The sequence below is a fragment of the Triticum aestivum genome, chromosome 7D (assembly GCF_018294505.1).
Source record: "Triticum aestivum cultivar Chinese Spring chromosome 7D, IWGSC CS RefSeq v2.1, whole genome shotgun sequence".
NCBI lineage: Eukaryota > Viridiplantae > Streptophyta > Magnoliopsida > Poales > Poaceae > Triticum > Triticum aestivum.
In genome coordinates, this window is record NC_057814.1 from 520529851 (window position 1) to 520601939 (window position 72089).

The window sequence follows — 72089 nt, forward strand, 5'->3', positions numbered from 1 at the left end:
AGACCAAATCTTATGTTCCTTGCGTCAGCTGCAAAATCTTTGAACACTCTGTCGATCTTTCTCCATTGCGTTCCATCAGCGGGGTGTCTCAACTCCCCGTCGGACTTACGGTCCTCTTTGTGCCATCGCAACGACTTGGCATGCTTTTTGTTCATGAACAGACGTTTCAACCGTGGTATTATAGGAGCATACCACATCACCTTGGCGGGAACCCTCTTCCTGGGTTTCTCGCCCTCAACATCGTCACCAGGGTCATCGCCTCTGATCTTATAACGCAATGCAGTGCATACAGGGCATTCATTCAAATTCTCGTATTCACCGCGGTAGAGGATGCAGTCGTTAATGCATGCATGTATCTTCAGAACCTCTAAACCTAGAGGGCAGACAACCTTCTTTGCTTCGTACGTACTGGCGGGCAACTCGTTATTCTTCGGAAACATATTCTTCAACATTTTCAGCAAATTTTCAAATGATGAGTCACCTACACCTTCCTGTGCCTTCCATTTTAGCAAATCCAGTGTGCAGCCCAGCTTTTTCAGACTATTATCGCATCCTGGATACAACGACTTTTTGTGATCCTCTAACATGCGATCCAAATTCTCCCTATCCTTGTCAGTTTCGCAGCGTCTCCGTGCATCAGCAATGGTCCGACCAAGATCATCAGCGGGCTCATCATGTGCCTCTTCTTCACCTTCACCTAACCCTTCCCCACCTTCAGCATCATCCTCCATGAAAGTATCACCGAAATGATCATGATAGTTGTCATCGATATCATCCCCTTCTTCATCTTCTTCCATTCTAACCCCTCTTTCTCCATGCTTGGTCCAACAATTATAGCTTCGCATGAAACCGTGCCGAAGCAGGTGCATGTGAACGTCTCTTGAGGAGGAGTAACCCTTCTGATTCTTACAGACAGCACATGGACAGATAATAAAACCTTGCTGCTTGTTCGCATTTGCCACTACGAGGAAATCTTTCAAACCCGTAGTGAACTCGCCGGAGAGTCGGGGACCGTACATCCATTGCCGATTCATCTGCATTATTATTATATAAAGTATATAATTAACCATCATGCATTTGTTAAACTAACTAGCTAGAAATAATACAAATTAAACAATGAACTACACACATGCATATTTTATCAATGACACATGAAAGGTTCAAGTTGCTAACCGTGATCGCGGAGGAAAAATAAATGAGAAAGCTCAAGTGTGGCTCGGACACTTCATATCATGTTTGTTTCAGGCTCTCGGGCATTTCATCGAACACCTTGTGTGCATAGGAGGAACCAAAAGCAAACCCACCACCCCCTTCTGAAAATTGTGAAGTGAGCTGAGTGAAGTGAAGTGAGCTGAGTCCTATATATAGGGATGGGCCTTTAGTCCCGGTTGGCCTGGCCAACCGGGACTAAAGGTCTTCCGCCAGCTGGATGGGCCTTTAGTCCCGGTTGGCCTGGCCAACCGCGACTAAAGGCCTTCGGGGACCTTGCCAACCGGGACTAAAGCCCCTCCCGTCCGCCAGCTGTCGACCGAGCGCGCTGGGTCCAGATAGTTGGTCGCGGGTCTCCTCCCGAACCGCGACTAAAGACCCCTTTTGTCGCGGTTCGATTGTTTTGGAAACTAATGGGGGCGTATGGAAGCCTCTTTTTCTACTAGTGATCTCTTTCTTTATATCAAATAAGAGTCACATCATATATTATTCTTAGAGACGACATGCGTCCGTCCAAGATAGTACACGGTGTAGCATCGACGAGGCTGCCCTTGCATATGGACGCACATCGATCGCAGCCAGCTGCTTTGTTTGTCGCGACATATAGTTCAAGCCAGCGATTTGATTCTTTATTTCGCATGCTCGCTCGCAGTGACCTGACCACCAGAAAATAAAGCAAAGGCCGGCGCATGTCGAGAATAAAATTTGATTAGGTATCATCTGGTGCAGTATCATTCGAGTGCTTAGTCACATGCGTGGCTTACTTAGGAGGCTGCTTTGGCGATGCACTAGCTGCTGCTGGCCAAGATTTGGAAACAAATGAGGTTTCTTTTACGGTAAAGGCAGACGCGCGCATTACGGCCTCAGAACTGAGTGATGAGTGGGCGATACCTACGTTACGTACAGATGCTCCGCTGCTGTTTTAGTTCGACGATTGGTCGACCTCGAGCCTAGGGGATCCTCCGCCAGTGGCCGTCGAATGGCGGTGAAGCTGAAATTACACACACGCCCTCCCCTGCAGTTTTCTGGGATTCAATCAACATTGTGTGCACAACTGCACGGTGCCTCTACAAAACCTAAGCCCTAAACCCCTCAACCCTCTATAAATACTGAAAATGCTGTAACAGTAAGAAAATGCACTTTTAGACAAACAGTTTTTTAACGGAATGTTTAAAGTTTTGAAACGTCCACTTTGAAGCCTAGGCAACTATGGTGATTGGTCTTTACGAAAGCCATGAGCTATGAGACACTCTATGTTAAATCACCAACTTCCTCAAGTCTTTCAAACTGGTTTCACATTCAGAGTATTAGAAATATGTGGAAAAATCATAGACACATGAATGTTGTGATATTATAGTCTTCTTAATTAATTTTAGCTAAAATACACTATTTATGGCATATGTGAAAATGTCAACACAGGGTCGGGGTAGACCAAGCTTTACATTGAAGAAGTTTGTAAACAGATGTCTAAATGACTGAAATACACCAAAAAACTAGCCATATACAAGGTTGTGTGGAAGTTAGCTATCTAGGTGCCAGAACCATGTGACTTGGTTTCGAGGTCTTATAGGTTTCACTCTAGCCTACCACAACCTGTTTGTGACTGAAAAGTTGTATTGTTGGTGCTGTTGATGCTGTTGTTTAGGGGCGGCGCTTCATCTTCAAGCTGGTCGATCCTCCTCAAGTTCATCCATCACGGCAGAGTCGACGGAGCTTCGGCGTTGATTCCTGCTATCTTCTTGGGGCGTAAAGGTTAGAGTTGCTCGATGTGCGGGCGTTATAAGATTTGGAGTCGGGCGTTTTAGATCGATTTAGGTGTTCAATGGCTACGACTGCGGCTCTAAAGTGTTGATCCTTAGGGGCATGTCCTGAAGACTTCTCGGTTGTTATCGATAAGGTCAAGCAAGCCGGCCCTGAAGTGGAGCGGCGACAGTGGCATGGTGATAGTGGTCGTTCGGTGGTGCATGGCCCTCTATGTAATTCTTATTATGTTTGGACTACTTCTTATAAACCTTTATAATAGATCGGAGTCTTTTTTTCTCAAAAGAAATCTGAAGTTCGATCAATAGTTGGGTGACGATGCCATAAACTTTTTCCGTCAACAAATACTGCAAACAACATACATCAATCTCATCATGAACCTTTTCACCTAATTTGGGAGCTTAGATATATGTGATGCGTGCATACCTCACCATCTATCAACCCATCTTTTGGAGCACATTAAGTATACATTTGGTTTGGTATACATGGTTTCCTGTGACTGCACCGTCGGTCGTTGGACGGCAAGCATCGTGCATGCTCCCCACTGCCGTCTACATCGTCGCCTTTCCGGGACACTAGCATCGACTCTCCGTCCGAGACAGAGCACCCTATGCATCTGAGATCTTAGTGCGGCACTAGGCACGATCGGCCACGGGAGTCGGGAGACTGAACTGTTTTACATGCTCTGCAAAATTCAGGCGAAATTCATGGAGACGGGGCAGGCGCGGCAAGGAAACTGACCTACCTGATCGGCTGGACATAAACCAAACGTACTGGCCATGATCTAATGGTCCGGCCGGCGGGGGAGGGGCTAGCGTGCGAGGAGGAAGACGTTAGAGGAAGAGAGATCAGGAGGAGGAAGAAGACCCTATGGCCGTTGGATTTTAATCTAACGGCTCCAACCAATTCGACTGAAACCGAGGAATCACCTGTGTAGGATGACGTGTGCCCGCGCTGCCAGTGCCAGGAAAACGCTAAGACCTGTTATTGACCTGCTCGCATCAATACAGCCGATTACCTGCAGCAGCAGTGGGATTTTTTGGATAGCTTTATAGCATAGGAAAAATGGTAAAAACATATTAGACAAAATATTTTTTTACGAACAGTACTATTGTTGGCCCATCCTGGCCCATTGGGCTAGATCCGCTACTGTGCAGCAGAGATGGGCACCTCTGCGTATTTTATCTCCATAATATCAGTGAGTTCAATCAACCAATTTTCAGTCACTAGCGGTAGTGGAAAATAAAACTAAATCCACAGTTGACTTAGTGCAACTGATACCTGCGCATGGTTTTGCATGCACTGATGCTGGTTTTGCCTGGATGTGCAACAGTTTTCTTGTTTGATTATTAACCGTGCGTTGGGTGCTGGCTGGCGTACTCGAGCTTGGGGTGGGAGCTAGCTTAGTGCAGCAGCGGCACTGATAGCAGTGAGTGCACTCACTAGTTAGCCCACTTAGCATTACCGTGAATATCAAAAGACTATTGCGCCACCCGATTTTATGTCTCTTCAATCAAAGACTCGGTTCTAGCTTGTTTATTTACTACGTATTTATTATATTATGAGCAACTTATTTTTTGTACCCTTTGTTACCTATCCTATTCCTATCCATTCCCTCCCAGCTGTATCGTTGTGTTCATTTCTCAGTGTCCATAATTAAGTGTACAAGAGAATGATGTGTGTTGATGTGTGCTGCTGTTAGCCGTTGATGTGGTGGTGCCTGCTTATGTCTGTTCATAAGTAGACTCGTTGACTGATGTTTGTTCGAGAGGTACTATATACTGTACTAACCATGTGAAAATATACTGTACTAGCAAGCAAAAGAATAATATCAGAGGACTAGAAATAATTGAGCCATTCTTCCAAAAAGAAAAAGGAAATTACTCTCTCTGATCCATATTACTTGTCTCTCAAACGGATTAGATACATCCATTTGAGCTGAGACAAGTCATATGGATCGGAGGGGTATTATCATAGATCAATCCCTGAAATTAATCTGTAGAGTCAGTCAGCTTCTCTGCATGAACTATATGACGTTTTATTTTACATACCTGGATGGCCATAACAGGTTGACTGAACCTTATGGACTTCTCCGAAAGGCACAACACTATCATCTCACCGGTTTAATTATTTTCAGCAAGTTGCAGTTTGATCTGGCAGTTGTAATGCCAGCAAAGGGACCTTTTCCATTAACAAATATACAGTGAACACGACACACAGCTACGTATCTTTTAGGGCTCCCTGTGCGTGCATGCCTCATCATCTTTCTATCTCTTGTAATGTTTAGTACGTACGTACTACTGTATATGAATTTGGTTTGGTTTGTGTTCTCGTTGACACTGACACCGTCGGTCGGTGGTTGGATGGCAGACATGGCGTGCGCTTCCTCCATTGCCGTACGTCCACATCGTCGTCGCCGTTTCCTCCATTAACACCATCGTCGGTCTCTCGATCTGAGACTGAGACTGAGACTGAGCCTGTGCCTTGGTGTCCCAGCTTAGTGCCGGTGCAGCGTGGTAGGCAGTTGGCCGGGGGAACCGGTGTACAAGTTGACTCGGGGCCTTCCCTCTTCTCGCGAAAACTGAACTGTGCCTTTCGCCAGCAGTTTCAGCAAGAAACTGAACTGAACTTCCAAGTCTATTTGAACCAGGAACGCGGCCTTGTTGCATTTACAGAACTTCTTTGTCAGAACCTAGTGCATGTCCATGATAATCCTTGGTTCCCCGCCTACCGGAGGCAGAAAGGTCACCGGAGAGCAGGGTGGCAGGACAGAAGCAGCATGGAGCAACCGGACTGGCACGCCGGCGGCTGGTTTTCCTGTCCTTTTCTCTTGGCAGATTGATAGGGGGGACAGATCTGTATTATTTTTTTCACTTTGCCGGTTCATTCTGATTAAGTGCATGGTTGTAAATGTTCCATCAACTCAGCTTGTGGCTAGCTAAATTCTTCCACTAGGATTAGATAGCTCCGGCAGCCAAGCCTTCAATATTTCCCAAAGACGCATGGTATTACCGGCACTGGCTTGACCAGTTCAGCTAACATCACGAAACCAAAAGGAACACAGAATGAGTTGCAATGTTCATCCATCAGCCAAGATAAAATGGGAGCAAGTTTCTCACAAGTCACACACAAGTAGTAGTACATGCTAACAGGTCCATGTCAGGACAGAGGGCAGGGATTCAGTACGACATTCAACAACCAAATGTCTAGCTAGATTAAGTCCCACGCATGTCCAGAGTAAAAGCTTATGCTAAGATGCATTCCATATGTAGAAGAACGATGAGCTCAGCTTCCTATGGAAAGCAGGAACGGTCTAGTCTGTCCTGACGTAGACACGATATGCCCGAGAGATCTTGCATCGGCAAGCAGTATAGCCTTCAACCCGCTGCTCAAACAAACTTTCTGCAAACTTGCTGAACTTTAATCTGTCCATATCAAAGTGATACATATCCATATCAAGGCATGGCACTGAAGTCCATAATGGACAGCATGTTCGGGATATCATGCTTGTGCGTACAACCTCCTGTGCTGGCATAAAGGACATGATATGATGGAGTATGCTCTCATGAAGGACGGTAATCCTGTCATCACAGCAAGGCTTCTCTTCATTTCCTATAGGATCTTGATCAAACAAAAGGGTAGATTAGACATGCATCACAAGTTTGCTATTAGCTGCATGAATGATGAGGCATTCGACTCCAGGAAACAAATATCTTTTTGAAAATGCATTTGAAGGACCCAATGACAGCAAAATGTGAATGATGTAAGCAAGAACTAAAATCATGGAAGGACATACATGTTGCTATTGATTACCACTAGATAGCACCCCCTGAAGATTACTCCGTGCCTGAATGATTTGACTACTACAAATTCGTTGCAGAAACATCACAGCTGAGTTCAAACATTTGATAAAAACAACGCAACCTATTGTACAGCTTATAATCATAATCAGCCTGAAAATAAAAACACACACCAAATCTTTTAGCTTGCAGCCTAAATAGATATGCTTTCAACAGCTCAAGGAAAAAGAACATTAAAAGAAATAAACCTTCCTCCCATTCTGTGAAATGCAATATCAGTATTCACAAGGTATGCAGAAAGCATACTAGATACCATGCTTTAGAAGACATAATAATGGAATGAAAGTTGACTGAAGAATGAGTTGTACTTGCGGCGAGTACTTCAAAATATTTTCGCAAATATGCAGAAGGCTTGTGTATCATTTCATTGATAGATAGGGTCGATAAAGAAAAATTCGTGCACATGAATGCACACAGGATCGCTCGTCCAAGCGGTAGCACGCACACACTAAACCCCAGGGAGAACCCCGTACACCCCTTTCATCCCCAGTCTGCTCCATGTCTGCGCATCGTCGTTGATAGTTTGCACTAGATACTTTCCACTGTTAATAAATATGAACTAGGAGAGAGAAGAAGTCTAACAAGCTATAAATTAAAAATGACGAGGAAGATTTGTTTTCAGAAATCTAATTGTTTTTGTGATTATACCTGGCTTTAGTTTGTATTAGGCCTGGCAGTATTTTTAGAAAATAAAACAGCGACATAACGAAATAAATGTCGAAGAGCACAGACGCAGGTATGAAAACATAAAGCCTTCACAACACAAAAGTCTTCTTCCAGTAGTATGATACCTCCCACCATATGACGTTTCTTTATTCAGAATATGGTAGTAAATAACCATAACACACAAAAATAGAAGTACCAGCTTTTTTTCGATCAGAATATTTCTATATTTGACAAAGGCAAAAGGAACATTCTGTTTCCGCAAATAAGTCCTGAAAAGGCTATGCCTGCTATCAACATCATCGCAACATCCTGAAGAAGAATAAGCCACAGCTCCAATCAAAAGCAGTGATCAGTGAACATGTCCTCTGCTTGATCTTAAAGGACTTCACAAAAGGTGAATTATGTTCTCATCTTGACAACACCAAAATTTTCCATCAATCCATCACATCCATATACATCTATGACGCCCAGGAGCATGTAGAAACCAAAATTACAAATATGGCAATGCGAATTTGAAGCGTGAGCAGGATGATACACTAGCAAACAACTAGCGAATGGAACAGCCAGGGGGCGGGGAGAGACGGTTCTCATAGTGTTGACATGTGAGACTCACGAGTCTGTTTCCTGATTTGGGACATCCAGTCATTGGCACCACCAGCACCTCCTCCAACAAAGACCACCTCCATGGCACCCAGGTTCAAACTATGGATTCCTTCAGGACTAGTGGTCCAAGAGAAGCTGGATGCGAATATTATGGGCTGCCTCAGGGGTTGGCATGTATGACATGTAGAGCAAGGTCGTATGGCCACGCGAATGACACTTGTCAGCGAAAAAGTACAAAAGTTCATTATGAACAATTCACACTGCTTCACACTACTTTGTCGCCTTTTCCCTTATAATGTGAAGGTTGCAAAGCTGGCTTCCCGAGCGTTATTTGGCGAGGTGGGTGGCAGTCCCCTTCATTCTCCACTGGGCAGTAGACCCCACCGCACGTATTAGATTTTGAGAAAAAAATATGAAAACCTACGTTTTTCCCACCGCCACTTAACTCTAATTATGTTTCTTCCCGATCTGATTACATTCCAGGGAAGGGAAGTATTTGTGCATGGTTTGGTCTGACGTGGCAAGTGTTTCGCCCACCACATTCTGTGTTAGAAGGTTTTGTGTGACATGGCATCCATATCAAGCTAGGAACAACATGAAAAAACAGAAGTAGAGGGGTGGGGGGGTGGAAAACAGAGGTTTCCATTTTTTGCTCAATGTCTAATATGTGCGGTTTACTGCCCTGAATGATGTGGAAAAGTTGACAATTTGCCAACCACCTTGCCAAATAACGCTCGTGAAGCCAACTTTGGAATCTCCCCATTATAAGGAAAAAGGCGACAAACAAGTGTGGAATACTGTGAACTGTACGTAATGTTTGTACTTTTCCGCTGAGAAATAACCGTCATTGGCGTGGCCATACAACCTTGCTACACATGTTATACATGCCGACCCTGAGCCAGCCCATAATAGTCACATCCAGCTTCTCCTTTTGGTCCACCAGTCCGGAAGGAAGCCATAGTTCGAACCTGGTTGCCATGGAGGTGGTCTTCGATGGAGAAGTTGCTGGCGATAACAATGACCAGAGGTCCCAAATCAGGAAAGAGATTCACGAGTCTCACATCTCAGCGTTGTGAGCACCGTCTCTCTTCTCCCCTTGGTCGTTTGATTTGCTAGTTGTTTGGTAGTATAACATACTGCTCGCACTTTAAATTCTCATTGTTATGTCCGTAATTTTGGCTTTTACATGCTACTGGGCTTGATAGATGTATGTGGGTGTGATGGATTGGTGGAAATTTTGCTATTGTCCAGATGAGAGCCTATTTCACCTTTTGTGAAGACCTTAAAGATCAAGCAAAAGACATGTTCATTGACCACAATCTTTGATTGGCCCAGAACTCAAACAAGGTTCAAGCAACGAGCTCAGGTATCTATACAAGCTCGGTCCCTCCATCATCAACCAATACCTTCACTCATGCACGGCTAGACAGTGGTCAAGCTGTGGATCCAGTGTCATCGTCGATGTCCCACATGAATAGGAAACAGTGGTATTACTGAGGTGAGGGCTGCCTGTGGTAGTCACCAATTAGTGAATGGTTAATTCCCTCCCACCCATGGTAATCCACATTATACTTGCCGTCCAGTCAGTTATATTTTTATGTAGTGAACTCTTGTGCCTTGCCCTATTATTACATAAATACTCTATTGGACATCCGAGATTTCCCCGGATAAGGTGTGAAGCCCAGATCATGTAATAAGTCACAGACTAGTAGCCAGAAGCACTCCTGTTTTAAGCTTTAATAACATACTTAACAGCATATCAAGATCCATAAAAAGTCAATGATAGATTACAGAAATGGAATATACCTGGTTAACAGCTACTGCGAAAACAACACTCTCTGATCTGGCAGCAACATCCAGAAGATATTGCTAGCAACATCCAGTGCGATTTCTTGGAGTCATCTTGTCACAGTGCATCAGAGCCTCTGATCTGTGCACATAATATTAAAAGGTAATGAGATATGTGATACATCTCATGCACTTCCAAGTTCAAACAATAGCACTCCAAATAACATGATAATATATGATGTGCGCCGAGTGAGCAGCCAGGAGCATGTACGGTGTGTGTGTGTGTAAGAAAAAAACCAATGCAAGTTGCATACATTTACAAGAAATGCTTAATGGAAATAAGAAGATATATAGGTCAAACTAATAGCTGAGTACAATCAAATAAATCACTGTTTGGATATCAAATCAACATGTTGTATCCACACAAAATGGTTTGCAGGTAGCCAACCTGATGCGTCAGGCCATATACTTTATACTCTGAATAAATATGAACCTGGAGAGAGAAGAAGTCTAACATGCTATAAATTAAAAATAACAGAGGAAGATTTGTTTTCAAGTTATAGTCTGTTAGTGCGTAGTAGGCCTGCCAGTTAATGGTTTGACTACGGCGGAAGTCTGAACTGTCCGAATGGGCTAGTGATTTTAGAAAATAAAACGGCAACATAAAGAAATAAATGTCGAAGAGCACAAACGCGGGTATGAAAACATAAACCCTTCACAACACAAAAATCTTCTTCCAGTAGGATACCTCCCACCATATAATGTTTCTTCATTGAGAATATGGTAGTAAATAACCATAACACACAAAGAATAGAAGTACCGGCTTTTTTTTTGCTCACAATATTCCTATATTTGACAAAGGCAAAATAGAACATGTCCTGAAAAGGATATGCCTTCTACCAACATCACGCAAGATCCTGAAGAAAGTAAGCCACAGCTCCAATCAAAAGCTGTGATCAATGAACATGTCCTCTACTTGCTCTTAAAGGACTTGACAAAAGGTGAAATATGCTATCACCAAATTTGTCCATCAAACCATCACATCCGCATACATCTATGATGCCCAAGAGCATGTAGAAACCAAAATTACATATATAGCAATGCAAATTTGAAGTGCGGGCAGGATGATACGCTAGCAAACAACTAGCAAATGAAATGGCCAAGGGTGGAGAATAGAGATAGTTCTCATAGCATTGAGATGTGAGACTGACGAGTCGCTTTCCGGATTTAGGACATCCAATCGTTGGCACCGTCAGCACCTCCACCTCCATCGAAGACCACCTCCATGGCACACAAGTCCTTAAGGAGTCCATAGTTTGAACCTGGGTGCCATGGAGGTGGTGTTCGATGGAGTAGGAGGTGCTGGCGGTGCCAACGACTGGAGGTCCCAAATCAGGAAAGAGATTCACGAGTCTCACATCTCAGCGTTCTGAGCACTGTCTTTGTTCTCCCCCTTGGTCGTTTGATTTGCTAGTTGTTTGCTAGTATATCATCGTGCTCACACTTCAAATTCCCATTGCTATGTCCGTAATTTTGGTTTCTACATGTTACTGGGCGTGATAGATGTATGTGTATGTGATGGATCGGTGGAAAATTTGATCTTGTCCAGATGAGAGCATATTTCACCTTTTATCAAGTCCTTAAAGATCAAGCAGAAGACATGTTCATTGATCACAGTTTTTAATTGGAGCTAGGGCTTATTCTTCTTCAAAATCTCGCGATGATGATGAGAGCAGGCGTAGCCTTTTCAGGATTACGAACACAGAATGTTCTATTTTGCCTACGCCAATTACAGAAATATGTTGAGAAAAAAAAACTGGTTCTAGTATTGGCAGCTAGGCGGATGCCGAGGCAGCAGTCCCATACTGTGATGGTCGTATGTGTGCCGAGTGTTGCCAATGTCACATGGTTCTATGAACGCGCATTCGTTCACCACAAATATCAGGTCGGCTGAAACCTACTCCTAATCGCGACTTTGGTTTCTCTCGCCGTTGACGTAGGCGGTAATTGTGTTGTGGTGCTTTGTGAAGCATCTTTTGTGCTCCTTTAGGAGTATGTGATAGTCTTCCTGCCCTCCTTGGGTGGGTCATGCCGGATCTGGTTTGCTAGGTGGGGGGGAGAAGGATTTGATGGGTGGAGGGGGCAAGAAGAATTCGATGCGGCGGACGTTTTCTTCAACAACATCCATTTAGTGGGTCGTTGGTGCGTTTGTTTGTTGTGGTTTCCATCACACTAACGACCGGTGAAGGGTTTGTGGCCTTTGTGGAGGGTTTGTGGGCTTTCTATCTGGTTTCCCCTAATTAACTGGGCAACCTCCTTAGTTCCATATGGAAATGCAGGAACCCACTACCCCTGTCGAGTTGTTACTTGAAAATAGCTAGCTTGACATAAAACTGAGGGACTACTCCTTGATCGGCTCTACAATCAACAACATATGTGCATGGTTAAAATCACGGCAAATAATGGGTTGAACATATCTAAGGATCAGTTAACTAATCATACCCTTGTTACTCTCAACCCCCAAAGATGGTAGTGGATATATCCCTGAGAGAGATAATACACGACTCATTGCAATCGAATCTTCTAAATCTCCTAAGATGGAACGAATGACGGGAACAACAAATGCAGGGAGAGGAAAGGCATAAGGTGACCAAGTAAGTCAAGAAGCTAAGCAAACTTCCCAAATTACACTCCCATACTCCCATGGTAATGCGAGGCTCTTTAGAAGTCGTGTTGTAAGGAGTAATTAAATGGCAAGAAAGGCTTCATCAAGATCGTCTACTCACATATCAAACAAGTTGCGAAGCGAAAGTATTAAAACTTTAAAAGTTTGGAGCTACAACTTAGTGGGCGACACAAAGAAGTTGGAAAAGGCAGATAGCAACACAACTTATTCAGAATAAATGGAAAATAGTAAACTTTGTGTGTGCCATTCAAACTTCACCAAGAAAATTAAAAGACGGTGACATTCCCTACCTCTTATTATCGTGTAGGACAAGGAGATTCCTGTGTGCGCAATTCATTTTCTTCTTCTCGCGTGTGACCTCTAACTCTTATTACTGTGTCTGGCATGGAAATGTTGTGTATTATACACAGTGGCCTACTAAAACCATATATAATGTATTAGAATGTTGTGTATGCCGCAACCTAATACTCCCTCCGTTCCATCAATGTCAATCAATCAACGTTTACGAGTCGAAGAGTCGACGAGTCGTTCCAAGGTTGAGACTCATAGACTAGTCTAGACTAGTGCGAGACTAGTTGACATGGTACTGTAGCACTGAACTTACAGTACATAACTAATAATACCTAGTAGTAGTATGTAGTATTACACTATATAAGTATACAAGTACAGTATACAATTGAAACAAGCAAAGTGGAGTCACTGAGGCAGAGCAGCACCAGCAACTAGCAGCAAGCACAGCAGCACCAGCAGTCTTATCTGCGAGCAGAGCAGCACCAACAGCAAGCAGAGCAGCACCAGCAGTCCAGCAGCGGAGCAGAGCAACAGCAGCGGCAAGCCAAGAAGAAAGAGGAGGAGAAAGGAGGGGCAAGGCAGAGCAGCACCAGCAGTCCAGCAGCGAGGCAGAGCAGCACTGAGGCTCACCTGCCTGAAGAGGAGAAGAGCACGAGGGGCCGGCGGCGCGAGGAGGGGCGCGAGACGAAGGAGCAGGAGGGGCGCGAGACGAAGGCGATGGTGGAGCTTCAGATCCGCGACGTGGGGCCGGCGACGGTGGAGCTTCAGATCCACGGCGGCGGGCGTCCAGCGGCCGGCGGCGCGAGGAGGGCTCGACGGACGCGTCCAGCAGCCGGCGGCGCGTCCAGGTGAGGAGGGGAAAGAAAGGATTAGGTCTCCCGCGGGATGAGGCATCGTATTTATACTCCCCCAGTTTTTTGAGTCGTTCGACTCGAACATGTCAACTAGTCTGGACTAGTCGTCGACTAGTCAATGACTGGCTCGACTCGTACAAGTAGTCTACACGAGAAACCGAGTCGACAGCCAGTTTGCGACTCATAGACTAGTCGAGCGACTAGTCTAGACTAGTCGTTCGACTCGTAATCGTTGCAATCAATTGTGGTGTCACTCAGGACCTTCGCGGACCAAGGCCGCCGACTAGGTAGAGTGCCTTATCGCCATCGGTTCAAGGTAGGCATGCCATAGGGTGTATCCAGGACAAAACCAAGTCTGCCTTGAGAACGAGAACGAGCAGTCTGGCATGATGTGTTGCATCATTTCCAGTAGCATACATGCCAGCTAGTGCAGCAATCCAGTAGCAGTTTTGGCACGCCGGCAAGGTGAAGAATTTGATGGGCTAGGCACCCATGACTTATCAGTAAGCTTCCAATGCTGGGTACAGGGCCGAGTTGCTAGTCGTGTATCATCAAACACTAAAGGAGGCAGTCTGGCTCGCCATGCAGCTGAAAGTGACGGAGGGCGAGCTTGACACTTTGAACTGTCTAAATTATACCGAGTGCTATCAAAGTTAGCTCTTCAGTCTTCAGTACCAGAATAAAATCTTCTCGTGGAAGGAACAAGGAGTGATTGATGTCAAAATCCTTTCATAAGCTCCCCACAGGCAACAGCAGTTGCCGGCAATTTATAGTTAACTTTTGTAAATGTGTTGGGCCCAAAACTCAAACAAGGTTCATGCAACAAGCTCAGGTATCTATACAAGCTCCGTCCCTCTATCATCAAGAAATACCTTCACTCATGCACGGCTAGACAGTGGTCAAGCTGTGGATCCAATGTCATCGTCGATGTTCCACATGAATAGGAAACAGTGGTATTACTAAGGTGAGGGCTGCCTGTGGTAGTCACCAATTAGTGAATGGTTAATTCCCTCCCACCCATGGTAATCCACATTATACTTGCTGTCCAGTCAGTTATATTTTTATGTAGTGAACTCTTCTGCCTTGCCCTATTATTACATAAATACTCTATTGGACATCCGAGATTTCCCCGGATAAGGTGTGAAGCCCAGATCATGTGATAAGTCACAGACTAGTAGCCAGAAGCACTCCTGTTTTAAGCTTTAACATACTTAACAGCATATCAAGATCCATAAAAAGTCAATGAAAGATTACAGAAATGGAATATACCTGGTTTACAGCTACTGCAAAAACAACACTCTCTGATCTGGCAGCAACATCCAGAAGATATTGCTAGCAACATCCAGTGCGATTTCTCGGACTCATCTTGTCATAGTGCATCAGAGCCTCTGATCTGTGTAGATAATATTAAAAGGTAATGAGATATGTGATACATCTCATGCACTTCCAAGTTCAAACAATAGCACTCCAAATAACATGATAATATATGATGTGCCCCGAGTGAGCAGCCAGGAGCATGTACGGTGTGTGTGTGTGTGTGTGTGTGTGTGTGTAAGAAAAAAACCAATGCAAGTTGCATACATTTACAAGAAACGCTTAATGGAAATAAGAAGATATATAGGTCAAACTAATAGCTGAGTACAATCATATAAATCACTGTTTGGATATCAAATCAACATGTTGTATCCACACAAAATGGTTTGCAGGTAGCCAACCTGATGCATCAGGCCATATACTTTCTACTCTGAATAAATATGAACCTGTAGAGAGAAGAAGCCTAACATGCTATAAATTAAAAATAACAAAGGAAGATTTGTTTTCAAGTTATAGCCTGTTAGTTTGTAGTAGGCCTGCCAGTTAATGGTTTGACTACGGCGGAAGTCTGAACTGTCAGAATAGGCTAGTGATTTTAGAAAATAAAACAGCAACATAAAGAAATAAATGTCGAAGAGCACAGACGCGGGTATGAAAACATAAACCCTTCACAACACAAAATCTTCTTCCAGTAGTAGGATACCTCCCACCATATAATGTTTCTTCATTGAGAATATGGTAGTAAATAACCATAACACACGAAGAATAGAAGTACCAGCTTTTTTTTCCTCAGAATATTCCTATATTTGACAAAGGCAAAATAAAACATGTCCTGAAAAGGATATGCCTGCTACCAACATCACGCAAGATCCTGAAGAAGAATAAGCCACAGCTCCAATCAAAAGCTGTGATCAATGAACATGTCCTCTGCTTGCTCTTAAAGGACTTGACAAAAGGTGAAATATGCTATCACCAAATTTTTCCATCAAACCATCACATCCGCATACATCTATGATGCCCAAGAGCACGTAGAAACCAAAATTACATATATAGCAATGCAAATTTGAAGTGTGGGCAGGATGATACACTAGCAAATAAAACGGCGAAGGGTGGAGAACAGAGATAGTTCTCATAGCATTGAGATGTGAGACTGACGAGTCTCTTTCCGGATTTAGGACATCCAATCGTTGGCACCGTCAGCACCTCCACCTCCATCGAATACCACCTCCATGGCACACAAGTCCTTAAGGAGTCCATAGTTTGAACCTGGGTGCCATGGAGGTGGTGTTCGATGGAGTAGGAGGTGCTGGCGGTGCTAACGACTGGAGGTCCCAAATCAGGAAAGAGATTCACGAGTCTCACATCTCAGCGTTCTGAGCATCGTCTTTGTTCTCCCCCTTGGTCGTTTGATTTGCTAGTTGTTTGCTAGTATATTATCGTGCTCACACTTCAAATTCCCATTGCTATGTCCGTAATTTTGGTTTCTACATGCTACTGGGCATGATAGATGTATGTGTATGTGAAGGATCGGTGGAAAATTTGATCTTGTCCAGATGAGAGCATATTTCACCTTTTATCAAGTCCTTAAAGATCAAGCAGAAGGCATGTTCATTGATCACAGTTTTTAATTGGAGCTGGGGCTTATTCTTCTTCAAAATCTCGCGATGATGATGAGAGCAGGCGTAGCCTTTTCAGGATTACGAACACAGAATGTTCTATTTTGCCTACGCCAATTACAGAAATATGTTGAGAAAAAAAACTGGTTCCAGTATTGGCAGCTAGGCGGATGCCGAGGCAGCAGTCCCATACTGTGATGGTCGTATGTGTGCCGAGTGTTGCCAATGTCACATGGTTCTATGAACGCGCATTCGTTCACCACAAATATCAGGTCGGCTGAAACCTACACCTAAACACGACTTTGGTTTCTCTCGCCGTTGACATAGGCGGTAATTGTGTTGTGGTGCTTTGTGAAGCATCTTTTGTGCTCCTTTAGGAGTATGTGATAGTCTTCCTGCCCTCCTTGGGTGGGTCATGCCGGATCTGGTTTGCTAGGTGGGGGGGAGAAGGATTTGATGGGTGGAGGGGGCAAGAAGAATTCGATGCGGCGGACGTTTTCTTCAACAACATCCATTTAGTGGGTCGTTGGTGCGTTTGTTTGTTGTGGTTTCCATCACACTAACGACCGGTGAAGGGTTTGTGGCCTTTGTGGAGGGTTTGTGGGCTTTCTATCTGGTTTCCCCTAATTAACTGGGCAACCTCCTTAGTTCCATATGGAAATGCAGGAACCCACTACCCCTGTCGAGTTGTTACTTGAAAATAGCTAGCTTGACATAAAACTGAGGGACTACTCCTTGATCGGCTCTACAATCAACAACATATGTGCATGGTTAAAATCACGGCAAATAATGGGTTGAACATATCTAAGGATCAGTTAACTAATCATACCCTTGTTACTCTCAACCCCCAAAGATGGTAGTGGATATATCCCTGAGAGAGATAATACACGACTCATTGCAATCGAATCTTCTAAATCTCCTAAGATGGAACGAATGACGGGAACAACAAATGCAGGGAGAGGAAAGGCATAAGGTGACCAAGTAAGTCAAGAAGCTAAGCAAACTTCCCAAATTACACTCCCATACTCCCATGGTAATGCGAGGCTCTTTAGAAGTCGTGTTGTAAGGAGTAATTAAATGGCAAGAAAGGCTTCATCAAGATCGTCTACTCACATATCAAACAAGTTGCGAAGCGAAAGTATTAAAACTTTAAAAGTTTGGAGCTACAATTTAGTGGGCGACACAAAGAAGTTGGAAAAGGCAGATAGCAACACAACTTATTCAGAATAAATGGAAAATAGTAAACTTTGTGTGTGCCATTCAAACTTCACCAAGAAATTAAAAGACGGTGACATTCCCTACCTCTTATTATCGTGTAGGACAAGGAGATTCCTGTGTGCGCCATTCATTTTCTTCTTCTCGCGTGTGACCTCTAACTCTTATTACTGTGTCTGGCATGGAAATGTTGTGTATTATACACAGTGGCCTATTAAAACCATATATAATGTATTAGAATGTTGTGTATGCCGCAACCTAATACTCCCTCCGTTCCATCAATGTCAATCAATTGTGGTGTCACTCAGGACCTTCACGGACCAAGGCCGCCGACTAGGTAGAGTGCCTTATCGCCATCGGTTCAAGGTAGGCATGCCATAGGGTGTATCCAGGACAAAACCAAGTCTGCCTTGAGAACGAGAACGAGCAGTCTGGCATGATGTGTTGCATCATTTCCAGTAGCATACATGCCAGCTAGTGCAGCAATCCAGTAGCAGTTTTGGCACGCCGGCAAGGTGAAGAATTTGATGGGCTAGGCACCCATGACTTATCAGTAAGCTTCCAATGCTGGGTACAGGGCCGAGTTGCTAGTCGTGTATCATCAAACACTAAAGGAGGCAGTCTGGCTCGCCATGCAGCTGAAAGTGACGGAGGGCGAGCTTGACACTTTGAACTGTCTAAATTATACCGAGTGCTATCAAAGTTAGCTCTTCAGTCTTCAGTACCAGAATAAAATCTTCTCGTGGAAGGAACAAGGAGTGATTGATGTCAAAATCCTTTCATAAGCTCCCCACAGGCAACAGCAGTTGCCGGCAATTTATAGTTAACTTTTGTAAATGTGTTGGGCCCAAAACTCAAACAAGGTTCATGCAACAAGCTCAGGTATCTATACAAGCTCCGTCCCTCTATCATCAAGCAATACCTTCACTCATGCACGGCTAGACAGTGGTCAAGCTGTGGATCCAATGTCATCGTCGATGTTCCACATGAATAGGAAACAGTGGTATTACTGAGGTGAGGGCTGCCTGTGGTAGTCACCAATTAGTGAATGGTTAATTCCCTCTCACCCATGGTAATCCACATTATACTTGCTGTCCAGTCAGTTATATTTTTATGTAGTGAACTCTTCTGCCTTGCCCTATTATTACATAAATACTCTATTGGACATCCGAGATTTCCCCGGATAAGGTGTGAAGCCCAGATCATGTGATAAGTCACAGACTAGTAGCCAGAAGCACTCCTGTTTTAAGCTTTAACATACTTAACAGCATATCAAGATCCATAAAAAGTCAATGAAAGATTACAGAAATGGAATATACCTGGTTTACAGCTACTGCAAAAACAACACTCTCTGATCTGGCAGCAACATCCAGAAGATATTGCTAGCAACATCCAGTGCGATTTCTCGGACTCATCTTGTCATAGTGCATCAGAGCCTCTGATCTGTGTAGATAATATTAAAAGGTAATGAGATATGTGATACATCTCATGCACTTCCAAGTTCAAACAATAGCACTCCAAATAACATGATAATATATGATGTGCGCCGAGTGAGCAGCCAGGAGCATGTACGGTGTGTGTGTGTGTGTGTGTGTGTGTAAGAAAAAAACCAATGCAAGTTGCATACATTTACAAGAAACGCTTAATGGAAATAAGAAGATATATAGGTCAAACTAATAGCTGAGTACAATCATATAAATCACTGTTTGGATATCAAATCAACATGTTGTATCCACACAAAATGGTTTGCAGGTAGCCAACCTGATGCATCAGGCCATATACTTTCTACTCTGAATAAATATGAACCTGGAGAGAGAAGAATTCTAACATGCTATAAATTAAAAATAACAAAGGAAGATTTGTTTTCAAGTTATAGCCTGTTAGTTTGTAGTAGGCCTGCCAGTTAATGGTTTGACTACGGCGGAGGTCTGAACTGTCAGAATGGGCTAGTGATTTTAGAAAATAAAACAGCAACATAAAGAAATAAATGTCGAAGAGCACAGACGCGGGTATGAAAACATAAACCCTTCACAACACAAAATCTTCTTCCAGTAGTAGGATACCTCCCACCATATAATGTTTCTTCATTGAGAATATGGTAGTAAATAACCATAACACACGAAGAATAGAAGTACCAGCTTTTTTTTCCTCAGAATATTCCTATATTTGACAAAGGCAAAATAAAACATGTCCTGAAAAGGATATGCCTGCTACCAACATCACGCAAGATCCTGAAGAAGAATAAGCCACAGCTCCAATCAAAAGTGCTGATCAATGAACATGTCCTCTGCTTGCTCTTAAAGGACTTGACAAAAGGTGAAATATGCTATCACCAAAATTTTCCATCAAACCATCACATTCGCATACATCTATGATGCCCAAGAGCACGTAGAAACCAAAATTACATATATAGCGATGCAAATTTGAAGTGTGGGCAGGATGATACACTAGCAAATAAAACGGCGAAGGGTGGAGAACAAAGATAGTTCTCATAGCATTGAGATGTGAGACTGACGAGTCTCTTTCCGGATTTAGGACATCCAATCGTTGGCACCGTCAGCACCTCCACCTCCATCGAAGACCACCTCCATGGCACACAAGTCCTTAAGGAGTCCATAGTTTGAACCTGGGTGCCATGGAGGTGGTGTTCGATGGAGTAGGAGGTGCTGGCGGTGCTAACGACTGGAGGTCCCAAATCAGGAAAAAGATTCGCGAGTCTCACATCTCAGCGTTCTGAGCATCGTCTTTGTTCTCCCCCTTGGTCGTTTGATTTGCTAGTTGTTTGCTAGTATATCATCGTGCTCACACTTCAAATTCCAATTGCTATGTCCGTAATTTTGGTTTCTACATGCTACTGGGCGTGATAGATGTATGTGTATGTGATGGATCGGTGGAAAATTTGATCTTGTCCAGATGAGAGCATATTTCACCTTTTATCAAGTCCTTAAAGATCAAGCAGAAGGCATGTTCATTGATCACAGTTTTTAATTGGAGCTAGGGCTTATTCTTCTTCAAAATCTCGCGATGACGATGAGAGCAGGCGTAGCCTTTTCAGGATTACGAACACAGAATGTTCTATTTTGCCTACGCCAATTACAGAAATATGTTGAGAAAAAAAAACTGGTTCTAGTATTGGCAGCTAGGCGGATGCCGAGGCAGCAGTCCCATACTGTGATGGTCGTATGTGTGCCGAGTGTTGCCAATGTCACATGGTTCTATGAACGCGCATTCGTTCACCACAAATATCAGGTCGGCTGAAACCTACTCCTAAACACGACTTTGGTTTCTCTCGCCGTTGACATAGGCGGTAATTGTGTTGTGGTGCTTTGTGAAGCATCTTTTGTGCTCCTATAGGAGTATGTGATAGTCTTCCTGCCCTCCTTGGGTGGGTCATGCCGGATATGGTTTGCTAGGTGGAGGGGAGAAGGATTTGATGGGTGGAGGGGGCAAGAAGAATTCGATGCGGCAGACGTTTTCTTCAACAACATCCATTTTGTGGGTCGTTGGTGCGTTTGTTTGTTGTGGTTTCCATCACACTAACGACCGGTGGAGGGTTTGTGGCCTTTGTGGAGGGTTTGTGGGCTTTCTATCTGGTTTCCCCTAATTAACTGGGCAACCTCCTTAGTTCCATATGGAAATGCAGGAACCCACTACCCCTGTCGAGTTGTTACTTGAAAAATAGCTAGCTTGACATAAAACACTGTTAGCTGAGTACAATCATATAAATCACTGTTTGGATATCAAATCAACATGTTGTATCCACACAAAATGGTTTGCAGGTAGCCAACCTGATGCGTCAGGCGATATACTTTCTACTCTAAATAAATATGAAGCTGGAGAGAGAAGAAGTCTAACAAGCCATAAATTAAAAATAACAGAGCAAGATTTGTTTTCAAGTTATAGCCTGTTAGTTTGTAGTATGCCTGCCAGTAATGGTTTGACTACGGCGGAAGTCTGAACTCTCAGAATGGGCTAATAATTTTAGAAAATAAAACGGCAACATAAAGAAATAAATGTCGAAGAGCACAGACGCGGGTATGAAACATAAACCCTTCACAACACAAAATCTTCTTCCAGTAGTAGGATACCTCCCACCATATAATGTTTCTTCATTGAGAATATGGTAGTAAATAACCATAACACACGATGAATAGAAGTACCAGATTTTTTTTGCTCAGAGTATTCCTATATTTGACAAAGGCAAAATAGAACATATCCTGAAAAGGATATGCCTGCTACTAAAATCACGCAAGATCCTGAAGAAGAATAAGCCACAGCTCCAATCAAAAGTTGTGATCAATGAACATGTCCTCTGCTTGCTCTTAAAGGACTTGACAAAAGGTGAAATATGCTATCACCAAATTTTTCCATCAAACCATCACATCCGCATACATCTATGAGGCCCAAGAGCATGTAGAAACCAAAATTACATATATAGCAATGCAAATTTGAAGTGTGGGAAGGATGATACACTAGCAAACAACTAGCAAATGAAACGGCCAAGGGTGGAGAATAGAGATGGTTCTCATAGCATTGAGATGTGAGACTGACGAGTCTCTTTCCGGATTTAGGACATCCAATCGTTGGCACCGTCAGCACCTCCACCTCCATCGAAGACCACCTCCATGGCACACAAGTCCTTAAGGAGTCCATAGTTTTAACCTGGGTGCCATGGAGGTGGTGTTCGATGGAGTAGGAGGTGCTGGCGGTGCCAACGACTAGAGGTCCCAAATCAGGAAAGAGATTCACGAGTCTCACATCTCAGCGTTCTGAGCACCGTCTTTGTTCTCCCCCTTGGTCGTTTGATTTGCTAGTTGTTTGCTAGTATATCATCGTGCTCACACTTCAAATTCCCAATGCTATATCCGTAATTTAGGTTTCTACATGCTATTGGGCGTGATAGATGTATGTGTATGTGATGGATCGGTGGAAAATTTGATCTTGTCCAGATGAGAGCATATTTCACCTTTTATCAAGTCCTTAAAGATCAAGCAGAAGGCACGTTCATTGATCATAGTTTTTAATTGGAGCTGGGGCTTATTCTTCTTCAAGATCTCGCGATGATGATGATAGCAGGCGTAGCCTTTTCAGGATTATGAACACAGAATGTTCTATTTTGCCTACGCCAATTACAGAAATATTTTGAGAAAAAAATCCGGTGCTAGTATTGGCAGCTAGGCGGATGCCGAGGCAGCAGCCCCATAATGTGATGATCGTATGTGTGCCGAGTGTTGCCAATGTCACATGGTTCTATGAACGCGCATTCATTCACCACAAATATCAGGTCGGCTAAAACCTACTCCTAATCGCGACTTTGGTTTCTCTCGCCGTTGACATTGGCGGTAATTGTGTTGTGGTGCTTTGTGAAGCTTCTTTTGTGCTCCTCTAGGAGTATGTGATAGTCTTCCTGCCCTCCTTGGGTGCGTCATGCCGGATCTGGTTTGCTAGGTGGAGGGGAGAAGGATTTGATGGGTGGAGGGGGCAAGAAGAATTCGATGCGGCAGATGTTTTCTTCAACAACATCCATTTAGTGGGTCGTTGGTTCGTTTGTTTGTTGTGGTTTCCATCACACTAACGACCAATGGAGGGTTTGTGGCCTTTGTGGAGGGTTTGTGGGCTTTCTATCTGGTTTCCCCTAATTAACTGGGCAACCTCCTTAGTTCCATATGGAAATGCAGGAACCCACTACCCATGTCGAGTTGTTACTTGAAAAATAGCTAGCTTGACATAAAACCGAGGGACTACTCCTTGATCGGCTCTACAATCAACAACATATGTGCATGGTTAAAATCACAGTAAATAATGGGTTGAACATATCTGAGGATCAGTTAACTAATCATACCCTTGTTACTCTCAACCCCCAAAGATGGTAGTGGATATATCCCTGAGAGAGATAATACAAGACTCATTGCAATCGAATCTTCTAAATCTCCTATGATGGAACGAATGACGGGAACAACAAATGCAGGGAGAGGAAAGGCATAAGGTGACCAAGTAAGTCAAGAAGCTAAGCAAACTTCCCAAATTACACTCCCATACTACCATGGTAATGCGAGGCTCTTTAGAAGTCGTGTTGTAAGGAGTAATTAAATGGCAAGAAAGGCTTCATCAAGATCGTCTACTCACATATCAAACAAGTTACGAAGCGAAAGTATTAAAAGTTTGGAGCTACAACTTAGTGGGCGACACAAAGAAGTTGGAAAAGGCAGATAGCAACACAACTTATTCAGAATAAATGGAAACTAGTAAACTTTGTGTGTGCCATTCAAACTTCACTAAGAAATTAAAAGACGGTGACATTCCCTACCTCTTATTATCGTGTAGGACAAGGAGATTCCTGTGTGCGCCATTCATTTTCTTCTTCTCGCGTATGACCTCTAACTCTTATTACTGTGTCTGGCATGGAAATGTTGTGTATTATACACAATGGCCTACTAAAACCATATATAATGTATTAGAATGTTGTGTATGTCGCAACCTAATACTCCCTCTGTTCCAGCAATGTCAATCAATTGTGGTGTCACTCAGGACCTTTGCGGACCAAGGCCGCCGACTAGGTAGAGTGCCTTATTGCCATCGGTTCAACACAAAACCAAGTCTGCCTTGAGAACGAGAACGAGCAGTCTGACATGATGTGTTGCATCATTTCCGGTAGCATGCATGCCAGCTAGTGCAGCAATCTAGTAGCAGTTTTGGCACGCCGGCAAGGTGAAGAATTTGATGGGCTAGGCGCCCATGACTTCTCAGTAAGCTTCCAGTGCTGGGCCCAGAACGAGCCTTCGCACAGGGACGAGTTGCTAGTTGTGTATCATCAAACACTAAAGGAGGTAGTCTGGCTCGCCATGCAGCCGAAAGTGACGGAGGGCGAGCTTGACACTTTGCACTCTGTCAATTGTACTGAGTGCTATCAAAGTTAGCTCTTCAGTCTTCAGTACCAGAAAAGTCGCATGGTTAAAATCATTCTCGTGAAAGGAACGAGTGATCGATGTCAAAATCCTTCCGTAAGCGCCCCACGGTCAGCAGCAGTTGCCGGCAATTTATAGTTAACTTTTGTAAATGTGTTTGGCCCATAACTCAAACAAGGTTCATGCAACGAGCTCAGGTATACAGGCTCGGTCCCTCTATCATCAAGCAATACCTTCACTCATGCACGGCTAGACAATGGTCAAGCTATGGATCCAACGTCATCGTCGATGTTCCACATGAATAGGAAACAGTGGTATTACTGAGGTGAGGGCTGCCTGTGTTAGTCACCAATTAGTGCATGGTTAATTCCCTCCCACCCATGGTAATCCACATTATACTTGCCGTCCAGTCAGTCATATTCTTATGTAGTGAACCCTTGTGCCTTGCCCTATTATTACAAAAATACTCTATTGGACATCCAAGATTTCCTCGGATAAGGTGTGAAGCCCAGATCATGTGATAAGTCACAGACTAGTAGCCAGAAGCACTCCTGTTTTAAACTTTAACATACTTAACAGCATATGAAGATCCATATAAAGTCAATGAAAGATTACAGAAATGGAATATACCTGGTTAACAGCTACTGTGAAAACAATACTCTCTGATCTGGCAGCAATATCCAGAAGATATTGCTAGCAACATCCAGTGCGATTTCTCGGACTCATCTTATGACAGTGCCAACAGCAGAGCCTCAAATCTGTGCAGATAATATTAAAAAGTAATGAGATATGTGATACATCTCGTGCACTTCAAGTTCAAACAATAGCACTCCAAATAACGTCATAATATATGATGTGCGCAGAGTGAGCAGCAAGGAACATGTAGGTCGTGTGTGCAAGAAAAAAAACCAATGCAAGTTGCATACATTTACAAGAAACACTTAATGGAAATAAGAAGATATATAGGTCAAACTAATAGCTGAGTAAAATCATATAAATCATTGTTTAGATATCAAATCAACATGTTGTATCCACACAAAATGGTTTGCACGTAGCCGACTTAATGTGTCAGGCAATATACTTTCCACTCTGAATAAATATGAACCTGGAGAGAGAAGAAGACCAACAAGCTATAAATTAAAAATAACAGAGGAAGATTTGTTTTTACGTTATAGCCTGTTAGTTTGTAGTAGGCCTGCCAGTTAACAGTTTGACTATGGCGGAAGTCTGAACTGTCAGAATGGGCTAGTATTTGTGGTATGTATGCGTGCACGCCCGTGCGCACACACAAATCTCAAGCCTCCGGACCAAATGGGAACAGCAAATAGCATGGATGGAAGAGACCTAATTGTATATATGAACTACAAACGCAACCGAATATCGGTGGAAGCTCTGTGGCCTTTGTATCTGGTTTAACTGGGCAACTCTTTTTTCCATATGGAGATGCAAGAAGCCCCTGCCCCTGTTGAGTTGGTACTTGAAAAATAGCTAGCTTGACATGAAACCGAGGGACTACTTGATCAGCTCTACAATCAACACCATATGCACCTGGTTAAAATCATGGCAAATACTGGTTTGAACATATGTGAGGACCAGATAACTGATCATACCCTTGTTACTCTCCACCCCTAAGATGGTAGTGAGTATATCTCTGAGAGAGAGAATACAAGACTCATTGCAATCGAATCTTCTAAATCTTCTATGATAGAACGAATGACCGGAACAACAAATGCATGGAGAGGAAGGACAGAGAGGTGACCAAGTGAGTGAAGAAGCTAATTAAACTTCCCAAATTTCTCTCCCATACTACCATGGTGATGCGGGGCTCTTTAGAAGTCGTGCTGCAAGAAGGAGCAATTAAATGGCAAGAAAGGCTTCGACAATATTCTACTCACATAGAGTATCAAACAAGTTGGGAAGCGAAAGCATTGACCGTTTGGAGCTACAACTTAGTAGGCGACACAAAGAAGATGGAAAAGGCAGATAGCAACACAACTTAAACTTTAATAAAATGAGAAATATAGTTACTTTCTATAGAATAAATAGAAAAGAGAAAACTTGGCGTGTGCCATTGAAACTTCACTGAGAAATTAAAAGACTGTGACATTCCCTAACTCCTATTATCGTGTAGGACATGGAGATTCCGGTGTGCGCCATTCATTTTTCTTTCTTGCGTGTGATCTCTAACTTGTACTCCCTCCGTAAAGAAATATAAGAGTGTTTAGATCACTAAAATAGTGTTCTAAACGCTCTTATATTTGTTTACAGAGGGAGTATTACTGTGCCTGGCATGGAAAAGTTGTGTATTATACACTGGCCTACTGAAACCATGTATAATGTACTACTCCCTCTGTAAACAAATATAAGAGCATTTAGATCACTACTTTAGTGATCTAAACGCTCTTATTTCTTTACGGAGGAAGTAGAATTTTGTGTATGCCACTGGCCACTGGCATGTAAATTTTGTGTATGCCGTCTGAGCAGGTGAGCAATGCAACAAGAAGTAGATGCACAAAGAGTACATTTTTTCTACATAGATGAGGGAACAGCAGGTGTATGTGTGTGTGTCACACACACACACACAAATCTAAACCTCCGGGCCAAATGGGAACAGCAAATAGCATGGATAGAAGAAATAGGTAACTGTGTACATGAAGTACGAAACACAACCTTGCACCACACTAATCCTTTCCGAAAACAAGTTATGGTCGATTGCGACCTAATACTGTATCTCACTAGAGACTAGTAGTTCAGTGGATGTGTTCTCACCTAGTAGCGCCAGGAGAGCGACTCCGCGATGTGGCCCTCTTCCTGGCCGGCGGCGAAGAAACTTGTATGCTTGGCCTTCCAGTTCCAGAGCATCCATCTCCCTGTCCAGTGTCCAGGTCGCCAGCACGGTTGCTGAGGGGCACGGACTGACGGACGGCGCCATCGCTAGCCGCATCTGGATCTCCTCCCGGCCCATTCCTTCCGTTTGTACCCCCCGCCCGACAGAGGCACGGCGGTCGGGCGCCGCAGTTGGACGCGAACGCCAGCGCGAGAGAGGGGAGAAGCTTAAGTGGGTGGGACAAGCGGCGTAGTGGTGACGGCTGGAGGAGTGGCTGCGGCCGGCGGCGGCGGGCGGCGGGGGTCGGTGAAGGGAAACGAGGAAACACAAGACCAAACCCTGGATACAGGGAGCCTTCGATGAGTTGGAGCTTTCTGTTCTACTACTCCCTCAGTTCGGAATTACTCGTCCAAAAAATAAATGTATCTAGATGTATTTTAATTGTGGATACATCCATTTTTATGATAAGTAATTCCGAACGAAGGGAGTAAAACCCTAGAACTGGATCCAGATTCACTCCACAGAAGAGAGCTTATATGGTGCAGCTACAGTTATAGTGGCATAAACAGTAATCAGTGGACTGGTGAACCACTATTACAACCAGTTAATCCTCATGCTTATAGCCAACTCGGCACAGGAGCCGCAGATCCACGTCCAAGCTTTCCGACCGTCCGATCTTTATAACCCAGCTCAAGCGGTATGCTTCAGATAACTGAATAAATCGACAGTACGCTTCAGAAAATTGAATAATTTGTCAGATGCAACTGAGCCCTCGCTACGTGACAGTCCGGACAGAATCTTTGGACACAAAATGGGAACCAGATCCTCTGACGTAAAGCCAATTACTGCCGAGGGACGATAGTACGACCAGCGTTGTTCATCTAGCATCCGACGATGCGCAGTGTGAACTACAGCCAGCAGTTGAATCGAGCGAGCCCAGTCAGCCCACAAACGACGATACAGCCCAGTCCAGCGTGATGGTAGAGGAAAAAGGCGCGAGAATAGAAAAAAGGGCGTGCAAGCAGGCAGAACGGCGCGAGATCACGACGGAAAAGGCCACCTTCCCTTCGATGAAGGTAACGAACGCCATCAGGAAGAGCTACCCTTCTCTTCGATTTTGTGCGTATGTCTCAGTATTTTGTCTTCCTCTCTGATGTCTTCCTCATGAAGGGCTCATACAATTAGATCAATCTTTCAAGCTTTCCCTTTTGTCATGAAAGAAATTGATGGTTGAAATTTGATGTACAACCGATGCCATACCAGAAAAGGCAGCCTTGGTGAGGGAATCGATCTTGGAGGTGACAAGCTGCCTGCTCTTCAATCTTGTTCGTGCGTCTCTATATTTTATCCTTCTGTTGCAGTCTTCTTAATGAAGGACCATTGAAATTAATCGATTTTTTATCATCAGATTGCTTTGAACTCGATCAAATTGTCCCTTTTGTCATGAAAGAAACTATCGGTTGAAATCTATTTTATATAACTCAGATGGAAGAAGAGGCTGACAGAGAAAAGGCTACACAGGGCGCCTTGATTCCAATATGTAAGTATCACAAAATCACTTTCTTACTTGCATTGCCCCTCGTGACCTTTCTCCCCCGAGGCGGCGGCGCCGCGCCGCCCTCGGGGAGTCCCCGTCCACACCGCCCCTTAGACCTCTCCCTCCATCGCCTCCCATTACCGCCGCCGTCGCTGATGACGCCGGGGGGCGAAGCCCCTGTGGTGAGGCAGCGGCGGCGGCGCAGTCCTCGACCAGTGGTAACGCGTGGGGGCAGCGGCGTCCATCTCCCTCCTCCTCCAATGACAGTAGCGGGTTGGCGGTGGCCAGGAGATCTTTGGCGGCCGTTTGGTGGATGAGATTTTGGCTGCGGTGAGATCTGATCTGGGCCCGAGGGGTTTAGATCCAGATCCACTGCGGTTGCGCCTCGTCTCAACAACGGCAAGAGGAGATCCCCCCGGGTAATCTTCGCGGCACGAGGACGTCCGGGTCTTTTGGCCCGGGCATGGTGGTGGTGGCAGCCTTCTCCACCGAAGGCGGTTGGCCAGGCTGGTAGTGACATATCTTGGATCCCACTATTAGCATCGGCGGCGAGTTGGGGAGACGTAGTCGCCGGTGAAAACCGAGCTGACTCCGGTCATGGCAGGCGACAGCGGCGTCTATGTCGTTACCTTGATGAAGGCATCGTCAAGCAACTATCGTCAACCTGCTCGTGCCGCTCCGGGAGAAATCCTAAGATATCCGGATTGGATGATGGCGGTGATGCGGTGTCGTGTTCCCTATTGGGGGCATCGTTTGTGGAGCAGCGCCGGATGGAAGAGGCGTGAGGTGGTGTGGCGTGCCTTCTCTCGCGTCGATGACGGCGGGTCTCGGCGGCATGGAGCAGCAGGGTCTCGCCGGTGGGCGTGTGATGATGGACGAGCGCAGGATGGTGGCGTTGTCTGGCGTCGTGGTGGCGTTGACGGCAGCTAGACCGGGCAAGGTAGATGCAGCAGTACATCACTGAAGATGGATTGGTGGCAGGTGGCTGCGGCGGCCTCATACCCAGCAGGCGTCCCGGTTGAGGAGTGCACCGGACTGGTGGGTGCCCCATACCCGGCAGACGTTTTGGAACCTCAGGTCTTAGATGTTAGGTTTGGCTGCGAGGTCTGTTTGGTATTAGACCCAGACTATCAGCATCCGTACATCAACTGGATAGGAGTAGCGACAGATGTTGCCTAGACGGTGGCTTTAGTCTTACTGTTGTATGACTTTGTAAGGTCTTGTATGAATAATTAATAAAGTGGCTACATGTATCGTCCAGATGCAAAGGTCTGGGGTCTCCTCCATTTCTAAAAAATATAGATTTTAGCTGTCCCAAGTATTACTACTTTCAGCATTCTTGGTTCTAATATTTCCAGTATTATTGTTACTTCTTGTGTGCCATCTTTTTTTCCAGTATTATTGGTTCTAATATCTTCTCTACATTGTTCGTGTCAACTGCTCATATTATTTTTCTATCATAGAACTATACCGTCTGGTTTGGTACCTCATGTCGGCATGGAATTGGGTAGTTTGGATGAGGCTTGGGCACTTTGGCTTAGCTATAGTGGACAAAAAGGCTTTGAGGTCAGGAAAAGGTACACAAACAGAAGATCATCCGATGGCAAGATTACATCATGTAGATTTGTCCGTGCAAATGAGGGACTTCGATCGCAAGACAAAAGGGATCATTTAACCAAGTGTCCTCGCGCTGAAACTAGAACTGAATGTCAAGTCTACATAAATCTGAAAATGGACAGAAAGAAGGGAAATCTGAAAGTGTCCTACCGGAGACCTTACCTTTGATGGTGTCACAAAGGAAAAATTCAAAGCTACAAGCTTTTGAAATTGAAACGGCGGACGATGCGGGAATTGGACCAAAAGTTGCACATGAGTTGACTAGTCGCCAAGTTGACGGACATCTCAATCTTAGGTACACCTTTCATGATTGGAAGAACTATTTGCGGACGAAGAAACAACGAGAGATGACATATGGCCAAGCAGATAGCATGCTCAAGTATTTTCAAGACAAAATTGCGGAAAACCCATCATTTCAATATGCATTACACACTGCTGGAACCAGGATCTTTGCCGTCAGCCAGCGGACGGCAAAGATGAGCTTTGCCATCAGCCACCAGAAAGCAGATGGCAAAGAGGCAGCGGACGACAATGGTAGGCTTTGCCATCAGCCATCTCTTTGCCGTCTGCTGGCTGACGGCAAAGGCCTTTGCCGTCCGCCAACCTTTATAGCTAGCACTAACTTTCTCTCGTGCATGCACATGCCCTCCTCGCCCTCCCCTCCCTCAGCATTCTATCCATCGCGCACATTCATTTTTTTCGTTAGGTCGTTCTCTCACGGTTTCCACAACTCCTTTCCGACACACATCGATCGATAAACCTTTCCAGCGATGTCTGCCTACAACATACACACGTATCTTCCATCTCCTCCTTTCTGTGTCCATGCCTCGTGTCTCTCACACGGTCCCACGCACGTGTAAACTCTCGCCCCTCTTTTCATCGATCTCACAATCGCACACTCCTCCCCCTATCTAGCTAGTAGGCCTCTCGCACCACCTCCTAGCTCCATTCTCTCTGTCTATCCGTCTCGCTGGGCCTTATTTACCTCTAAGAAATGGATGTACACCGACCGATCTCCCGCTATACATATGCTAGGTCGTTATAACTCGTTTTCCCCACGCGTCGACCGATCTAACTCATTAGTTATGTCTCTCCCTCCGACAAACAACAATTGATCTACCGATCTAGTTAGGTCTGCTTAACAAACACATGGTCCCCCTTCATTATCCATGCATGCATCCCGACACATCTATCACGCAAACGCACACACAGAAACACATCCCCACTCTTATTGGTAATATTGCAGTTCTACACTCAGTTTGTCTAGTAGGCCTCTCCCACCATCTTCGAGAAGCAACTCCATCACCCATCCAGCACTCTACCCCTCTCCCTCCCTCCCTTTCTCTCTCTCTCTGTGAGTGTGTGTGTGTCCCAACCTATTTCCCGTCCTTCACTTATGTATGGATGTCGACCGATCTCCCTTAAGACATAGTTGGGTCTCTCCTTCTGAACACACACTAGTGCAGAACCGGGCTTTAGCGCCGGTTCGTAAGGGCCTTTAGTGCCGGTTCCACAACCGGCACTAAAGAGTGGGGACTAAAGGTCCCCCTTCTTTAGTACCGGTTTATCACGAACCGGCGCTAAAGTGCCACCATGTGGCACGAGCCAGGCGCGGGTGCGTGCAGGACATTAGTACCGGTTGGTAACACCAACCGGTACTAAATGTTTGGGGGTGTTTTGGTGTTATTTTTTAGTTTTCCTTTAATTTTGTGTTTTCAATTTAATTTAGTGATTATTTTAGTTGTTAAATCATTAGGTGAAAGTACCGCAGATTAGTTTTTACTGGATGCATGTGGATCCTAGCTAAGTGATCAAGTATATGCCATATCCATATTATACTTGATCACCTATAATTAAGTGATCAAGTATAATATAAAAATTCTTGCATCATATCATCAACAACAGTAAATTAGCTAGCTAAAAATCATCATAGCTGTCATTACCACTGTTTAATCATCATAGTCATTACCGCTATCTAATCAGCACCAACACTATCTTAAAGAAAAAACATTCACTTGTACCAGAAGCAAAGATATCATCGAGTTCAACATGGTCATCATATTATAAGCGTTCATAACACCACAAAAGCAAATCACCCTTTGAGATTAAGTTCAGGACGAAGAACACGGACATGAGAGGACAAAAGTACTAAGAGCATGAACTAGCTAAATCACTCCTGCTGCTCTCTCTCAGGTAAAATAGCATAGAACATGTATAGCTCTCCTGATTCATCATACTGGAGCATGCAGATGAACCTGTCTCCTAATCGTGGGCTGCGCTTCTCATTGCTGCCCCCTAGTACTTCTCTGGGATCGTTAACAATTTTGCTCCAATCTTTCACTATTAAGCATTCATCGCTTTTAGAAATCCTGAATGCACTCATGTGCAATGTAGGATATCTTGGCCGTAAGCTAACCATTGACATGTGACCTTTAGTCTCGATCCACTCAGGCACAACTATCATCGGGAGTCCCTGTTGAAGAACATCGTATAGTAATAAATATACTTAGCAATGAAAGTTTAGCAAAAAAAATAATGTATGCAAAAGATGCACTGAGGACAAATAGTAAAAATCTTACCATCTTTCGTAAATAGATGTGACCGTAGTTCAATACGATCACTATTGGTCGCACGTTTTGAGTACTAACATTTCTAAGTGCAGGAAGAAAATTTGTCTTAACAGTATGAAGATCCTCAAGCCATGAAACATAATGACTTATCTCCTCGCAGTTTAGTTCAGCTCCGGGACAGTAGTAGGTCCTGTCTACCAAGCGCCGGACATGTTTGCTTGAATGGAAATAAGCTGTCAATAGAAATTAGTTGTCAACTATTTTTGAATAAACAATATCAAAGACATAAATATGGTTGAGAAACTCACATAATGGTAGAACTGGAGGCGTCTGCACATCGACCCAGATGTCTCTATTACCTTCAATATCATCTTCCGGACGAATATCAAAGGTGATAACCATATCAGGCTCAAATGCATAAGCCTTGCATAGTGCTTGCCAAGTTTTGCATTCAAAATAGGTGTACGTGTCTGCATTGTATAATTTGACGTTGAAAGTATAACCATGCTCGGTCTTCAGGTAAACTCTCTTTACCTCCATAGTTTCCATAGCACTGAAACCTATCTTATCCAAGACAAAAATTCTTGCATGGCAGGGGATGCGCTAGTAGAATAGTGAAAATTTAAAAATTATAAGTTGAAGCAAATGAAGCATATATAAGTCATGCTTAATTACGAAAAAAGACTTGTCGTTGTGACTTACTGTATCCACTTCGAAGGTCTCATCCAGCTTGATGCTGAAGCGCCTATCATCAACAAGGAAATTTCTGTCGCACAGCCGCGCTGGTCTTCACAGTATTCGCACTTAATGAAATCTTTTTCGTCGTCAGACGACATTTCCTATGTTCATATAGGTGAAACATTAAACACTTACTAGTTCTATTAATTCAACTAATTCAACTACTTCTATTAGTTCAACTAGTTCTATTAATTCAACTAAGCATTTAATAAAAATAAACTTGTTCTATTAATTTTCTTACTAAAATAAAGTAGCTAGTTCTATATAGTAATATTTTAATTAGATCGTCAAATCTCAGATATCTAAATTTTCTTACTAAAAATAAACTAGTTCTATTAATTCAACTAATTCAACTAAGAATTTATTAAAAATAAACTAGTTCTATTAATTTTCTTACTAAAATATATATATAGTAGCTATATATAGTAATATTTTAATTAGATCATCAAATCTCATATACATAAATTTTCTTACTAAAAATAAACTAGTTCAACTAAGCATTTACTAAAAATAAACTAGTTATATTAATTCAACTAGTTCAAATAATCTCATATACCTCAGTTTTCTTACTAAAAATAAACTTGTTCTACTAATTTTCATACTAAAAATAAACTAGTTCTACTAATTCAACTAGTTCAACTAAGCATTTACTAAAAATAAACTAGTTATATTAATTCAACTAGTTCAAATAATCTCATATACCTAAATTTTCATACTAAAAATAAACTTGTTCTATTAATTTTCATACTAAAAATAAACTAGTTATATTAATTCAACTAGTTCAAATCTCATATATATACCTAATTAATATTTAGCTAATTCATCTAAAATTGACATTAATATTTAACATCTTTTCCATATAATTCATCTAACATTAACATTCTAATATTCTTATCTACGTAATTCATCTAACATTAATCTAAACAACAGTAAACAGAAAATAAGTAAAAAAATATGTGTGTGTGTGTGTGTATGTGTGTGTGTGTGTATGTGTGTACGAGCGGGGGGCGGTGGCGTACGGGCGGCGGCGCGAGACGGCGATGCGACGGGGACAGCGCGACGACGGGCGGCGGGCCGGGGGCGACGGCGCGATCGAGACGGCGACGTAGTATGGGGCGGCGGCGACGGGCGGCGGGGGCGACGGCGGTGACGGCGTACGACGGGCGGCGGGGGTGACGGCGACGACGGGCGGCGGGGGCGGCGAGGGCGGCGGGGCCGACGAGGGTGGCGCGCGATGGGTGACGGCGCGGCGGCGGCGGCGATGTCGCGCGATGAAGTTGGAGAAGAAGTGGGTCGATGAAACTGATTTTTTCGTAAGTGCCATATATATAGGAGGGGCCTTTAGTACCGGTTGGAGTCATCAACCGGTACTAAAGGCCAATTTTGTCAGGTCAAGCGGCGGGAAACGGCCCCCTTTAGTACTAAAGGCCCACGCATTAGTACCGGTTGGAGCCACCAACCGATACTAATGGTTGTGCGCTGCCACCAGGGGTGCACAATGTTTAGTCCCACCTCGCCGAGCGAAGGGCAGCCGCACTGGTTTATAAACCCAGCCGTGGCTGCTCCTTCGAACTTCTCTATATAGCAGGCTTCTGGGCCTAACTTCGGCGCGCTGCCCTGTGAGCCTGCTAGCCCTTCTGGGCCTGTATTTGCAAACCCTAGGTCTAGCAGGCCCACTGGGCAGCGCACCAACAATTTTTTATATAATTTCTTCTATTTATTTCTGAGTAGTTTTTTGCTGTATTTAGTTTCTTTGTGAATATAACAATTTTTATATAGTTTTTCTTTTCTGCATTATTTATTTTTGAGTAATTTTTTTATATAGTTTTTTGTCTTTTCTGTTTTATTTATTTTCTGTTTTATTATGATGCATACTGAACGCAAAAATAGGCTGGAGTTCAAATAACATTAAAAAACATTGAAGTGCCCGTGTAACAGATGAGTTCTCGTCCGAAACCCTGATACTCCGAAAGAGATTGTCCAGTTTGTACACGAGGTGTGTCCAGTTTTCGCTGTGACCCTCTCTACTCTTTTGCACATGCTATGCGGGTGAAATGATGATACCATGCCAAGTTCCAACATTTCCAGAGTTCATTTTGTAGTGATTTTCAATTTCATCGTCATTTAGCTCTCTAAACAAATCGGTAAATGACTGAAAAACAGCAAATAATGTCAGAACATGTTGGAAATTTATGAGGTCGCTTTGAATGATGCATACTGAACGCAAAAATAGGCTGGAGTTCAAATAAGTTTAAAAAACATTGATTATCATAAAAAATACATTGATTATCAATGATCTTTTTGTGTACAATCTGAATTGTCAATATGAGTCGTCAACGGTTTAGAAACCGGTGAAGACTCATATTGCGACCACAAATTCTACACATAGAGTTCAATGAAGACCAAGTGCTTGTGATAGTTTGAGAAGTAACATATTTAAGGTGGTAAAAATTTTGCTAGGGGAGCGAGGTGGGACTAAAAACAGCCTGCCACAACCTCTTTACTACCGGTTCGTGCCACGAACCGGTACTAAAGGTGCTGGCCGGGCCCCATTCTCTTTAGTACCGGTTCGTGGCATGAACCGGTACTAAAGGTTCGCCCCGAACCGGTACTAAAGATCTCCTCCCGCCTAGTCGTTTGAACCGGCACTAATGGACACATTAGTGCCGGCTCAAATGCAAACCGGCACTAATGTCTCACATTTGACCCTTTTTCTACTAGTGACATATACGAGTCGATCTACCTCTCTAGTTAGTTCTCTGCCTCCCCCTCCCCCCCACACACACCGGTACATCAAGCGCTCTAGTCATGTCTCCCTGCCACACACAAACTTGCCATGTAGCCTCTGACGTTCCGGTAGATCAGTCTGTTGGAAATATGCCCTAGAGGCAATAATAAATTGGTTATTATTATATTTCCTTGTTCATGATAAACGTTTATTATCCATGCTAGAATTGTATTGACAGGAAACTCAGATACATGTGTGGATACATAGACAACAACATGTCCCTAGTAAGCCTCTAGTTGACTAGCTCGTTGATCAATAGATGGTTACGGTTTCCTGACCATGGACATTGGATGTCGTTGATAACGGGATCACATCATTAGGAGAACGATGTGATGGACGAGACCCAATCCTAAGCCTAGCACAAGATCGTGTAGTTTGTTTGCTCAGAGCTTTTCTAATGTCAAGTATCAGTTCCTTAGACCATGAGATTGTGCAACTCCCGGATGCCGTAGGAATGCTTTGGGTGTACCAAACGTCACAACGTAACTGGGTGACTATAAAGGTGCGCTACAGGTATCTCCGAAAGTGTCTGTTGGGTTGGCACGAATCGAGACTGGGATTTGTCACTCCGTGTAAACGAAGAGGTATCTCTGGGCCCACTCGATAGGACATCATCATAATGTGCACAATGTGACCAAGGAGTTGATCACGGGATGATGTGAGTTACGGAACGAGTAAAGAGACTTGCCGGTAACGAGATTGAACAAGGTATCGGGATACCGACGATCGAATCTCGGGCAAGTAACATACCGATAGACAAAGGGAATTGTATACGGGATTGATTGAATCCCCGACATCGTGGTTCATCCGATGAGATCATCGTGGAACATGTGGGAGCCAACATGGGTATCCAGATCCCGCTGTTGGTTATTGACCGGAGAACGTCTCGGTCATGTCTGCATGGTTCCCGAACCCGTAGGGTCTACACACTTAAGGTTCGATGACGCTAGGGTTATAGGGAAAAGTATGTACGTGGTTACCGAATGTTGTTCGGAGTCCCGGATGAGATCCCGGACGTCACGAGGAGTTCCGGAATGGTCTGGAGGTAAAGATTTATATATAGGAAGTCCTGTTTTGGTCACCGGAAAAGTTTCGGGTGATATCGGTAATGTACCGGGACCACCGGGAGGGTCCCGGGGGTCCACCAAGTGGGGCCACCAGCCCCAGAAGGCTGCGTGGGCCAAGTGTGGGAGGGGACCAGCCCCAGGTGGGCTGGTGCGCCCCCCCACCAAGGCCCAAGGCGCATGGGAGAGTGGGAGGGGGCAAACCCTAGGTCCAGATGGGCCTTAAGGCCCACCCTAGTGGCGCCCCCCCTCTCCTCCCCTTGGCCGCCCCCCTAGATGGGATCTAGGGCTGGCCGCCATCCCTTGGGGGTGGGAACCCTAGAGGGGGCGCAGCCCCCCTATATATAGTTGAGGTTTGGGGCTGCCCAAGACACGAGAACGTCTCTCTTTCGGCGCAGCCATACCCCTCTCCCTCCTCCTCCTCTCTCGCGGTGCTTGGCGAAGCCCTGCGGGATTGCCACGCTCCTTCATCACCACCACGCCGTCGTGCTGCTGCTGGATGGAGTCTTCCCCAACCTCTCCCTCTCTCCTTGCTGGATCAAGGCGTGGGAGACGTCACCGGGCTGCACGTGTGTTGAACGCGGAGGCACCGTTCTTCGGTGCTTAGATCGGAATCAACCGCGATCTGAATCGCTACGAGTACGACTCCCTCATCCGCGTTCTTGCAACGCTTCCGCATCGCGATCTACAAGGGTATGTAGATGCACTCCCCTTCCCCTCGTTGCTAGATTAATCCATAGATTGATCTTGGTGATGCGTAGAAAATTTTGAATTTCTGCTACGTTCCCCAACACAGTCGCCCTATATCTTTGACTTGCACACACACAATTTCGATGGCTCTCTTCATCGATCTCGCACCCACCCACTTGATCCTCTCTTCGACTCTATCGATATCTATGACCCCTCCCTCCCTTCTCGTGGATCGCTCCCTCTATATATGATATAGATAGGCCTCTATTTCACACACATTGCATGTGCCAAATTTTTGTTTGAGATATCATCGACACATATTCCCACAAATACATTCACGAAATCACATACCCCAACAAAAAACACTCACGAACGCACACGCCATCTGTCTAGGTTTGTATCTCTCTCACACACACCCACGTAGGTGGGGGACGTGCACGAAGAGAAGAGGTGCACGCACGGCGCACATACTCCCATCTCTTTCCCAACCACACCCGCACGGGTACATGGTGGAGCTCATTTCTATACGAAAAGGCAGCCCACGTGGTAATTTGACACGTGTACTGGTTGTCCACTTGATGGAGGATCGTGTACCACGGGTGAACAAACAAATTGCAACTTGCCGCGTTATGTTAAAAAGAGGCAAACCATGTGGGGCCTACCTTAGAAGCAAGGCTCTATACACTAGAGATGCTCTATACGTATTACTTTTGATGTGTCCCGTCAACTCACAGAATGAGGAGAAGCTTGCTTAGTACGCCGTCTCCCCCGCCCACGGGCGCGGTGGCTCGCAAGACAAGGTAAAGCTTGCTTACTACGCCTTACGCCCGCCTTGCCCACGGGCGCGGTGGCTCGCAGGACGAGGAATTTTTTTTACTACTCCCTCCATTTACTCCTCGTCCCTACCTTGGTTAGAGAGATTATCATATTGTTTGAAATATATGTCTTTTAGTAGATTTCAATATGAACTACTAGTACATACTCCAAACACTAATGTATATAGACGTATTTTAGAGTGTATATTCACTCATTTTGCTCCGTATGTAGTCCATATTAAAACGGACGTAATAGTACACACTCTCCCTCGCCCCTCGACCCTCGCTCGACCCTCGCCCACGTGGTGGACGTGCAGCAGTTCATCCGGTCTCAGATAGCCAAAACGATATATACTGCAATACCATTATTGCTCGACTTCCCGAAGAGGCGAAGAGCCAAGCGCAAGGTTAATATTTTGGAGATGCCAAGCGAATGTTTATAGGAGAACGAGTAGTAGTAGTAGTACGTACCAGTGGTACGTACTGTATGAGGAAGAAGGCAACAAGATGTATGCTTTGCGTGACAGTCTCTTCTTACAGGACGTGCTAGACCTAATGGACTTTATTGTTGCAATGGGAGTACTCCCTATCATAGATGACATGATTCAGAGTGGGGGCAGCGGGTATCATTCGGAGCTGCTTGGTCTTAAACCCCATGAAGAAGTCCCATCGGAAGGAATAGCCATCCTCTACACATGCTCCTATGTAAAATGAGTAAATGAGACAAAAAGAGAAAGAGACAAAGTAAAAAAAATCACCAGCCTTAGATCCAGCCATATTGTATCAGTGAATGATATTTCTACGTCGTGATTGACATGGCTATATTATTAACCATGCTACGGAGGTAGAAGCAGATTTTTATTTATTTGCGGAGGTAGCAGCAGATGGATATTCAACGAGGAGCGAAATGATGGCTACTTCCTCAGTCAAACATAGAGAAAGGTGGGCCTCGTGATTTGACGGCTTATTAGTCATTATTACTGCCTATACTCTTTGCCCATGTATAATAACCGTGTGGTACAATAATGGGCTATTTAGAAACATTATAACCGAACACTTTTCCAGCTCTCTCATGCCTCCATCAATTTTGGGCGTCTGATGGCATACACTGGTCGTTACTGGCCGTGCGATGCACCTCCTGTGTGGGCCGCTATTCTCGTAACAAAATTGGAGGTCTCTTGTCATTGATGCGGGTTGACGTTCGATGCCAAACGGACAGTCGCGATACGGCTCTCTATCCACCTCCCAATCTCGGCTAGGCCTTGAGATGTGGATCGCCGGGTGAGGTCACTGCCGTACAGAGAGAGAGAGATGATGGAAAATGGCAACCATCCGCTTGACGCTGGAATGAGTCGCCAATTAGCACATCTCTGTCGAAGTCGAGCCGCCCGGATCGCTACAAACTCCAAATCTCGCACGAAAAAATAGCGATCATGGCGATGGCGACATCGGATGTTCCTGTGATCTAGGCAGAAAATCTCACCAGCGATCTTAGGTCAATCCTCTACTGGTATGTGTCTCTCCCCCTTCCATGCATCCCCTATTTTTGATAGGTTCAGTTACTCTCGATCTGGTATCCGTGTTGGTGGAAGAGGAGATGAGAGGATGAGGACGTGAGGGTTGGATTTAAATTGGGGGAAATAGCAGGCTTGCCAATTGCAATCTATTGCTCCATATCACGCAGGCATTAGGGCTCCCCTGATCTCGTCCTTGAGGAACATCGACCTTGCACGATCTCGACCTCGAGTGATGCAACTGGTCATCTTGCCGGCTACATGCCGATTCAACCAGTGTCTCAGCCACGCTGCTGTTCAAGAGAGCCTCCGCTTCCGCCCTACATCAACCATATCTTCCCCTAGATGCGTGAGGAGGAGAAAGTAGGAGGACAGGAGGAGAACGCCTCTATCATGTAGACAGTAGAGTACTACTTAGGTATTTTGCTTCATGATATCCAACACAGATTGCACTGCAAGGATCATCAGTACTACAGATTGGTTCTGAAAGTCTTTTTTAGCTTGTGTTGCATCGGGCATCTAATTGTAATTCTAGATGTTTTTCTTGATTACAAGTTTAATTATAACTTGCTTTGGTCTGTTGTATCTTGCGAAACGAATTAAGTCATTTGTGTGTAAAAATGATCAGGGTAAATGTACATGATTAGATGGCGGACCTATACAAAGTATGGACAAGATAGGGACAACAAGTTTGAAGATGGCAAAAAGGGACCTTCAGAAGATGTATCACGGATTGCAACGAATCATCTCCTGTCGATTGGAGTCGACTCGCTATATTGAGAAAATAAATCGCTCTTGCTACACACCTTATGGTGATTGATATACGCTAACTCGCCGAAGGACGATTATTGCAAGTCAGTTACTATGTCGGCTGTGTGTTCCTACTTCACTCCACGCGCGTCTATATAGGCTCTCCCGTGTCGCTGTTCGTTCCCCACTCCCCTCTTTGGCTTCTTAATTCTATGACAGTCTCCGACAGACATCGTTGATGCTTAGGTCACCACTCCATCTTGTGAGCTATGCCTGTCTCCGCTCCCTCCTACCTACCCTCTTAACTCAATTCTTTCTCCAGGGAATGTAGAAACACTTCTACTCCATAAAAAAAAGAATTTAGGAATACTTCTAACCCCAATTCTTTGATTCCCAGGTTTTCACTGAGTTCACCGTGACTTGCTGCTACAGGCTTGTGATTACATACACAAATTGGATGTTCTGAGGTGGATATACCACGGGTTGTCATGGGGGTTGCGCTGGCCGCCCTTGATTAGTTCATGATACAGCAATTGTATGTGTGGAAGTAGTGGCATGTTTAAGTAAAGATGGTCGACCGGAATGAGTATGTCTGCGTGTAGTTTTGTGGTTCAGATTATGTACTATGTTTCCAGAACGCTTATGTTTGGGTGTGACTGTGCACATAGAAGTTTTGGTTTCAGTTGTAGGCTTGTAGCTGATGCTCATCAACTCAATCACTCATGGCCACCTGTACATACGGAATCAATGCCTTAGATATTGTTATTATTCGTGCTCAGTTCAATTTGGTTGACTTCTCCCTTGCCTCAGATTCACCCTTCTTCCTATGTTCCTCCCATCTTTTGCCCAGTTAATTATGGGTTCTGACTTTTGTTATAGTTTCTTCCCAATTTGATGCAGGTGGTGTTAGTGTACGAAGTGGCAACTGGTTCTACTCGATTGGCTGAAGGAATCCTATATAGTTTTCGATTTCCAATAGCTAATGGCCAGGTCACTAAATGTACATGTACTCCTATTGGTGATGTGCTTGCTGGCACTGGTTTGAAGACATAATGGATGTATGCTTAACTATTTTATTCAACTCCATGGATGTGTTTCTTGCCCCTGTTTTAGATCTCTCTATGTCTTGGGCATGTATATGTTAAAATGTTCATCCGAGAAAAAATGACATACTTGGAAATTTACTTAGTTAGATTTTCAAATTTTAGTTCAGTTTTTGTAATTATTATTTTTCATACCATATCTCAATTTTTTATGTTGCAAAAAATTGAAATTATGTGGTGGTTGTGGTGTAGCCAATCAAAGGCATGAATGTTGGCTGCGGACACAAAGGAGAGAGTCCATCAGAGGTGCCTCAGGGTCACCCAGCCATCGATGGTGAAAGAAAGCTAGAAGATCAGCCTGCTCCGCCTATGAATGCATCGGCCATCATTGGATAAATTCACAAAAGTTCCTATGCTTGAGCCCTGAGTTCTCTCCTGTCACAATTTTTGCTTAGGACTGGCCGGAGAATCTGTTGGTGCATACATGGTAGGACATATTGATTCATGGTTGGCCTTCTTTGTTTGTTAATCTTGAAATTGGTTATTTGCTTATGAGGCTCGCCTGTTATAGATCTCAGGTTTCATCAAAGCCTCCCATGTTGCCCCTTCCATTTCTTCTGGTAACTATGAGTTAGCAATGCAATTATGTAGTGAAGAGGGGCCAGTAATTAAATTATTTGATTTGTTCAGCAACTCCAGAACAGGTATTTTGGTACATCTCAATTATCTAAAAAACTAAAGAGGTTCCGAAGGAATTTCTTCTCGTTTTCGGCATATTTTTTAGCTATCCACGGAAACATTTTGGTTGTTTCTTGGATGATTCAAATGTGAATCTAAGTTATTTTCATAGGTTCTGAACCTTATGTTCATCTGACCTTCATAATATCTCCAATTTTTGGTAGTAAGATGTGATGTTTGCTTAATATTGATAGTACAATCCTTTCCTCAAAGTTCATCTCAAATCTGAGTGATATATGTTTTGTTTCATTACAAAATCTGTTGAGTTTGCTTCAGAAGGTATTGCAATGCCTATTAATTGTTTCTACAACTCACTTGAGGTAAACCTCCTGCTTCAGTTACATCAACATCTAATTTAAGTTTTACATGCTCACTTTTTCTTGAAGGCATTTCCCCCATTTTATACATGTGGCAGTCCATGTATAATTAATGCTCACTTGTTACAAATGACCAGGTGCATCAGGCTCGCCTAATTCTTCTTGGTTGCCGCGCATTATGTTGCATTTGGAGGTCTGAAGATTTCATCAATGCACCATGTATAAAATCTACTATGACAATTGAAGTCAACAACTACATGTTTGTTTGTGCTGCTGCTTATTATTTGTCTTGAAAATACTCTATATTTACTAAGTGTATGTTGTTTCATATGTTGTCATAGCGAAGCCAGTTTGTACCTGTGATATTTTCCTTGATTACTAACTAATATGCATTTATGTTTATGCAAAATTTAATATGTTTCATGGGGCTGTATATTTATTGTATAAATAGACGGGTGCGGCAACGCGCGCCATCAATGATCTAGTACTTTTAATAACCATGCTCGAAGAGAAGAGGTGCACGCACCCACGCACGTAGTACTAGTAGCACTCTTTGCGTCTTTTGCGTCTTCCCCAACCACACATGTGACATGGTGGAGCTCATTTCTGTAAGATGATGCAACTCGCGTGATAATTTGACGCGTCTAGTAGTAGTTACTCACTTATAAATAATGGAGGATCGGGAACCACCCATGAACGGTGCCGCGTCATTTATAAATAAAGTTTTTTTCTTCAGTGGCACGAACGCAATATAAATAGGTTCATATGGAGAGAAAAGGAAACCGCTCCACTATATACATAGCCAGGATGAGCCTACATGGTTGCTTGCTGGGGTTGCTCTCTTCACACTCTCTCGCACAAAACGACTGTGGCCACATCTCTAACATCCAGGCGGATCACGTCCGCCGGGGGAAGGGGTGGATGCTTTGTGTAGGTGCGGTCGCCGTTGCCGATGGCGAAAACCCACTGTCGGCACGTCCCGATCAGGGGTCCCCGCCATTCTCTCTCACAAAACCGGTGAGGTTGCCTTCGTCCCTTGCTCACTGCCGCGACGTGGGCATTTGCCGCCTCCCGCCGTCCAACTCTAGGTTGAGCTACGTCCCGACATCCCTCAGGTACAACTTCCTTACAGCCGGCTTGCACCACTGCCCCAGCTACCCACACCGCTCCATGTGGATATTTCTCTACTTCTTTGCCCCGCACATACCTCTACTGGCTTCTACTGTATTTGTGATGAGTTTATATCTCATCAACTAGTCCCAGTAATCTTATTCTAGTCACGCTTCTTCAATTTCTTCGCCACAGGGATTCTCATCATGATTTTAGTGAAACTGCACAAAATGATTCGATGGTCAAAGGGTTGCAAACTTCATTTCTCGGAAGCTTCAACGTCGCCAGCAAATTAAAGCCTGGTTAGGGTTTAGGGTTCAAGGGCTAGGGACTGCATGGATCGTTTTTTCTTTAGCTGTCTGTGTTCCAAAGTAAGTGTCAACTTGAGTAGTAGTACAACTTTGTACTAAAGTTTGCATAAAGTTGAGACACTTATTTTGAAACGGAGGGAGTACATATTGGCTATGATCTATCAATCATTGAGATGCAATAGCATGCATGTTAGTCTCCTTTGTATTTAATGAAATGTTGCAGCGGGGCAACCTTGGACGCAAGATACATGAAACAGAAGCTGGAAGCTTCATAGCATTGTACAAATTTATCTCGCTGGGAAATTACAGTACGTACTATACTACTATGTAAAGAGTTAGGTGTCGCATGGTGTCCAGAAAATATGGTGATAGTGTGAGGTGGGCCATGTAATCATTGAGCCTGCGTGTTTTCACTACTTTTGCACTCCTCCGCTGTAAGAATAGGGAAAATTGTAATCTAATACCTCCTTTCACCGAAGGTGGGACATCCAACAGTCGTGCCACCTCAGTAATAATGACCAATGAGCCGTTAAATCACATAGACCCAGCAGTAAGTTGGACGGACGAAGCAACCATCACTCTTGAATCCGCTTCTCCCTTCAACGCAGGCGCCAGTGAGAGGTCACGTTCGCTCTGCCCGGGTATAAATGCGGCACCGATTCTTTGGAGCGGTGCTGACCATTTCGGGCGGGAAGCGCGCGTGGGCGATGGAGGGGCTTTGGGTGGGCCAGGCTGTGACGCCCCCGATTCAATCGTACACTAATCATGCACGCAAACGTGTACGGTCAAGATCAGGGACTCACCGGAAGATATCACAACACAACTCTAAAAACATAAATAAGTCATACAAGCATCATAATACAAGCCAGGGGCCTCGAGGGCTCGAATACAAGTGCTCGATCATAGACGAGTCAGCGGAAGCAACAATATCTGAGTATAGACATAAGTTAAACAAGTTGCCATAAGATGGCTAGCACAAACTGGGATACAGATCGAAAGAGGCGCAGGCCTCCAGCCTGGGATCCTCCTAAACTACTCCTGGTCGTCGTCAGCGGCCTGAACGTAGTAGTAGGCACCTCCAGTGTAGTAGGAGTCATCGTCGACGGTGGCGTCTGGCTCCTGGGCTCCGGCATCTGGTTGCGACAACCAGGTAGAAGGGAAAGGGGGAAAAGAGGGAGAAAAGCAACCGTGAGTACTCATCCAAAGTACTCGCAAGCAAGGAGCTACACTACATATGCATGGGTATATGTGTAAAGGGCCATATCGGTGGACTGACTGCAGAATGCCAGAATAAGAGGGGGATAGCTAATCCTGTCGAAGACTACGCTTCTGGCCACCTCCATCTTGCAGCATGTAGAAGAGAGTAGATGGTAAGTTAACCAAGTATCATCGCATAGCATAATCCTACCCGACGATCCTCTCCTCGTCGACCTGTGAGAGAGCGATCACCGGGTTGTATCTCGCACTTGGAAGGGTGTGTTTCATTAAGTATCCGATTCTAGTTGTCATAAGGTCAAGGTACAACTCTGGTCGTCCTTTTACCGAGGGACACGGCTATTCGAATAGATAAACTTCCCTGCAGGGGTGCACCACATAACCCAACACGCTCGATCCCATTTGGCCGGACACACATTTCTGGGTCATGCCCGGCCGCGGAAGATCAACACGTCGCAGCCCCACCTTGGCACAACAGAGAGGTCAGCACGCCGGTCTAAATCCTATGCGCGCAGGGGTCTGGGCCCATCTCCCATTGCTCACCTGCATGTTGCGTACGCGGCCGGAAGCAGACCTAGCCTAGCAGGCGTTCCAGTCCAATCCGGCGCGCGCCGCTCAGTCGCTGACGTCACGAAGGCTTCGGCTGATACCACGACGCCGAGTGCCCATAACTGCTCCCACGTAGTTGGTTAGTGCGTATAGACCAAATGGCCAGACTCAGATCAAATACCAAGAACTCGTTAAGCATGTTATTTTAAAGTAACCGCGAACGCCGACCAGGGCCAGGCCCACCTCTCGCCTAGGTGGTCTCAACCTGCCCTGTCGCTCCGCCACAAAGATCCACTCGCGGGTACTCCTACGAGGCGACCCGACTTTAGTCACCAAAGGTATCATGTATAGTATATAAGTATATACCCGTGATCACCTCCCGAGTGATCACGACCCGATAGTATAGCATGGCAGACGGACAAGAATGTAGGGCCACAGATGGAATACTAGCATCCTATACTAAGCATGTAGGATTGCAGGTAAGGGTAACAACGATAATAGCAAGAACATGCTATGCATCAGGATAGGATTAACGGAAAGCAATAACATGCTACACTACTCTAATGCAAGCAGTATAGAGAAGAATAGGCGATATCTGGTGATCAGGGGGGGGCTTGCCTGGAAGCTCAGCCGAGAAGGAGGGGTCGTCAACACCGTAGTCAAACGGGGCAGCAGCAGTGGCGTCAGTCTCGGTGTCTAACGGGAGAAGAGGGGGAAGAAACAATAAATACAATGCAAACAAATGCATGACGATGCATGACATGACAAAGCGTGATGCTAGGTGTGCCCACTCGCGGTAGTAGGTGATACCGGCGAAGGGGGGAAACATCCGGGAAAGTATTCCCGGTGTTTCGCGTTTTCGCACAGATGAACCGAAGGTGAAATGTTGCAGGTTCACTATGCTAGGGACGCGTGGCTGACGAACGGGCTGCGTATCCGGATTCGCCTCGTCGTTCTGAGCAACTTTCATGTACAAAGTTTTTCCATCCGAGCTACGGTTTATTTTATATGATTTTCTAAAGTTTTAAATCAATTTTAGAATTTATTTAATTAATTTAATTCAACATTATCCAGAATAGTGTTTGCTGACGTCATCATGACGTCAGCAGTCAACACAGGTGTTGACTGGTCAAACTGACGTGTGGGTCCAGTGGGACCCACCTGTCATACACCGTTTAGGTTAATCAGGGTTTAGTTTAATTAGTTAAGCTCAATTAGTTAACTAAAATGATTAGTTTAAACTAATACAGAATTAATTAAGTTAATTAATTCTTTAATTACTTAATTAACTATTATTTTATTTATTATTATTGTTTATTTTTTAAATTCCTTTTTTATAAAACCGTTCTAGGCTGGGCCCCGTTTGTCATAGGGCCCTGGGGGCCTTAGCGGGCATCGAGCGGTGGATGCGGGTGCGTGGGCGCCCGTCACGGCGCTCGCCTAGGGGCGCGCGGGGCGGGGCGCATCTGGCTGCGACCAGCGGGCGCAGTGAGCCGGCCGGCCGGAGTTGCGCCTAGCGGTGGGCGGTGGGAGAGCGGGGCGTGCAGGTGCTGCAGGGCAAGGGGACGGAGTGCGGGGCCGGCGACGAGCAGGCCCGCGGGCGGCAGAGGAGCAGCAGCAGGGGGTGGACGCGGTCAGGGGCGGCGATGCGCGCCGCGGGCGGGCGTGGAGGCCAGGGAGCGTCGGGTGGGGCGCCCGTGGGATGCGCCGGGCGTGAGCGGGGGATGGTGCGCGAGCGCGTGCGCGCGCACGGCCAGGGCGTGGCCGGGCCATGATGTCCAACGGGGCAGGGGGAGGAGGAGGAGAGGGAGCATGGGGAGGCGCTCACATCGAGGCCGTAGGGTACATGGCAACGGGGCGCGAGGTGGGGGACGGGGACGACGTGCGTTGAGGAGGCAGGCCGGCGGGGAGGCGGCACGACGTCGGGGTGGTCTTCGGGCGGTGCCGGCGAGAGGCTTTGGCACCGAGCGAAGGGCGAGCCCCCCGGTCTCGATCCAGATCGAGGGGGGAAGAGAGCGAGGAGTGGGGGGGGGTTTCGTGCGGGAGGAGTGGGGGGGATCGTGCGAGGCGACGGGATGGGCGCCGTCCAGATCCAAGGGGCGATGGGGAGTGAGAGGGGATCGGGGAGGGGAGAGGCTAGGGTTTTGAGCGTCGACAGGCCATATAGGCCAGGGGTGCAGTTGGGCCGGTGGGCCGGCCGGCTGGGTTGTGGCCTAGTTGGCGAGGTGGGTTTCTGTTTTTATTTCTCTTTTGTTTCTTTTTAGTTTTCTTTTATTTTTAGTTTTGGTAAAATACTAAAGTGGCACCCAAATAGATGTTACAAATTATGCCACAGCCACAAACAACTTAGCACTGAAATAAAATAGTTTTGAAATTGTTTATCATTTTAAAAGCATTTAAATAATTAGTATTGCTACTATTTTATTCATTTTAGAGTGTTTAAACATTTTATAAAGGTGTGGTTTCTCCACCACAATTACCTATGTATTATTTGGCTCACTCCGAACATTTTAGTTTTAATATTTGAAAACTTTTATCGTTTGACTTGATTTTGAATTTGAATTCGAACGAGATTGAATCATCGTGAAACTAACAACAGTAATCGTGGTGACGTGGCCTCATTAGTAGAGGTTTACTATAGCTTAACTATCCGGGCGTCACAATTCTCCTCCACTACAAGAAATCTCGTCCCGAGATTTAAGAGGTAGAGTAAGGGGGAAAAGTCTGGTTACGAAATGCTAACGGATCTTCTCGGTCTTGGCTGCTCTTCTTGAAGAAGTTAATCCCTTTCGTTGATGTCTTTATTTCTCTGCTTCAGGTCATCATGGTGAAGTCGGCATTCTTTCTTCGGAAACTCCATCATACGTACGACAAGGGGTAACTTCGGAAAAATGGACCGCTAAAATGTTGCTTATCTGGTAGATAACAGCAGGCAAGGTGGCGGAAAGTAACTCTCGAATTGAAACTTAAGAAAATATCGAGAGCAAAATAAGAAGGTACCATGAGAAGTTTCGAATGGGTAGGCAATCGTTTGATGCCTAATCAAAAGGTGAAAGGGTTTCAGAGCATCGGAATAAGTATTGCGGCTAAAACTAGAATAGATCATCTCAAGGAAGGTGGCTCGTGAATTACCTACGAAGCCAAGTGCGAGGAATAATTTCGGTAACTGGGATGTACAGAAGAGTCAGGTTACGATCCTATGAAACTGCGGGTTATGGGCCCACCATGTGGGTTAAAGGTAGAAACGGTGTTGACATCTTGCACGATCATGTAAGCAAGGCAAGTCAGAGGATAGCCTGTCAGTTATGTCGGCAACAACATCGATACCAAGGGCGAGGGACAAAGAGAACCATTTCCTGCTCGTTGAAACGAGGCGGACCAATAGGCAAAGTTCTCGTCCATCGGTGGTTACCGAAATGTCATCAACAAAAGTAACAGGGTCTTACTGACAGAGTGGTACAACGAGGTGTTTACATAAGCAGGGAAATATTACTGCTGATATTATATAGATCACAAGAAGGTTTACACAAACCAATGGAAAGGAAAAGTGATTATCAGGTTTAAACAGAACAATGGAAAGGAAAATGTGTATACACACATATTTCTGCGGTATATCCTTCCCAAGGACAAACAGAGCATGATATCCATGACAGGATTTAATGTAGAAAACCATTTAGGTAAGGGGAGAGGAAGTTCATGACATTACCCAAACAACGGTGTTTGGATAATTGAGCAAGAAACATTTAGCATTGGGCTTCAAATATTCATGTTGATAATCAGAGTACCACAGACATGCTTCAGGATAGCATCGACATGTTCTTCAAGCAAAGGTCGGACTTTGGATACTCAATGGATTCATCATGAACAACTTATAGAATAAGTCTTTCAATTCCTCATGGAAGAATGGTTAACATTGCTAAAAGGAAGAACTATAACAATAGGCCCTCCGCGCAGGTGTGTTAGGATGACATCACCTTATCGGGTTAAAGACCAATGTTATAACTCTTGGAAATATGTCCAAACCATCACATCTGACCGAGGTTCAGATCCGATGGGCGTCAGGATACCTCAGACTCAGGATGCCTGAGAAGAAAGGCGCAACACAAATTGTCGAGGTGACATTGTAAGATTCTCGGGAATTAAACCATGGAAGCGAGTTCCGAAACAAGAGTTCATCATTAAATCAAGGAGAGGTGAGGAGGTGACTGATTGACTCAGCGACAATCCATTGACATTTCCAAAAAGGATGGATTTCCACAACTATGTGAACAAGGAGATAACATTAGCCAGATCAAATGACTTAATGATGTATGCTGGAGGAAAACATACACAATTAAACATGGGTTGAAAGGTGCACCCGAAATATGGGCTGGGTTGCACGCCCAACGTCAGAATGGCGATTGAGCAACCAACACACTAAATTGGAATTATTGTACAATAACTCTGAAGCAATAGGGTTGCTAGAGATATTAAATTTGCACAACAGAGTTCACAACACGGGGACCAAGAAAAGAATGGTGATGGCGAGAAGCATCACTGTATCACGAATTCTTAAGAGGTGGTGTAATTCCCACAACATTGATGACATAAGAGATGGTAATGTTCCAAGGTAAAGAAGAACAATTGCTGGATAGCAAGGAACTCAAGGTATAACACCAGACACGAACAAGCTTGTGTTGGTGGGAAGGCAATAAAGTGGCCGATGATAATACAAATCATCAAGGGCAAGGATGGTATTTCTCATCAAGAATTCGACTGATATCCTAGAAGAGCTCAGAATGCTGATGAGGTTCAAGACACATTTGTCGAGAGATTTCAAGAAAATGTAATTGATAGGCGATGACATCAAGTTAAAGGAATGATGAAGCGAAAGGTTATTGGAACCATGGGTAGGACACAAACTTGAAATCAAGCTTGTTGTTCAAGGCGAACTGATATGACGAGGAAGATCGATGTAAGCTTAGCTCATCGTCAAAAATTTGTGCTCCGGGAAGAAGGACCAGGTAGCACAGTTAAAATTTGGCACGATAATGGTATCGCCAATTAGGCTAGGAATGATGTGATCGAGTATTAAATTTGTAAGAAATGAAGAGTTCTAATACTTGCTGCATCGCAACGCGAACTCGATTCAGTTATCGGTGTCTTTGAGTGTTTAATAACTCAGAGCCCGTGAAAAATTGAATCGGTGAGAATGTAGTACTTGATGAAGAACTCATAAGAAGTTATGCAGTTTCGTAATAATCTCGAGATACCAGGGGGTAATACTCGACGACAGATCAAAGTAGAGGTTGGACCGGGGTATTGATCCACAGAAGACAAGTGCTTAAACTTGCGCGAGAAATGGGATCAAAGAAGAAAATATGGTTGGAAGCACAATTTCAAAGGATCAATTCACCGATACCAAAGCATATTATCTCAAGGAAATAGTTATTATTACAAGGAGCTTTCATGTTAGGATCTACATCGTGTCCATGGGCATGAACACAAAGTTTCAAGGTCGACTCCCACTTCCTCAATGCATAACCTTCCATTCACCTCTCATATTTAGAAAATGACATTAGTTGTTGAAAGTTTTACCTGGTGCAATACCAGATAAGTTTGACCCGTGAAATCTTTCGGGTTCACACATATTAGGGAAGGCGCTGGTTCAACCCATCGGGGCATCTTAGGAACATATACCACAAACTTCGGAGTAAATAGTACAAGCTCGAAAGTACAGTATGGTTATCAAAGCAGAGGATACAAATTACCAAAGGCATTATATACCCATGGAAAGGCTCACAAGGTTATTGAATAGGAAGGACACTGTCGGATAATAATCCAACAAGGGGGTCGTGTGGTCTACAACGGAGCTGATGCGAGTATCGGTACTCTATCAGAGGAAGAAGGAACGAAAGGGCATCAGATTAAAGAAACAATTGACTAATTCAAAGCTCAAATGCAAAGGAATTAATATTTCCAATTCAAGGGATCAGAAGCAAACGCTCTGATTAAGGATGGATAAGTTGAGTCGGCTTAGGGGTACAATCGACGACAATTTGATTGGTCGAGATCCAGCTCATGTTTAAAATGACGTCTAAGCCGGAAGGATGAATCCTAGGATCTGATTGAGGATTGCGAGCATTCGCAACATATTGAATCAACAGACTCAAAATGAAAATGACGAGGATGCCAATAAGATTACGAGATTTATGGTATTAACCATAACGCAAGCAAGCAAGAATTTCAAGAGCAATAGGCTGCTCAGGATTTTCGGAAGACCGAATGGTATTTCGAAGAATTTTGTGAAATACATGAATCATCTGGGGATGAGTGGATACTCGATAAGTGCGAGAAATTACTCATAGGGGTATTCAGGTGGCAAAGAACTGCAAGGCAGTAGGCACAAAGCATTCTCGGAACAATAGAGAGAATTTCGGTGTATCTTGTAATAACAAGATCAACTAGGGTTGAATGTATGAATGACAAATGTAGGTAGTTATCCATAAGGATACATCGGTGGTAGGGAATTGTAAAAGCGATGGCACATAGTCTCGAGAGAACATCGTAGGGTGTCTTCGGAATCTTCTCGTGAAGCAAGCGATCGTTCGTACCGAGGGGCTCTCCGGGAGAAAGTATTTATGAGAACCTAGAGTTAGAGTTAGCAAGATCGTTTAACCCGAATATGAGAGAGATCAGAGTCCTAGAGTATAGACGAGGAGTAAAAGATCCTAATACCACCCAATGGCGACGTGGGTCCGTAAGACACACAGCCATGTTAGTAAAAGTTTTGCAATGTCTAGACTCAACTTCGGCCAAGGAGTTTGGAAGGGGGATTCCTACAGGCAGTCGGCTCTGATACCAACTTGTGACGCCCCCGATTCAATCATACACTAATCATGCACGCAAACGTGTACGATCAAGATCAGAGACTCACGGGAAGATATCACAACACAACTCTAAAAATATAAATAAGTCATACAAGCATCATAATACAAGCCAGGGGCCTCGAGGGCTCGAATACAGGTGCTCGATCATAGACGAGTCAGTGGAAGCAACAATATCTGAGTACAGACATAAGTTAAACAAGTTGCCATAAGATGGCTAGCACAAACTGGGATACAGATCGAAAGAGGCGCAGACCTCCTGCCTGGGATCCTCCTAAACTACTCCTGGTCGTCGTCAGCGGCCTGAACGTAGTAGTAGGCACCTCCAGTGTAGTAGGAGTTGTCGTCGACGGTGGCGTATGGCTCCTGGGCTCCGGCATCTGGTTGCGACAACCAAGTAGAAGGGAAAGGGGGAAAAGAGGGAGAAAAGCAACCATGAGTACTCATTCAAAGTACTCGCAAGCAAGGAGCTACACTACATATGCATGGGTACATGTGTAAAGGGCCATATTGGTGGACTGAACTGCAGAATGCCAGAATAAGAGGGGGATAACTAATCCTGTCGAAGACTATGCTTCTGGCCATCTCCATCTTGCAGCATGTAGAAGAGAGTAGATGGTAAGTTAACCAAGTATCATCGCATAGCATAATCCTACCCGACGATCCTCTCCTCGTCGACCTGTGAGAGAGCGATCACCGGGTTGTATCTGGCACTTGGAAGGGTATGTTTTATTAAGTATCCGGTTCTAGTTGTCATAAGGTCAAGGTACAACTCCGGGTCGTCCTTTTACCGAGGGACACGGCTATTCGAATAGATAAACTTCCCTGCAGGGGTGCACCACATAACCCAACACGCTCGATCCCATTTGGCTGGACACACTTTTCTGGGTCATGCCCGGCCGCGGAAGATCAACACGTCGCAGCCCCACCTAGGCACAACAGAGAGGTCAGCACGCCGGTCTAAATCCTATGCGCGCAAGGGTCTGGGCCCATCGCCCATTGCTCACCTGCACGTTGCGTACACGGCCGGAAGCAGACCTAGCCTAGCAGGCGTTCCAGTCCAACCCGGCGCGCGCCGCTCAGTCGCTGACGTCACGAAGGCTTCGGCTGATACCACGACGCTGAGTGCCCATAACTGTTCCCACGTAGTTGGTTAGTGCGTATAGACCAAATGGCCAGACTCAGATCAAATACCAAAAAGTCATTAAGCGTGTTATTTTAAAGTAACCGCGAACGCCGACCAGGGCCAGGCCCACCTCTCGCCTAGGTGGTCTCAACCTGCCCTGTCGCTCCGCCACAAAGATCCACTCACGGGTACTCCTATGAGCCGACCCGACTTTAGTCACCACAGGTATCATGTATAGTATATAAGTATATACCCGTGATCACCTCCCGAGTGATCACGGACCGATAGTATAGCATGGCAGACGGACAAGAATGTAGGGCCACAGATGGAATACTAGCATCCTATACTAAGCATGTAGGATTACAGGTAAGGGTAACAACGCTAATAGCAAGAACAGGCTATGCATCAGGATAGGATTAACGGAAAGCAGCAACATGCTACACTACTCTAATGCAAACAGTATAGAGAAGAATAGGCGATATCTGGTGATCAAGGGGGGGGCTTGCCTGGAAGCTCAGCCGAGAAGGAGGGGTCGTCAACACCGTAGTCGAACGGGGCAGCAGCATCGGCGTCAGTCTCGGTGTCTAACGGGAGAAGAGGGGGAAGAAACAATAAATACAATGCAAACAAATGCATGGCGATGCATGACATGACAAAGCATGATGCTAGGTGTGCCCAATCGCGGTAGTAGGTGATACCGGCGAAGGGGGGAAACATCCGGGAAAGTATTCCCGGTGTTTCGCGTTTTTGCACAGATGAACCGGAGGTGAAATGTTGCAGGTTCACTATGCTAGGGACGCGTGGCTGACGAACGGGCTGCGTATCCGGATTCGCCTCGTCGTTCTGAGCAACTTTCATGTACAAAGTTTTTCCATCCGAGCTACGGTTTATTTTATATGATTTTCTAAAGTTTTAAATCAATTTTAGAATTTATTTAATTAATTTAATTCAACATTATCCAGAATAGTGTTTGCTGACGTCATCATGACGTCAGCAGTCAACAGAGGTGTTGACTGGTCAAACTGACGTGTGGGTCCAGTGGGACCCACCTGTCATACACTGTTTAGGTTAATCAGGGTTTAGCTTAATTAGTTAGGCTTAATTAGTTAACTAAAATGATTAGTTTAAACTAATACAGAATTAATTAATTCTTTAATTAATTAATTAACTATTATTTTATTTATTATTATTGTTTATTTTTTAAAAATTCCTTTTTTTATAAAACCGTCCTAGGCTGGGCCCCGTTTGTCAAAGGGCCCTGGGGCCTTAGCGGGCACCGGGCGGTGGATGCGGGCGCATGGGCGCCCGTCACAGCGCTCACCCAGGGGCGCGCGGGGTGTGGCGCATCTGGCTGCGACCAGCGGGCGCAGTGAGCCGGCCGGCCGGAGTTGCGCCCAGCGGTGGGCGGTGGGAGAGCGGGGCGTGCAGGTGCTGCAGGGCAAGGGGACGGAGTGCGGGGCCGGCGACGAGCAGGCCCGCGGGCGGCAGAGGAGCAGCAGCAGGGGGTGGATGCGGTCAGGGGCGGCGATGCACGCCGCGGGCGGGCGTGGAGGCCAGGGAGCGTTGGGCGGGGCGCCCGTGGGATGCGCCCCTGGCGTGAGCGGGGAATGGTGCGCGAGCGCGCGCGCGCGCACGGCCAGGGCGTGGCCGGGCCACGATGTCCAACGGGGCAGGGGGAGGAGGAGGAGAGGGAGCATGTGGAGGCGCTCATATCGGGGCCATAGGGTACATGGCAACAGGGCGCGAGGTGGGGGACGGGGACGACGTGTGTTGAGGAGGCAGGCCGACGGGGAGGCGGCACGGCGTCGGGGTGGTCTTTGGGCGGCGCCGGCGAGAGGCTTCGGCATCGAGCGAAGGGCGAGCCCCCCCTGTCTCAATCGAGATCGATGGGGGGAAGAGAGCGAGGAGTGGGGGGGCGGTTCGTGCGGGAGGAGTGGGGGGGATCGTGTGAGGCAACGGGATGGGCGCGGTCTAGATCCAAGGGGCGATGGGGAGTGAGAGGGGATCGGGGAGGGGAGAGGCTAGGGTTTTGAGCGTCGACAGGCCATATAGGCCAAGGGCGCAGTTGGGCCGGTGGGCCGGCCGACTGGGTTGTGGCCTAGTTGGCCAGGGGGGTTTCTGTTTTTATTTCTCTTTTGTTTCTTTTTAGTTTTCTTTTATTTTTAGTTTTGGTAAAATACTGAAGTGGCACCCAAATAGATGTTACAAATTATGCCACAGCCACAAACAACTTAGCACTGAAATAAAATAGTTTTGAAATTGTTTATCATTTTAAAAGCATTTAAATAATTATTATTGCTACTATTTTATTCATTTTAGAGTGTTTAAACATTTTATAAAGGTGTGGTTTCTCCACCACAATTACCTATGTATTATTTGGCTCACTTCGAACATTTTAGTTTTAATATTTGAAAACTTTTATCGTTTGACTTGATTTTGAATTTGAATTCGAACGAGGTTGAATCATCGTGAAACTAACAACAGTAATCGTGGTGACGTGGCCTCATTAGCAGAGGTTTACTGTAGCTTAACTATCCGGGCGTCACACAGGCTGGTCAGGAGCGGGCGTGGTAGCTGTCCCGACCGGACGCCCGGAAACGAGAGGATGTACTGACTGTCGTGGCTAAATCGTACACTACACACCATCTCTCTGTAGGAGTAGGTCGATGTGTCGTTCTCTCTAACACACACAGGCTGTTAAACACACACACACACACACACACACAGGTTCATAGAATAGGAATATCGTGCGAGTGCGAAGCCACAGGAAGTAAGATACAAATGGAGTACATACAAGAAGAGAAGAGGTGACGAATATTCCATCAAACCTGGACTGAGGAGTAGTACTCCCTCCGTCTAGGTGTTAAGTCATCTTACGAAAATCAGATATTCCCAAAATGTTTAGGCATCGTCCATTAACTTCGCATCTCAATCCCCTCCTAGCCTCGTTGCTAGCGAACGTTGTTACTTACTCTACCTTGTTATCTCCCCCGGAAACCCAATGCATGGAGCACAACTACGCGTTGATCAGTCAAGAAATCAAAGTCGGCTTGCATGCGAGTTAATACGTGGCCATGCATGGTAGCTAAAACGACATCTCTTAATTGTTGTGATTAATTGTTGCGTTTAGAGACAAAAATCGGGGCTTTGATTGGAGGAAGGACCGGTCAAGTTTCTCCTTCTCCTCCAATTTGCTTGCACCTTGGTCTCGCTGCACCTTCTAACGTGACTTACACCTAGACAGAGGGAGTAATACGAGATACGGTGGCACACTGACTTAGGTCGAATACAAGTGCCCAAAATTATTGGAAGAGAGCAAAGTGTACAAACTAAATAATTAAAATTGAATTTCTCGTTTATTTTTCCGAAACGGAGGCAAAAGATTTGCCTTATCCACTAAATAAGAGGAGAATAGAGTTTCACAATTTGCAAGTGACCCTACAAATAAACGCCATGGCAATTACTCTCAATACGCCCTAGTTTCTTAGCACCCGTTGTAACCCTTAGTACATACGGTGGCACACTGACTTTGGCCGAATACAAGTGCCCAAAATATTTAAAATTGGAGGATGGTGCAGCCCACATTTCCGATATTTTGACCATGTGTGGTTTAGTTGTTGTTTACTTCGGAGGGTCGTGTACCACACGTGAATTTTAGTAAGCGTGACTGGGAGGCGTGCAGCGTTAATTGCGAGTTGACTCCTTCGAGCGTTAAATTTTCTTCACGTATTAGCATTGCCCCTAGTATTTTTCTTCACTGCGTTAAATAAAGAGTTCCGTTTCGTGCACAATTTAAAACGATTTTTATGGACAGAAAAAGGAAACCACTCCATCTATATACGTTGCGGCCTTGGCGCTTGTTTTCTAGGGTTTGCACTCTTCACACCCTCTCTTCACTATATATATACACGCTGGAGCCTCATCGCTTGTAGTTGCTCTCTTCACACTCTCTCACCCTCTCCAGATCTAAACAAGACTTTGTTGGCCTCTCTCTCTCTCTCTCTCTCCCCTCACTACTGGTCAAATAGCCGGCAGGATCCGTCCGCCGGGGGAAGGAGGCTTAATGTTGTCACCGTCTGCGAGGGAGGGAATCCACTACCGCCCCTGTTTCGAGTTGCAAATATGAGCAACAGAACCAGCATCAAATACACAGGCGCTACTACGAGCATTAGTAAGGTACACATCAATAACATGTATATCAAATATACCTTTCCCTTTGCCATCCTTCTTATCCGCCAAATACTTGGGGCAGTTCCGCTTCCAGTGACCAGTCCCTTTGCAGTAGAAGCACTCAGTCTCAGGCTTAGGTCTAGACTTGGGCTTCTTCATTTGAGTAGCAACTTGCTTGCCGTTCTTTTTTAAGTTCCCCTTCTTCCCTTTGCCCTTCTTCTTGAAACTAGTGGTCTTATTAACCATCAACACTTGATACTCCTTCTTGATTTCTACCTCCGCAGCCTTTAGCATCGCGAAGAGCTCGGGAATTGTCTTATCCATCCCTTGCATATTATAGTTCATCACGAAGCTTTTGCAGCTTGGTGGCAGTGATTGAAGAACTCTGTCAATGACACTATCAACCGGAAGATTAACTCCCAGTTGAGTCAAGTGATTGTGGTACCTAGACATTTTGAGTATATGTTCACTGACAGAACTATTCTCCTCCATTTTGCAGCTGTAGAACTTATTGGAGACTTCATATCTCTCAATCTGGGCATTTGCTTGAAATATTAACTTCAACTCCTGGAACATCTCATATGCTCCATGACGTTCAAAACGTCGTTGAAGTCCCGGTTCTAAGCCGTAAAGCATGGCACACTGAACTATCGAGTAGTCATCAGCTTTGCTCTGCCAGGCATTCATAACGTCCGGCGTTGCTCCTGCGGCGGGTCTTGCACCTAGCGGTGCTTCCAGGACGTAATTCTTCTGTGCAGCAATGAGGATAATCCTCAAGTTACGGACCCAGTCCGTGTAGTTGCTACCATCATCCTTCAACTTAGCTTTATCTAGGAACACATTAAAATTCGACGGAACAGTAGCACGGGCCATTTATCTACAACAACATAGACATGGAAAATACTATCAGGTACTAAGTTCATGATAAATTAAAGTTCAATTAATCATATTACTTAAGAACTACCACTTAGATAGACATCCCTCTAATCATCGAAGTGATCACATGATCCATATCAACTAAACCATGTCCGATCATCACGTGAGATGGAGTAGTTTTCAATGGGGAACATCAGTATGTTGATCATATCTACTATATGATTCACGCTCGACCTTTCGGTCTCAGTGTTCCGAGGCCATATCTGCATATGCTAGGCTCGTCAAGTTTAACCCGAGTATTTTGCGTGTGCAAAACTGGCTTGCACCCGTTGTATGTGAACGTAGAGCTTATCACACCCGATCATCACTTGGTGTCTCGGCATGACAAACTGTCACAATGGTGCATACTTAGGGAGAACACTTGTACCTTGAAATTTAGTGAGAGATCATCTTATAATGCTACCGCCATACTAAGCAAAATAAGATGCATAAAAGATAAACATCACATGCAATCAAAATAAGTGATATGATATGGCCATCATCATCTTGTGCCTTTGATCTCCATCTCCAAAGCACCGTCATGATCACCATCGTCACCGGCTTGACACCTTGATCTCCATCAAAGCATCATTGTCGTCTCGCCAACTATTGCTTCTACGACTATCGCTACCGCTTAGTGATAAAGTAAAGCAATTACATGGCGATTGCATTTCATACAATAAAGCGACAAGCATATGGCTCCTGCCAGTTGCCGATAACTGTTACAAAACATGATCATCTCATACAACAATTTATATATCATCACGTCTTGACCATATCACATCACAGCAAGCCCTGCAAAAACAAGTTAGACGTCCTCTACTTTGTTGTGCAAGTTTTACATGGCTGCTACGGGCTTCTAGCAAGAACCGTTCTTACCTACGCATCAAAACCACAACGATTTTTCATCAAGTGTGTTGTTTTAACCTTCAACAAGGATGGGGCGTAGTCAAACTCGATTCAACTAAAGCTGGAGAAACAGACACCTACTAGCCACCTGTGGGTGAAGCACGGCGGTAGAACTAGCCTCATGAACGCGGTCATGTAATGTCGGTCTGGGCCGCTTCATCCAACAATACCGCCGAATCAAAGTATGACATGCTGGTAAGTAGTATGACTATTATCGCCCACAACTCTTTGTGTTCTACTCGTGCATATAACATCTACGCATAGACCTGGCTCGGATGCCACTGTTGGGGAACGTAGTATTTCAAAAAAATTCCTACGATCACGCAAGATCTATCTAGGAGAAGCATAGCAACGAGTGGGGAGAGTGTGTCCACGTACCCTCGTAGACCGAAAGCAGAAGCGTTTAGTAACGCGGTTGATGTAGTCGAACATCTTCACGATCCAACCGATCCAAGTACCGAACGCACGGCACCTCCGCGATCTACACACATTCAGCTCGGTGACGTCCCTCGAACTCTTGATCCAGTTGAGGCCGAGGGAGAGTTTCGTCAACACGACGGCGTGGTGACGGTGATGATGAAGTTATCGTCGTAGGGCTTCGCCTAAGCACTACGACGATATGACCGAGGTGTGTTTATGTGGAGGGGGGCACCGCACACGGCTAAAAGATCAACTTGTGTGTCTTAGGGTGCCCCCCTCCCCATGTATATAAAGGAGGGAGGGAGGAGGCCGGCCGGCCCTAGGGGCGCACCCAAGGAGGGGAGTCCTACTAGGACTCCAAGTCCTAGTAGGATTCCACCAAGAGGGAGAGAAGGGGAAGGAAGGAGAGGAAGAGGGAGTAGGAAAGGGGAGCGCCGCCCCCCTTCCCTTGTCCAATTCGGACTCCAAGGGGGGCGCGGCCTGCCCTGGCCGCCCTCCCCTCTCTCCAATAGGGCCCATGGTGGCCCATTAGTTCCCCCGGGGGGTTCCGGTAACCCCTCCGGCACTCCGGTTTTACCCGAAACTACCCGGAACACTTCCGATGTCCGAATAACATGGTCCAATATATCAATCTTCATGTCTCGACCATTTCGAGACTCCTAGTCATGCCCGTGATATCATCCGGGACTCCGAACAACCTTCGGTCATCAAATCACATAAACTCATAATACAAATCATCATCGAACGTTAAGCGTGCGGACCCTACGGGTTTGAGAACTATGTAGACATGACCGAGACACATCTCCGGTCAATAACCAATAGCGGAACCTGGATGCTCATATTGGCTCCTACAAATTCTACGAAGATCTTTATCGGTCAAACCACATAACAACATACGTTGTTCCCTTTGTCATCGGTATGTTACTTGCCCGAGATTCGATCGTCGGTATCACCATACCTAGTTCAATCTCGTTACCGGCAAGTCTCTTTACTCGTTTCGTAATGCATCATCCTGCAACTAACTCATTAGTCACATTGCTTGCAAGGCTTATAGTGATGTGCATTACCGAGAGGGCCCAGAGATACCTCTCCGACAATCGGAGTGACAAATCCTAATCTCGATCTATGCCAACTCAACAAACACCATCGGAGACACCTATAGAGCATCTTTATAATCACCCAGTTATGTTGTGACGTTTGATAGCACACTAAGTGTTCCTCCAGTATTCGGGAGTTGCATAATCTCATAGTCATAGGAACATGTATAAGTCATGAAGAAAGCAATAGCAATAAACTAAACGATCATAGTGCTAAGCTAACGGATGGGTCTTGTCCATCACATCATTCTCTAATGATGTGATCCCGTTCATCAAATGACAACACATGTCTATGGCTAGGAAACTTAACCATGTTTGAATAACGAGCTAGTCAAGTAGAGGCATACTAGGGACACTTATGTTTTGTCTATGTATTCACACATGTACTAAGTTTTCGGTTAATACAGTTCTAGCATGAATAATAAACATTTATAATGAAATAAGGAAATAAATAATAACTTTATTATTGCCTCTAGGTATTTCCTTCATTGTCAACTTAGTCAATATAAACGATTCTAGCTGCAGTGACCGTACGATGTCCATCCAACAGCCGTCGTGCTTCTTCAACCTCTGGTCTTCTTGCTCCAGCCGCCCAAAGCAGCGCCGGTTGTGCCGCCTGCTCCTGTCTCCCGTGTCCGGCTGTGCTGCCACCGCTAGCCATGCCATCCCTCTATACTTACCCACACCTCCTGTTATTCTCCAGCGACGGCAGCCTCACACTGCAGCCGAAGTAGTCAACCCACGTACTCCCCTCCGCGTGGGCATCCACTGTCGCGTCTTCCCTGGCTCCGCATCGTTCCCTTCCTAGGCCTCGCTGTCGTCTGCCGCCTTGGTGCTCTCGGCGCGGCGTGGTCAACATGGTTGCTACCTCTTGAGCTTGCATTGGTTTTTCCCTTGAAGAGGAAAGGGTGAAGCAGCAAAGTAGAGTAAGTATTTTCCTCAGCTTTTGAGAACCAAGGTATCAATCCAGTAAGAGACTACGCTCAAGTCACCGAATACCTGCACAAACAAACACCAACTTGCACCCAACGTGATAAGGGGTTGTGAATCCCTTCACGGTTATTTGCAAAGTGAGGTCTGATAGAGATGATAAACGGTAAAGTAATATTTTCGGTATTTTTGGTTTATGGAACGGAAAGTAAAAGATTGCAAAGTAAAGAAACGGCGACAGAAATTGGCAAGTTGACGGGAAACTAATATGATGTAAAATAGACCCGGGGGACATAGGTTTCACTACAGGCTTCTCTCAAGATAGAAAATATTACGGTGGGTGGACAAATTACTGCCGAGCAATTGACAGAAAAGCGCAAAGTTATGACGATATCTAAGGCAATGATCATGAATATAGGCATCACGTCTATGTCAAGTAGACCGAAACGATTCTGCATCTACTACTATTACTCCACACATCGACCGCTATCCAGCATGCATCTAGAGTATTAAGTCATAAAGAACAGAGTAACGCATTAGGCAAGATGACATGATGTAGAGGAATTAACTCAAGCAATATGAGGAAAACCCCATCTTTCTATCCTCGATGGCAACAATACAATACGTGCCTTGCCGCCCCTGCTGTCACTAGAAAAGGACACCACAAGATTGAACCCAAAGCTAAGCACTTCTCCCATTGCAAGAAAAACCAATCTAGTTGGCCAAACCAAATCGATAGTTCGAAGAGACTTGCAAAGATATCAAATCATGTATATAAGAATTCAGAGAAGATTCAAATAATATTGATAGATAAACTTGATCATAAATCCACAATTCATCGGATCTCGGCAAACACACCGCAAAAGAGTATTACATCGAATAGATCTCCAAGAACATCGAGGAGAACTTTGTATTGAGAATCAAAGAGAGAGAAGAAGCCATCTAGCTACTAGCTATGGACCCGTAGGTCTGTGGTAAACTACTCACGCTTCATCGAAGAGGCAATGGTGTTGATGTAGAAGCCCTCCGTGATCGATTCCCCCTCCGGCAGGACACCGGAAAAGGCCCCAAGATGGGATCTCACGGGCACAGAAGGTTGTGGCAGTGTAAAAGTGGTTTCGTTGCTCCCCTGGATGTTTTTAGGGTATAAGAGTATATATAGGAGGAAGATCTAGGTCAGGGGACTCTTGAGGGGCCCACAAGGTTGGGGGGCGTGCCCCACCCCCCTGGGCGCACCCTCCACTCTTATGGCCGCCTCGAAGCTCTTCTGACTTGCACTCCAAGTCTCCTGGGTGTCTTCTGGTCCAAGAAAAATCATGGCGAAAGTTTTATTCCGCTTGGACTCCGTTTGGTATTACTTTTCTGCGAAACTCTAAAACAAGGAAAAAACAGAAACTGGCACTGGGCTCTAGGTTAATAGGTTAGTCCCAAAAATCATATAAAATAGCATATTAATGCATATAAAACATCCAAAACAGATAATATAATAGCATGGAACAATCAAAAATTATAGATACGTTGGAGACGTATCAGTGGTCAACGAAGGACAGCCATCGGAAGAGGACTTTAGACGGTGAGGCTGACAGCTGGACCCACCAGCTACATCTTCGAACACAAGGAAGTGCCTCCTTATTACTCGCAAAATAAAAACGATTCCTCCCCCTGACAGCTGGGACCGACCAGCTATGTCTTCACACGCAAGGAAGTGCGTCCTTATCCTCCCTGACCGCTGGGACCCACCCGGTCAAAGCATACGTAACATTGTCAGTCTGGTCGCGAACGTGTACGTACATACTGGTCGATCGGTCTCTCTGCAAGTATGAACCGTGGCCGAGTAAGTAGCGACACATGTCGTTGTAGAGCACCCGACATAGCAGTTCACGCAGTCCCATCTAAGTCTTGTACACGTACGTACAGGCACAGGGCAAAAAATACGGCCACTTATGTACATACGGGCGGGGTCTCGAGTGCGTAGTCGCGCATATATATGGACGGCCAGGGCTTGTGTACATGGAGAGGCAACGGACGGCAGCAACGACGCCCTGTTCATCGAGCAGCGAACTGGCTAGGTCAGAACGGAGAAATAGTGTCCTGTTCATTGGGAGGCAACCGACTGGGTCAGAATGTGTCCTGTTCAACGGGAGCCAACTGGCTTGGACGAAACAGCCGAAACGGGGCCTGGTGTACCGCAGAACGGAGGAAACGGCCTTCTGTTCGACCGGCCACGGTCGAAACGGGACCCTGTTCATCGGGAGGGGTCTGGCGTACCTCAAAATGGAGGAAACGGACTTGTGTTCGAGTGCCTACGGTCGAAACGGGGTCCTGTTGATCGGGAGGGGTGTGGCGTACCGCAAAACGGAGGAAACGGACTTGTGTTGGAGCGCCTACGGTCGAAACGGGGTCATGTTCATCCACCATCTACCACCTCGCTCCAGCCTCCACGGGCTACTGTTCATGCACCGTCGACCTCCTCCAGCCTCCACGAGCTACTGTTCATCTACGGCTACTGTTCATCCAGCCTCCACCGGCTGCTGTTCATCCAGCCCTCCACGGGGTCCTATTCATCCACCCCCAACCGGCTGGGGTGCAGCGGCCTCCTCGGGTTCCTGTTCATCCAGCGGCAACGGCCTACTACCACAGGGTCCCGTTCATCCAACCCCTACTGGGAACTGTTCATCCACAGCCAACCAACCGGCTCGACTCACCATGTCTCGACTTGTTCTACGTACCGCGCGCATGGTAGCAACGGTCACTGTTCATCAAGAGGCAACCCAACACCGGCCAGCTATGTCTCGCACGGGGGCTCGATCGGCTTCAATAAGCAGTAGCAGTGATCGATCGCCCGGGTTCAGTTAGCAGCATTAGCAGCAGCAAAGGAATTGCTCGGGTTCAGTCAGCAGCGAGTGAATCGCTCGGATTCAGTTCACAGCCAAGGGATCAATCGCTCGGGTTCAGTAACGTGTGATCGCTCCGGGTTCAGTTAGCCAATACGTGATAAGATAATTTGTAACGAGCAACAAGTAACAAAAGTAAATAAAGTGCAGCAAGGTGGCCCAATCCTTTTTGTAGCAAAGGACAAGCCTGGACAAACTCTTATATAAAGAAAAGCGCTCCCGAGGACACATGGGAATTATCGTCAAGCTAGTTTTCATCACGTTCATATGATTCGCGTTCGGTACTTTGATAATTTGATATGTGGGTGGACCGGTGCTTGGGTGCTGTCCTTACTTGGATAAGCATCCCACTTATGATTAACTCCTATTGAAAGCATCCGCAACTACAAAAGAAGTATTAAGGTAAACCTAACCATAGCATGAAACATATGGATCCAAATCAGCCCCTTACGAAGCAACGCATAAACTAGGGTTTAAGCTTCTGTCACTCTAGCAACCCATCATCTACTTATTACTTCCCAATGCCTTCCTCTAGGCCCAAATAATGGTGAAGTGTCATGTAGTCGACGTTCACATAACACCACTAGAGGAAAGACTGAAGGAAATATGCCCTAGAGGCAATAATAAAGTATTATATATATTTCCTTATATCATGATAAATGTTTATTATTCATGCTAGAATTGTATTAACCGGAAACATAATACATGTGTGAATACATAGACAAACAGAGTGTCACTAGTATGCCTCTGCTTAACTAGCTCGTTAATCAAAGATGGTTATGTTTCCTAGCCATAGACATGAGTTGTCATTTGATTAACGGGATCACCTCATTAGGAGAATGGCGTGATTGACATGACCCATTACGTTAGCTTAGCACCCGATCGTTTAGTATGTTGCTATTGCTTTCTTCATGACTTATACATGTTCCTATGACTATGAGATTATGCAACTCCCGTTTACCGGAGGAACACTTTGTGTGCTACCAAACGTCACAACGTAACTGGGTGATTATAAAGGTGCTCTACAGGTGTCTCCAAAGGTACTTGTTGGGTTGGCGTATTTCGAGATTAGGATTTGTCACTCCGATTGTCGGAGAGGTATCTCAGGGCCCACTCGGTAATGCACATCACTATAAGCCTTGCAAGCATTGTGACTAATGAGTTAGTTGCGGGATGATGTATTACGGAACGAGTAAAGAGACTTGCCGGTAACGAGATTGAACTAGGTATCGAGATACCGACGATCGAATCTCGGGCAAGTAACATACCGATGACAAAGGGAACAACGTATGTTGTTATGCGGTCTGACCGATAAAGATCTTCGTAGAATATGTAGGAGCCAATATGGGCATCCAGGTCCCGCTATTGGTTATTGACCGGAGAGGTGTCTCGGTCATGTCTACATAGTTCTCGAACCCAAAGGGTCCGCACGCTTAAAGTTACGATGACAGTTTTATTATGAGTTTATGTATGTTGATGTACCGAAGGAGTTCGGAGTCCCGGATGAGATCGGGGACATGACGAGGAGTCTCGAAATGGTCGAGACGTAAAGATCGATATATTGGACGACTATATTCGGACTTCGGAAAGGTTCCGAGTGATTCGGGTATTTTTCGGAGTACCGGAGAGTTACGGGAATACGTATTGGGCCTTATTGGGCCATACGGGAAAGAAGGAAAAGGGCCTCAAGGGTGGCCGCACCCCTCCCCTTGGTCTGGTCCGAATTGGACTAGGGAAGGGGGGCGCCCCCTTCCTTCCTTCTCTTTTTCCCTTCCTCTTTTCCTATTCCATATGGGAGGTGGAATCCTACTAGGACTAGGGAGTCCTAGTAGGACTCCACACATGGTGCGCCCCCTCCTAGGGCCGGCCTCCTCCTCCCTTGCTCCTTTATATACGGGGGCAGGGGGCACCCCAATGACACACTTGATATACGATATTTTAGCCGTGTGCGGTGCCCCCCTCCACCAGATTACACCTCGATAATACCGTCGCGGAGCTTAGGCGAAGCCCTGCGTCGGTGGAACATCATCATCGTCACCACGCCGTCGTGCTGACGAAACTCTCCCTCAACACTCGGCTGGATCGGAGTTCGAGGGACGTCATCGAGCTGAACGTGTGTAGAACTTCGGAGGTGCCGTGCGTTCGGTACTTGATCGGTCGGATCGTGAAGACGTTCGACTACATCAACCGCGTTGTGATAACGCTTCCGCTGTCGGTCTACGAGGGTACGTGGACAACACTCTCCCCTCTCGTTGCTATGCATCACCATGATCTTGCGTGTGCGTAGGAAATTTTTTGAAATTACTACGTTCCCCAACAGTGGCATCCGAGCCTGGTTTTATGCGTTGATGCTATGCACGAGTAGAACACAAGTGAGTTGTGGGCGATATAAGTCATACTGCTTACCAGCATGTCATACTTTGGTTCAGCGGTATTGTGAGATGAAGCGGCCCGGACCGACATTACGCGTACGCTTACGCGAGACTGGTTTCACCGTTCGGAGCACTCGTTGCTTAAAGGTGACTGGCGGGTGTCTGTCTCTCTCACTTTAGTTGAACCGAGTGTGGCTACGCCCGGTCCTTGCGAAGGTTAAAACAGCACCAACTTGACAAACTATCGTTGTGGTTTTGATGCGTAGGTAAGAACGGTTCTTGCTAAGCCCGTAGCAGCCACGTAAAACTTGCAACAACAAAGTAGAGGACGTCTAACTTGTTTTTGCAGGGCATGTTGTGATGTGATATGGTCAAGACATGATGTGATATAATGTGTTGTATGAGATGATCATGTTTTGTAATCAAGTTATCGGCAACTGGCAGGAGCCATATGGTTGTCGCTTTATTGTATGAGATGCAATCGCCATGTAATAGTTTTACTTTATCACTAAGCGGTAGCAATAGTCGTAAAAGCAATAAGTTGGCGAGACGACAACGATACTACGATGGAGATCAAGGTGTCGAGCCGGTGACGATGGTGATCATGACGGTGCTTCGGAGATGGAGATCACAAGCACGGTGCTTCGGAGATGGAGATCACAAGCACAAGATGATGATGGCCATATCATATCACTTATATTGATTGCATGTGATGTTAATCCTTTATGCATCTTATCTTGCTTTGATTGACGGTAGCATTATAAGATGATCTCTCACTAAAATTTCAAGATAAAAGTGTTCTCCCTGAGTATGCACCGTTGCAAAAGTTCTTCGTGCTGAGACACTACGTGTTAATCGGGTGTGATAGGCTCTACGTTCAAATACAACGGGTGCAAAACAGTTGCACACGCGGAATACTCAGGTTAAACTTGACGAGCCTAGCATATGTACAGATATGGCCTCGGAACACAGAGACCGAAAGGTCGAGCGTGAATCATATAGTAGATATGATCAACATAGTGATGTTCACCATTGAAACTACTCCATCTCACGTGATGATCGGACATGGTTTAGTTGATTTGGATCACGTAATCACTTAGATGATTAGAGGGATATCTATCTAAGTGGGAGTTCTTAAGTAATATGATTAATTGAACTTAAATTTATCATGAACTTAGTCCTGATAGTATTTTGCAAATTATGTTGATATGTTCCTAGAGAAAATTATGTTGAAAGATGTTAGTAGCAAAGATGCGGATTGGATCCGTGATCTGAGGATTATCCTCATTGCTGCACAGAAAAATTATGTCCTTGATGCACCGCTAGGTGACAGACCTATTGCAGGAGCAGATGCAGACGTTATGAACGTTTGGCTAGCTCAATATGATGACTACTTGATAGTTTAGTGCACCATGCTTAACGGCTTAGAATCGGGACTTCAAAGACGTTTTGAACGTCATGGACCATATGAGATGTTCCAGGAGTTGAAGTTAATATTTCAAGCAAATACCCGAGTTGAGAGATATGAAGTCTCCAACAAGTTCTATAGCTAAAAGATGGAGGAGAATCGCTCAACTAGTGAGCATGTGCTCATATTGTCTGGGTACTACAATCGCTTGAATCAAGTGGGAGTTAATCTTCCAGATAAAATAGTGATTGACAGAATTCTCTAGTCACCATCACCAAGTTAGTAGAACTTCGTGATGAACTATAGTATGCAAGGGATGACGAAAGTAATTCCCGAGCTCTTCGTGATGCTGAAATCGACGAAGGTAGAAATCAAGAAAAACATCAAGTGTTGATGGTTGACGAGACCACTAGTTTCAAGAAAAGGGCAAAGGGAAGAAAGGGGAACTTCAAGAAGAACGGCAAGCAAGTTGCTGCTCAAGTGAAGAAGCCTAAGTCTGGTCCTAAGCCTGAGACTAAGTGCTTGTACTGCAAAGGAACTGGTCACTGGAAGCGGAACTACCCCAACTATTTGGTGGATAAGAAGGATGGCAAAGTGAACAAAGGTATATTTGATATACAGATTATTGATGTGTACTTTACTAGTGTTTATAGCAACCCCTCGGTAATTGATACTGGTTCAGTTGCTAAAGAGTAGTAACTCGAAAATGGGAGTTGCAGAATAAACAGAGACTAGTAAAAGGCGAGGTGACGATGTGTGGTGGAAGTAGTTCCAAGATTAATATGATCATCATCGCACACTCCCTGTACTTTCGGGATTAGTGTTGAAACTAAATAAGTGTTATTTGGTGTTTGCGTTGAGCATGAATATGATTTGATCATGTTTATTGCAATACGGTTATTCATTTAAGTTAGAGAACAATTGTTGTTCTGTTTACATGAATAAAACCTTCTATGGTCATACACACCAACGAAAATGGTTTGTTGGATCTCGATCGTAGTGATACACACATTCATAATATTGAAGCCAAAAGATGCAAAGTTAATAATGATAGTGCAACTTATTTGTGGCACTGCCGTTTAGGTCATATTGGTGTAAAGCGCGTGAAGAAACTCCATACTGATGGGATTTTGGAATCACTTGATTATGAATCACTTGATGCTTGCGAACCGTGCCTCATGGGCAAGATGACTAAAACGCCGTTCTCCGGAACTATGGAGAGAGCAACAGATTTGTTGGAAGTCATACATACAGATGTATGTGGTCCAATGAATATTGAGGCTCGTGGCGGATATCGTTATTTTCTCACCTTCACAGATGATTTGAGCAGATATGGGTATATCTACTTAATAAAACATAAGTCTGAAACATTTGAAAAGTTCATATAATTTCAGAGTGAAGTGGAAAATCATCATAACAAGAAAATAAAGTTTCTACGATCTGATCGTAGAGAAGAGTATTTGAGTTACGAGTTTGGCCTTCAGTTAAAACAATGTGAAATAGTTTCACTACTCACGCCACCTGGAACACCACAGCATAATGGTGTGTCCGAACGTCATAACCGTACTTTATTGGATATAGTGCAATCTATGATGTCTCTTACCAATTTACCACTATCGTTTTGGGGTTATGCATTAGAGACAGCTACATTCACGTTAAATAGGGCACCATCAAAATCCGTTGAGACGACGCCTTATGAACTGTGGTTTGGCAAGAAACCAAAGTTGTCGTTTCTTAAAGTTTGGGGTTGCGATGCTTATGTGAAAAAGTTTCATCCTGATAAGCTCAAACCCAAATTGGAGAAATGTGTCTTCATAGGATACCCAAAGGAGACAGTTGGGTACACCTTCTATCACAGATCCGAAGGCAAGACATTCGTTGCTTAGTATGGATCCTTTCTAGAGAAGGAGTTTCTCTCGAAATATGTGAGTAGGAGGAAAGTAGAACTTGATGAGGTAACTGTACCTGCTCCCTTATTGGATCACAGAAATCTATTCCTGTGACTTCTACACCAATTAGTG

The 72089-nt window shown here is 45.1% G+C and overlaps 1 protein-coding gene and 1 long non-coding RNA gene across 2 annotated transcripts; both read right to left on the reverse strand.

Annotated features, from left to right (window-relative positions):
* Window positions 1–6063: 6063 nt before the first annotated feature.
* Window positions 6064–9895, reverse strand: LOC123164962 (uncharacterized). The gene is made up of 2 exons (XR_006482726.1): window positions 6767–9895; window positions 6064–6591 (listed from the first exon to the last, which is right to left on the reverse strand). It is a non-coding gene; the product is annotated as an uncharacterized lncRNA (long non-coding RNA).
* A 15643-nt stretch (window positions 9896–25538) lies between these two features.
* On the reverse strand, window positions 25539–56650 carry LOC123171224 (period circadian protein homolog 1). Its single transcript, XM_044588821.1, has 4 exons — window positions 56275–56650; window positions 56003–56012; window positions 27538–27969; window positions 25539–26609 (listed from the first exon to the last, which is right to left on the reverse strand). The coding sequence occupies exons 1-4, from the start codon at window positions 56648–56650 to the stop codon at window positions 26468–26470; spliced, it is 960 nt and encodes a 319-aa protein (XP_044444756.1). The 3' UTR covers window positions 25539–26467.
* Between the last annotated feature and the right edge of the window lie 15439 nt (window positions 56651–72089).

Coding starts and splice junctions, on each gene's coding strand:
- LOC123171224 (XM_044588821.1), bottom strand. CDS start 56,650: ATGCTCCCTCTCCTCCTCCTCCCCCTGCCCCGTTGGACATCGTGGCCC. Junction 26,610..27,537: donor CGCTCTCCTGGCGCTACTAG/GTGAGAACACAT, acceptor TCCTTCTTGCAG/CACGACTTCTAAAGAGCCCC.